A 72,089-nucleotide genomic window follows, 5' to 3' on the forward strand; every position below is an offset into this window, starting at 1 on the left:
AATAAGTGCAATCAACCATGAAGATACAAACTCAGAACAGAAATAATCCTGCAAATAAACCTTTCTAAAGTGTTGCATTTCATTAAATGGCCACGGTGCAGGTGCACGTCCACCATTTTGGAGCCAGGATAGCAAACAGCTGGGTCTAAATGGAGGGGTACCAGGGTACTCATTTATAAAACTTTGTGTAGGATTCACGTTAAAATCTTTTGTAAGGATGACACACAGGAAGTTCTTACGCACAAAAAGTATTTTAGTACTATAAATAGTCAGCGAAACGTCTCGCATTAGTATTCATTTAGACTTACTGCATGAAAACGATCAGTGACGTCGACAAAAACTGCTGAAAAATACATTTCACACCGTGTAATATAGATGTTCTTGTTGGGGAGGTGGAGACAAATTAATAAGATTGTATGGTGTCAGCGGGCCTTACAGTGGCAGCATGTGGGGCCAATGTGAACGCTGCTGCCTCAGGTCAGCACGTCACCAAAATGAAAAATAAGCGGTCCAAAAAGTGGATGACAAAATGCACTTTTTCAATTTAAATCTTTTCAATTTACACACGGCATCTATTGCATGTCTGTCCGTCCTGGGAGAGGGATCCCTCCTCTCAGTGGCGTGCACAGACATTTATAGGGGCAGGTGCTCAAGAGAAAAAAAAGGGGCACCTTCTGAGTCGTTGTGGCGGTCGCGCCGAAATTGTGCGCTCCGAAATTGTGCGCAAAAATTTGCCGGATAATGGCGGATTTTGTTACGTTTCTTTTTGGTTTCTTTATTTCGGTGTTAGGGTTATGTTATTTAATTCTTATTTTTGCCTGATTTTACTGATTTATTATCAACATTTTTATTATTTTAACATTTATTTTTATTATTCTAAATGACTTAGGGGGGTCCAATCTGAAGCTAGGGGGGGATGAAACCCCCCCCCGGGATTGACGCCCCTGGTGGAACCGCCGGCTGCCTTAGTAGTGTGAGATTTATTAAAGGTACATCTTGTATGTCGTAATTGCATATATATTTATTTCAATAACCATATGCTGTCTGATGCAGATGCCTATCTAAAACAAATCAAATAGTAGGCTTACTAGCTTCTACACGCTAAAGCAACTGTAGTCAGGGATGCAAACTCATCAGGTATGAAAAAGGTGACAAGGATCCGAGCCCCCGACCCCACGGAATATCAGCTTTAAAATTAGGAATAACAGAGGATTTTAGCAGTCAGAACAACTAAAGCAGCAGGTAATAATAACAGAAACGCCAAAGAGTTACATCTAATAGAAATATATAAAAGCATTTATTTTAATTGTGTAGCAGTCAGTTTATAATTTTGGCAGCACTGTTGAGCATTTTGAAAATGTATTTTCACGCCTCTTAGTATTTTTATATTACTTTTCTACTTTCACTTGAGGAACATTTTGAATGCAGGTATTTTACTGTAACAGAGTATTCCTACACTCTGGTACTTCTACTTTTACTCAAGTACAATATCTGAGTACTTCTACTTTTATTAAGTACAATATCTGAGTACTTCTACTAAAGTACAAGATCTGAGTACTTCTACTTTTACTCAAGTACAAGATTTGAGTACTTCTACTAACAGCTGTTCACCAGCGGTGCAGTCTGTGCCACAGTGACTCCGCACAGTTAACGAACGCACTGTAGATAATGTAGCTGACCCTCATCCCGGAGCAGCAGAGTTCAGCCGGCCCGACAGGCAAGAAGACTCGAGCACACAGCTCGCGCTTCATATATTAAAAAATAACACCATGCGCGTCATGATGGCTCGCGACCGCAGATTATTTAGGCGATTAGATAAAATGTAAATTATATTTGACGCAACTTTAGTTACATTTCCATGACTTTTCCAAAACTTTGGGAAAAATATTGTTTTCCATAACTTTTCCAGGGCCTGGAATTTGCATTTTGAATTTCCATGACTTTTCCAGGTTTTCAATGACCGTACGGTACGAACCCTGTATAGTTTAGTTTGGCATCTGATTTAGGGGATTAAACAATACACTCGTTGTATTTGTTACCTGGTGGTTACTTACTTGGTCGTCACTAGGGCACTTTTAATCGTGTTGCTGCACCACACACCCGCCGTGGCCTGTCTGACTAAGTGACTGACTGTCAGCTCTGTGCGCTGCGCGTTCACGTTGAGAGCAGGGAAGGGAGGGGCTGCAGCCAGGGCACGTACAGGAGTGCCGCGGGGCACGCGTGGGGATGTTTGACAAAATTACAACGCGCATTTGGGGCATTGTTGTATATATTAGAAGCTTTTAATCCAGAATTGATCGATGTTACCATGAGCCACATACAGTACACTGTAATTTTTTTTTTTTAAAACTGTAAAAAAAGAACTTTCAAAAGGTCACATTGCTGTCAGAGGGCAAAACGGGCAGGTGCTCAAGCACTACCTAGAGTCTATGTGTGCACGTCTCTGCCTCCTCTGTTGCTCTCCCTGAGGTTTCTCCCATGTTTCCCTTTAAACTGTGGGTTTTCTCTGGAAGTTTTTCCTTGTACGATGTGAGGGTCTAAGGACAGAGGGTGTCGTATTGTCATACTGATATTCTGTACAAACTGTGAAGTCCACTGAGACTAATGTGTGATATTGGGCTATATAGATAAACATTGATTGATACACATACATGCTTGTGAGTGTTTGCGAGGATAACTCAAGATGACATCATTTTGCCTTCTTTTTTAGAAATGATAGTAAACCAAATGCCTTCAAGTAGTGTTTGCAATTATGTATAAAAACAATTGGGACTTTCAATTTATAAGAAATGTACATAGGATATAACCATGTTCTGGATGTTAGTTAGGCCTGTCCCAGTGTCTTTAGGCGGATATGCTGATGATAGTCAGTGACAGTCTTAAAACATCCTGAGACACCACCCACCTGTCACTCAAAGCAGCCATACCCCCCCAATTGAATATATACATATATATGTCATTGCCACAAAAGAACCAATAATTGAGCACCAACAATGAATCACTCTGTACAGTACAAGTACCCTTTATTTTAACCCAAGTTGGTTGATATTATTTATCCTTGCAGCGAAACCTGCATGTGTGTGGAGAATTAAGAATCCTACAATATCAAGCTTGACTCACACATCATTTCTACATAACAGGACTTTAAATTAAACAGTTCCTGTCTCTACACCATGAACCACCAGACTCCTGCGCTAGTATGCGATGGCTATCAGTAGATATAACTTGTGACTATTTTAAGCAAGGTTATCATTTCAAGAAAGACAATGTTAAACACTGAACACAAGGTGTCAAATAAAATAGAAATCTTTATTAAACAGACCTGAACACAACATCTGTTCTTTTCTAATTAGATGGACTATAACTTAAGATAGGCAGGTGTTTCTTATTTCATGTCCTCATGACATTCACTGGCGAGCACAGCATCTTCTCAGTGTTCACCTGTAACACCATATTTAAGGGGGAATGTTATTTATCCAACGATCACATTGTCGTCGTCTGCAAACTCATAGTATGGAACCTCCAGGTTCAGGGGGGCGGGGCCTTTCCTGATGCGACCCGAGGCATCGTAGTGAGAGCCGTGGCACGGGCAGTAGTAACCTCCGTAGTCGCCAGCGTTGGCGATGGGCACACAGCCCAGATGTGTGCACACCCCGAGGACGATGATCCATTTGGGGTTGAGTACCCTGTCCTTGTCGTGCTGAGGGTCTCGCAGCTCTGCCACGTTCACCTCGGCTTCGGCGGCGATCTCCTTTTCTGTGCGGTGACGGACGAAGAGTGGCTTGCCTCTCCACTTGAAGGTCATGTTCTTGCCCTCGGGGATGTCGCTCAGCTTCACTTCAATCTGGGACAGGGCCAGGACGTCAGCAGAGGCGCTCATGGAAGAAACAAACTGACTGACCACTGTCTTGGCAGCGTAGACCCCCACTACGGTTGAGGCGCCGGTGACAAGGTACGAGAAGGTTCTCCTGGACTCACTGCTCTCCTGGGAGGACTTGCCTGGGTCCTGCACCTCTGGACGCCTATAGTCAGTGAAGTCCGGTACCCTGACATCTGTGTGGGCAAATCGGACTCCTGCACAGCCTGCAGACAAAAACAAACAGTTCATCAGTTATAGCGCATTTCCACTGCAGCACGTACACTGTTAGCCCGGAATTCATATCTAATTAAATAATGAATTACAAATTACTGACATTATTTAAGTTTCATTGCATTACTATCAAATGTAAGCTTATTCTACTTGCTGACTACCAAATGTAAGCATATAATACTTACATGTGTTAGTTAAGCAATGTGTCAATAATTTTAAGTTAAGTCACTTCACATTATTAAGTTTTAGTCATGTTCGCAATGCATTATGGGAAAGAGAAGGATCTTTTAATGTGCCGCAGCCACATTTCCAGCTCGCAATTTCTCAGTCGGACGCAACCCCACTTTGAACGACGGACTTGCACCCTTTCACCGCGCTGTCTACGCTTCCAAAGGAAGGACGCTGCACGGCTGCCTTATCTACTGAATCTGGTGAGTGATTTAGCTAACAGGGCTTGGTTGAATTCTCGTACTTTTGGGTGTAACACAGCCACAGGAAGTATCAACTGGCGGGAACACGGTGTGGGCTTCTCTCGCATTGTTTCAGTACTTGTTAGAGGAAAATAAAATGTGAACAGACTTTGACAGTTACAGGTAAATTCGAATAATGCTGCCGTTTATTTTCTGAATTAAAGTTCCATTCGTTGGTGCGCCGTGGAACGGACTTTTTTATTTTGGCGGAAGCATTACGATCATTTTTAAGTCAATTAAATCATTTTAAAATCGATATTATGAATAATTTGTCTGTTTTTTTAGTATGTAGCCGTGTAATAAGCGGTATAATGTGCTGCTAGGTGGACATTAGGGTGGGGGGGGATCCCCGCAGTGTGATCATGGAGCCCGCGGAGGGATCTAGATCTTAATAGCGACCGCATTAAGTGTTCAGTTGATTTACCTCACTTAACTGCAGCACTTCTACGCTACTGCAGTCAGGCAATGTGTGTTTCCCTCGCTTTTGTTAACTTTTACTGAGCGATAGTAGGCTACGAGGTGCAGATAGTTTTAAACAGATAGTGCTGTACTTTTTTCACTTGTTCGTGTTCACTGAAAGACGTAGATTTTTTTTCACCCAGTTGCTGTTTTTGTCACCTTTCTTTTAGTCGTGTGAGTCGGACACCACCGCACATTAACGCCGGACGCTCGAACCCTGCCACAGGCTGTCTCAGGCTTCCATCATAGGGAGAGGAGGGTGGCGCTTGGACGGCTGCTTTGTGCTACTACATCAGGTGAGACGCCATTTAGCTAACATTAGCGACCACATTACGTTATCAGATGTTGTTGATTAACGTCCCTTAAAGGTGGGGTATGTAATTTATTTCAGAAACACTTAGTTATATTCCATGGAATGCTCTTAACATCCCGATAGCAATATGAAATGCTTTGACAATAAATACATACAAAATGTTCATCTGTGGAAGCCGTAGCGCTGTAAAAAGCACGACCAATCATTTTAGCCGGCCCGGCTAAAATAGCTGGATGGCCTACCTGCCTGTCAGCCTGAGAGGGGTCTGCCTGCAGGTTCCACTCTCAGGACACCTCCACTCTCACGGAGGTGATGAGTCCGCTCACCATGCACTTTGGGTCGGCAAGCCTTTTGAACCCCCCATCCTGGTTCTCGTAATAGTTGACTTAGCCATTTTTCGCTCAAACCATGGAGGAATGTAACGGGAGTTAACAGGGGACTCTGCCCGCCTCACGAGTGCCTATTTTCGGACACTTTTTGTCACTTTCCCCCGGTTTTTATTAATTTTTCGGCTATTTCAACCGGTTCCTTCTAACGGGGACATAGCCCGGTCTCGGGTGTCCCCCCACGGCCTGTGTCCAGCCGTTCCCCCCACCCCCACCACTCATCCATATATTAACCGATTTTGATAATTCTTGTTGCATTTGTGTCCTCTCTTCTCACTGATCGAATGGCAAACGCGACCCACCATCGGAGGGCCTCCACCGGCCTAGTGCCGGTGTCCTGGCGGTCGGTTCCTCCGAACTGCGGGTTCGACTCTGATGGCCGGGAGGGTGTGCTGCGTCTCTTCCCGGGCCGGGCCGATATGAAGCGTGACCAAGACGCATCGTCTGACTCGGGGGTCCCACCACGGGTCCCGCAGCGGGGTGGAGGTTCCAGGCTGAAACCTCCCCAGGTTTGTTTGTCCTTTTGTGTTCTAAATGTAATGTTCATAAAATATAGTTATATCCTCATACCTACTTAAATATCTGATTTTATTAAGATATTACTGTGAGAAGTGCACAGAGGCATCTTGAAAAATCAGATGGTGAAGCAAGCAAAAGCTGTCTAAATAAAAAAAAATGCACTTATTTGTTTCACCAAGGATGATTTTATTTGACAGTTTTACATGGTTTGTTCTCTTTTGTGTTTCAGGTTTATTGCGAGTTCAACAGAGTGGTGGGGAAAAATCTCAAGGACAACTTCTTCGATGCACTTGACCGTTTCTCTCCGAGCCTGATGGACCTCTTTAGGAAGAAGAAGGGTGCCACTGGCCAATTTCTGTCTGAGCTAAGTCAGACAAAGGTGGGTTTCGGGGGACGGGTGGCGCAGTGGTCTGTGCATCCGATCATCAGATCAAGGGGGAGTGCTGGGGAACTCCAGTTCGAAACCCGCTCCTGCCACCACTGCGTCAGGCCGTTGTGTCCTTGGGCAAGACACTTCACCCGGATTTGCTCCTGTGGGTATTGTCCACAGTACATGTATAATACTAATGTGTACCTGTAAAAGCGCCTCGATGACCTCGAGGCGTGAAGATGGACGGTGTGGCGCAGTGCGCTGTGCAATGATCATCAGATCAAGGGGTGAAACCCGCCGCTGCTGCGTCTGTAAAGCCGGTGTGTCCTTGGGCAAGACACTTCACCTGAACTTGCTCCTGTGGGTATTGTCCACAGTATCTCATTGCATGTATCATATATGTGTAATGTGTGTATATGTAAAGCGCTTTGAGTCATTGATAAAGCGCTATAATAAATGTAAGGAATTATTATTATTATTTACTTAACATCTGTCTACCCAATCTCAGGCATGAAAACGGGTCAGGGGTGAAAAAGGTGAGAAGGATATTATCCCTCTAGGGGGGTCCGGGGGCATGCTCCCCCGGAAGAAAATGTTGAATATTCCATATTTTAAAGCATCAATCTGATGCATTTTTTTGCCAACCTGGGGAGAGCTGGAGAAACTTAACTTCAGCCATGAGTCAAAAATATTATGGCCTCCTTACTAAGTATTATCAGGGATGCAAACTCATCAGGTATGGAAAAGGTGACAAGGACCCGAGCCCCCCGACCCCACGGAATATCGGCTTTAAAATGAGGAATAACAGAGGATTTTAGCAGTCAAAACAACTAAAGCAGCAGTGTTAATTATAACAGAAACGCTAAAGAGTCACATCTAATAGAAATATATAAAAGCATTTATTTTAATTGTGTAGCAGTCAGTTTATAATTTTGGCAGCACTGTTGAGCATTTTGAAAATCTATTGTCATGCCTCTGTGCAAGGCTTAGTCTTTCTATCTTTATGGCATCTGGTGTAAAGTAACTAAATTCATAAACTCAAGTACTATAGCCTACTTGGGTACAATTTTGAGATACTTGTACTTTATTTAAGTATTTCAATGTTTTGCTACTTTGTTCTTCTTCTCCACTACAGTTCAGAGGTAAATGGTGTACTTTGACTCCACTACATGTATTTAATCCCTTTAGTTACTTCATAGATCTGGATGAATGATGTGAAATCTAATCAAGTGTTAAATCAGACTTTAGTTCCACCTGGAGTAAATCCACAAGCTACCCTGCAGTATACAAAGTCATTCAAACTAGCTGCACCTTCACCAGCTTTGAGAACACTTTCATGATCAATCATTATAAAACATATCATATATAGTATTCTGAAATCAACCAATCTGCACAGTGACTACTTTTACTGTCGCTACTTTCACTATATTTTGATGAGAATACTTTTCTACTTTTACTTGAGGAACATTTTGAATGCAGTACTTTTACTAACAGAGTATTCCTATTCTCTGGTACTTCTACTTTTACTCAAGTACAAGACCTGAGTACTTCTACTTTTACTCAAGTACAAGATCTGAGTATTTCTGCTTTTAATCAAGTACAAGATCTGAGTACTTCTACTTTTACTCAAGTACAAGATCTGATTAGGCCTACTTCTACTTTTACTCAAGTAGGCTACAAGATCTGAGTATTTCTGCTTTTAATCAAGTACAAGATCTGAGTACTTCTACTTTTACTCAAGTAGGCTACAAGATCTGAGTATTTCTGCTTTTAATCAAGTACAAGATCTGAGTACTTCTACTTTTACTCTAGTACAAGATCTGAGTGCTTCTACTTTTACTCAAGTACAAGATCTGAGTGCTTCTACTTTTACTCAAGTACAAGATCTATACTTATACTACCTCTGTTTATAGCCTATGAAAAAAAAACTATTAGAAAACGAAGGCTAAAGCTAACGTTAGCAGATAGTGACAATGTATGCTAGCTAGCTAGCTCAACGATAATATTGCGACAGAAAAACTTTTCAGTGCACATCACGCTCTGCGCTCCGACAGGGAGCTCTGCTCTGAACACCTGAACGGCCCGTTCTAACAGCTGTTCACCAGCGGTCCAGTCTGTGCCAGTGACTCCGGACCACACAGTTAATATTAACGAACGCACCCGTAGGTAATGTGGCTGCTGAAGCTAGACCATCATCGCGGAGCAGCAGAGCCGACAGGCAGGAAGACTCGAGCACACAGCTCGCGCTGCATTATAATATATAAAAAAAGAACACCATGCGTGTCATGATGGCACATAACAGCTCGCGGCCGCAGATTACTCCGGGTCCCAGACCCCCCCATACCCCAAAAATATTTTTATTGCAGATCTACATGAATCACACAAACGACCTATTTTGGATTCAAATGGCGAATTTCGCCGAAAGGTGAGTGATTTTCATGCCTGCAATCTCTTTCCTCTCTCCTTGTTCCTCTTCTGTCCCTTTGACTTCCTTCTCATCTCTTCTTTTCTCTCATTTGCTGCTCTTGTCCTGTCAATTGAATTGCATCTCTTCATGTGTCATTGTTTCCTCTTTTCCCTTGTTCATTTTGCTTTGCTCTCTTGTTTTGTTTCCTATTATATTCTTTGGTCAAGAAGAAATTATGTTCTCTCCCTTTTCTATTCTCCCATCATGTCATCTCCTTTTGTCCTCTCCTTTACTTTCAAGTATATTTGCAATAAAGTAATTGTGTAGAGTTTGTAGAATGTATTTGATGAATATATGACCATTCTTTGTTATCTCCACTATATTCCAGACCACTGAGCCAACAGACATCAGATGCCTTTGTGTTCGGGGACTGCCAATCATCTTGGGGGATGAGCCTTCTGCCTTCTTCAAGACCTGCACCGTAAGTGACTTTAACCCTTGTGTTATGTTCACATTTTGCACCCTTTGGTAATTTTTGGGTGAAATTGACCCGGGACATTATTCAGTTAAAAAAAATACGGAACTAAATTTAACTTACACTATTCCTTATATATATATATATTGTCTTTAACTAATTCACCAACAATATAAATGAAATATGATATGTTTTTTAAATATGTATGATGCTTTTCATTATAAACAGTGGAAGCTACTTTTTGGTGGACGATGTAGAATTATATGTCAATCTCTTTATTTCTCTGTTAGGATGCGGCTGATAAGGAGGTGTACAGTCAAACTCCACTGGGAATCCTGTGTTGGAGAAAATCCTCAGCTCAACCCATCCAGTGTGGCAATCGTCTTGGAGGGGAATGTGGTGATGGATGGACCGGCTAACCTGCCTCAGGCCTTCTGTGTCCTGTTCAGACTCATTTATGCCCTGCAACTGGAGTACCCAAAGTGCATGAAAAACACTTTCCACTTTGCTCAGCAGGTGATATTAAAACTTGGTAAAGTTGAGCTGGCACCCAAAATTCAGACTTTGAAAAATCAGCTTACATTGTGAAACGGGGTTCTGAAAAGTTGGCTACTGTTACATATGGCAAGTATTTAGGCTTCCATATTGCATTTTGTTGTTGTTGCACGTTTGCACTGTTTGACCTATTAAGCTTGTTGGCATTTCCATTTGTGTTTTATTCTATAAACTACTGACAACATCTCTCCCAAAAGTCATTTATTTGCAGAAAATTACAACTGGTCAGAATAACAGAGAAAATGCTGTGTTTTCAAACCTCAAATAATGCAGAGAAAACAAGTTCTTCATTATTAAACAACACAATACTAATGTTTGAACTTAGGAAGAGTTCAGAAATCAATATTTGGTGGAATAACCCAGATGTTTCAATAACAGCTTTCAATGCGTCTTGGTTGCTCGCCACCAGTCTGTCACATTGTTGCTGGGTGACTTTATGTCTCTCCTGGCAGACAAACTCAAGCAGCTCGGCTTTGTTTGATGGCTTGTGACCATCCATCTTCCTCTGGATCACATCCAGTGGGGTTCCAACTGTTCCATGACAGGGTCTTGATCTGGTCTTCCTCCATTCACACCTGAATTGAGCTGAGGGTGGGTTTATCCAGCAGGACAATGCTCCATGCCCAACAACCAGGTCAATCCAGATGTGATCCAGAGGAATGTGAATGGTCACAAGCCATCACTCAAAGCCAAGCTGCTTGATTTTTTGTGCCAGGAGTGGCTTAATAAGTGATCCAACAGCGATGTGAAAGGTGTTGCAGAGCAGCCAAGACGCATGAAAGCTGTGATTGAAAATCTGGGTTATTCCACCAATTACTGATTCCTGAGCCCTTCCTATGTTAAAACATTAGTATTGTGTTGTTGAAAAATGAATTTTAAATTGTTTTCTTTGCACTATTCGAGGTCTGAAAACACTCCATCTTTTTTGGTTACTTTGAACATTTGGTATTTTTTGTAAATAAACGCTCTAAATGAGAATATTTGGAGTTTGGGATAAATGTAGTCAGTCATCAGAGGAACTGATAATTGTACAGGGGTCTCTTAATTTTTTGAGAGCTCTACATAAATATATAGATCTATATATCTATTTTTATAGATATAACTATATATATATATATATATATATATATATATATATATATATATAGAGAGAGAGATTGCTATTGTTTCATGTGAAAAATGTTCTCAGGAAAATGTATGGTACAATATTTTTGCCACAGTTTGTATAGGAAGCTCAATTTCATTGTATCCAAATGAAACACTCAAGTTTTAATAAAAGGTAAAACTTTATTTTTGTGTCTTTTTTCTTTTTTGTAGATGACGGAATAAAAAATATAAATACGAAATGTAACCACTTTCAACTAAAAATTCTAAGTTAAATAATTGGAAAAAACCAATTGATATTACACAATATTTTAAGTAAAATCAACTTCACATGAAGTGCATTGTACTTCAAATAACAATTCCAGTCCTTGAATAATTTAAGTTAAATTCACTCAAGTTTTCCTAATGCGTTACTTAAAAAAAAATAGAAAGTGGTTAACTTAAAAATGTAAGTAAAATCAACTTGACATGAAGTGGATTGTACTTCAAATAACAATTAAAGTCCTTGATTAATTTAAGTTTAATTTACTCAAGTTTTCATAATGCTTTACTTACATTTTTAAAGGCAACCACTTTACGCTATTTTTTAAAGTAGATTCAACTTATCCGGGCTTACAGTGTAGCACGGTTTAACCTGTTAAACCCCGAGCCTGTTTTTCAGGTCTCAGGCTCGAAAATGACATTCCTAGAACAAATCACCATATCTTCCCTTCTTAACCAGTTAAGCCCGAAGGTCCCCCCAGTGGACCCCTCCCACAGTTTTTTTTTTCTCACATGTCTCAGGGCTTCTTAACATTTATGAAACTATTAATGTTTCATACCCTTTTAAAGGTAAGAAACTCCGCTAACTGACAATAAGAACAATTGTTAGCTAAAAAAAACACAAGAGTAATACCAAGCCTTTGAATTAGCATTGAGCGAAAAAATGCTAACTAATGCTAACGCTTTTTTACACACAACACACGGTAGAAATGCCCTTATTACTATCTTAACTGCACAAACAAGATATACGATTTAAAGCTGAGACTCCACAGATTCCACACATGTAATGTCATCACTGTAAGACCTCGAATTCCTGGAGCTATCAGCCAGAAAAGAGAAAGTAAACAACATCCGGTTCCAAAAATATTACAATAATTACGTCTTGCCTTTTTTGATTTGTGATCAAAAGTTGTGTTCAACGGAATAAAAACGCATCTCAAGGTTAATCCAATGTCTTTGTGTCACGTATAATTTTTTACTGATAATCAATTATCATATTTATGGCAATATACTCGGTATAAAGTATTGCCGTCCAGGCTTGCACTTTCAGATATGCTTCGTTTGCTTCTCTATTACGTCCGCTATGGTAATGTTTACATAGATTTGGGAACTGCCCATCAATTCTATTGGTTCTGATGGTTAAGAAAAAGGTGTAAATCACACGAATCGACCAATGGGTTCCAGAGATATGGTCCTGCGTAAATTATAAAGAATGGCAGCCAACTTAAGTACATTACGCAGCCGACTTCATTTATTGTTTACAGCGTAACGAAGCAGGTATTGCAGCAGGACCCAGAGTGCACGGAGCACAGAGCGGACAGCAGATAACGGAATTGCAGTTTTATTGCTTATAGATTATCAGAACATTTCAAAGGGGACACAGCCCCATTGGATATTAATCTATGGATTAACTACATCATCGTTTTTATCGTTTTAATGCCATTGAAGACCAGTTTAGACCAGACAACGAGGAAGGTAAGTCATTGTTAGCCTAGCGCATTAGCTCTAGCGCCATTTGTTTTGATGTACGTTTTTGTTGATAACGTCGCGAGTTTGTATCTTTCAGTGTTGGGCTGTTCAGGTGGGCACCGTTAGATTCTGTGTCTCCTTGCGATCATAAACAATGTGTTGGATGTGCAGCTAGGATAAGTAATAAGGGAGCGAGGAGTGATTTTCAGTGCTGTAATAGGTTAGCATTTTTCGCTCGGGGCTAATTCAGAGGCTCACTGTAAGAGTAAGCCTATGTTTTATTTTATTTTATTTATTTCTTTTCACAACAGTTGTATTTGGATGGAATGAATACCTATAGTGATAATTCAAAGTAATAAAATGATTTTTACAGTGAAAAAGTTCAAATGGAACCGATGGTTCCCAAATTACCCAGAGGTGAGTCCGCTTAGACTTTATTTTTCTAAATCTCTCTAAAAAGGTCAAATTTCACTTGTTTTGCATCAATCTTGATACAGGGTACTTATTATATGTTATAGTTTGGATTCCTAAAGCTTTTAGTCTACTAACCCATCATGCAAGGGTGGTTTTCACGATAAGTAAAGGTTTTTTTTTTAGGTGGACATTATAATTTACATGTTTTTACTATGTTCCATCTGAATTTACTTTAAAATAAAAACATCTATATTGATTCTGACACTTCTACATCCAACTCACAGATGTAACCTTGCTTTGAGAAAAATAATTATTCATTTACCCCTTTTAGAAGTGAAGATATATCATTTGTTGTGTTAGTGGCATTTTCGAGCCTGAAACCTGAAAAACAGGCTCAGGGTTAAAGGGTTACATTAATAATCTTTTTTCTCAAAGTAATGATAAACCTGTGAGTTGGATGTAGAAAAGTTAGAATCAATATAGACGTTTTTTATTTTAAAGAAAATTCAGATTGAACATGGTAAAAAACTGTAAATTATAGTGTCCGTCCAATAAATATGTTTCACTTATAGTGAAAACTAACCTTGGATGATGGGTTAGTAGACTAAAAGCTTTAGGAATCCAAAGTACAACATATAATAAGTACTCTGTATCAAGATGGATGCAAAACAAGTGATATTTGACCTTTTTAGAAAGATTTAGCAAAAAAAAAACCCCTCGTCTGGGGCCATTTGGGTGGATTTTCCATATCTCTAGCCCCCCTTGCTGGATTTTGACACGTGACATCTCTTTCTGACCGTCAGAGCCAATGGAATCGAGGGGAACTCCCACCTAGTCCTTATTTGGTAATGTGTGTAGCCTCATCCCAATACCCCTCCTCGACTCCTCCTTTCCCTCACTCGCGTCCCTTCCTTGCATCTTAGCTCCGCCTCCGTAAAATGCGAGCGAGGGACACGAGGAGGTGACGCGAGGACAGAGGAGTCCTCAGGTATTAATTGGGATGTCCTCGTTCACTCAAACGTCACTCTTAAACGACGTCTGTTAATGATGACATGTGCACAGCTGTATCCCCTCTCATCGGGCTTAACTGAATAACCCTTTAGAACCGGCCCATTTCTGGTTAAATATTTATTTAAATGAATGAATCTTTCTCTTGTTAGTCAAGGAATTCAATGTATGATGGTTGGTCCTGCTTTTGTGTTCCATTTTGGTGTAAAATGTAGCCTACATTTAAATAAAAATATAATTATAGTAACGTGAAAGCCTTTTAGAAATGAATTGCACATAATAATTCCCACGGAGCTGTGAGCACTTATACATTTATGTGACGCTTTTCCACTCATCTTCCAGTTGTGGGTTTTCCTCTGTTGAAATGGACCAGCTGTGAAGGTGGGGGCGGGGCTTTTATACGCAAGTAGTGAAAACACTTCCGCGTAGTCTGCTCTCGTGTATCCTCCCTTTCGTCTCCTCCCGCACCCCTCCTCGACTCCTCCGTGTGCATTTCAGCTATTGGGACGTCCTTCAAAATGGCGTGTCTTGATCGATTTCCGGGTCAAGTCCCGGAGGAGGGGAAGAGAGGAGTTGAGGAGGGGTATTGGGATGAGGCTTGTGTGATAGACTGCTGCATAGCCAAGACCGGAAGAAGCAGCCACTCTGGTGGCTACCATTAGCAGCTAACGTTTGCTCTGCGATTTTTACATAAAAATGGAATTATGGATTATAAATGAAATAATTTTTTATACAGAGATGTTAAAAACCTATGGATTAACCGATTCAGCCGCATTTTTTCTCGTTTTAATGCCATTGAACACGTCTTTTGATCAGATTGACAGCTACGGTGAGACGATCTCCCTAGAAGCGCCGTAAAGGTACGTGTTGTGATGTCTGTTTGCTTCCCCTGTCGGGAGTTCAGATCACTCAGTGATGATACTATATACCTAAATAATCTGTGGAACCTCATCTTTAATCGGATATCTTGTATGTGTAGCTACGATAAGTAATAAGGGTACTTTTATCTTGAGTTCTGAGCCAATGTCCATTAGCATTTTTCGCTAAGGGGTCATTTAGATGCTTCATATGAGACTTGTGTTTTGTTTTGGTAAAAATGGTTTGTATCGTCAGTTAGCTGAGATTATTTCCGTTAATCTGGTATAACCAGTGTGAGAAAAAGTTTTTAGAGAGTACTTGTCCATGGACAAGTGAGTTTGGCAATTTACTTGTCCGAATACATTTTTCACTTGTCCAGAATGGACAAAAATTGGGGCCACTGGAATCTTCTTCTTCATCATCATATTTTACATTTTCCCACGGTTTTTACGACACCGCTAACGTAAGTGAGCGGTTACATTTTACTGCATCACACAAAGGGTTGGGTATCGTTTGGATTTTAACGATTCCGGTTCTGCTTTTCGATTCCGGTTATTTTGGGTTCTCGATTCAGGTTCTTTGAGAGGGTAAATAAGTCCCATGACAAACTGGGAGAAAAATATATTTATGAAAACATTAAGTCAAATCTGTATTCCTATTTACAAATCACTTCATACTGTTTAATTTCTTACGGTTATTGAATACAATTATATATAATCTCTGCATTGTTTAGTTAGTTCTAAGTGGTGCAGTTTGAGAATGTACAATTGGCCCAGTCTCCTCTGATGTTACACTGCAACCTGCCTGTGAGACAGAGTCCAACCACACATGTCCAACACATAGGACATAACCTAATAATAATACATTATATGTATAGCCTATAGGCCTAGCGCTTTTCTACAACTCAAAGACGCTTGCACGCTTACACATGTCCTGCAATACACATGCTGCACCTGCTCACTGTTTGTAAAAGAAAATAAATAGTATTTTCATTTCAATAATGTACTTTCTATACCCTGCTTCATAAACAATACTGACATCCCTGTGCTCCTCCGAGTCTGGGGGTCCGGGGATGTGAGGACAGCGCGAGGACACAGACAGGGAGGTTGCTTTACTTCATAAAGGAAATGGCGGTCAATATTAACAACACAGGAGCTAAAACACTTAATAACCTTCATTATGTGTTAAAGAAAGAACATAAGAAAGTTTGACAAAGATGAGGCTGTTAAACGGGCAGCGGATCTGCTGTGTGTAGAAAGAGAGAGAGAGACGCTGAGCTGCACCATGCAGTGATCAGCTGATACGGAGCATAGAGAGAGAGAGCTGCGGTCCGCGGGGCTCGGCCTCGCCTCCTGTCCTCACAACTCTTATTAATCCCGGGACCGGACAATTGTTATTTGTTCCTACTCGGAACCGAGTTTTGCTTCCCAACCCTGCCACTGTGCTACACTTCCCACCCCGCCCCCGTCTAATTGTACAGAAAGCGGCGAGATGCATTTCCTTAGGAATTGACAAGCAGAACGGAAACTAACATTTCTAAACGAACAATGGCGGACACGTCAATTGAAAGATCTACTTGTCCGATATTGTAAATAACACGTCCCGGACGGTGGGACGTGTACTTTTTCGCACACTGATAACACATTAATAGGTTCTTAAATATTAAGATCCCCTGAGACACAGTGTCGTGGAAAAAAAAAACAGGGTCCCCTGGGTTTTCTGAATGGAGCTAACGCAGTATATGCTCCGACCGTCCACACTCACAACAACAGCCTACAGACATAAATAAAGCAGCGACTGTATTCGCCATGACACAGACAGTCTGTGGTTTGTACTTGTTTCACTTTTGTCTAGTTTCTGAACAGATATGAGGAGCTGTGGCTCTGGTGCTAACAGCTAATGTTGGTCTTGTGTTTTCGCATTGAAGATGACGCCACGGCTTCGCCTACACTGCGTATACTACCCCAGTTCCTAAACTGTAATGGAAACGCAGCATAAAGTGAGCCTGGCCTACCAAGGACTAACTATACCGTACGAGGCCCTGCAGTGGAAATGCGCCATTAGAATGCTTAGGTCAGAAAACATTAATGGTGCAAGATAGTGATGACAGAAAGTGAAAGGCAACACAAGATTTGACAGCCTAAAACATTTGTATGCATCTAAAATGGAAAACCTTAAATAAATCTCAACTATACAATCAATGTAGTCAGCATCTTAAATATTTCTAGTGTTCACTTAAGATGTGACTAAGCCACATGATGTGAAAACTCTGTAATACAAGTTTATTCCGATTATAAAAAAAAGTATTTAATCAAATTTACCATTCACATCAAATATTCATCCAAACTATATTTTAGAGCAAACAAATCAAGAAAATTGTCAGATTAAATAATATTGAAATGTATTAGTAGATTCAGCCTTATACACACACAAGTCCATGAAGTATAGGCTGACATGTTCAAATCATCGTGGATGGACATGTTGTTGGTTTGATGTTAGTATGAACCGCATTATCTTATCAGCACACAGACATTTGGCCCTGCAACATTAAGAAATTATTATTTATAAATACGCATTTAAATCTGGCAGCTTTACAATAGAAGCCTGGGGGTAAATGCCTTGTGGAAAGCTTGAATTGTCTAAGCAGCTGAACAGCGTGTGAGCCACATAACACAGACTAAGAATAGAGAGCATATCTTGAAGAGTCAACAGAGGAACATACAACTACACGAAGGACATAAGGAAGGACACAGACCACAGTCAAATATTCTCTGGATATAGACATGACAATAGTGAAGTAACAAAGAAATATATCAATGTTAAAATCATTATTCAGCTTTGACCATCTTACTCGGACTACAACATTATTGTTACCGATTACAAAACAAGTCACTGTGGTGTTCCGGGGACACCGGAAGTAGTTACCGGAACGACAGCTAACGTTACCGTTACTATATCAGGTTGATACGGGCAGACTGTCCAAACCACACACTTTATGTTCTGGTCCACAAATCGGCGGTCAGTCTTAAACAGGAGTAAAGTAAAAGCCACTCAAAGTTGACCTACGCTGCTCGTTAGCCACCTAGGCTAACAGGATGCTCGCCTGCGGTGAATAGTAGCTTAGCCAGTAAAGTTATGGCCGGCTAACTGGCTGGTCCTGTTAACGGTGTTAAATAGGACATAACCTCCCGTTGCAGCACATGGCTCTTGTCATAAGCTTCCCATTCACACGGTAAAACAACGGAAGGTTGACTTAGTCAGCCAACGCTAGCAGTCAATGACTTACCATTGATGCTAACAGTCACAGCAGGGCCCGTCTTAGGGCTTTGGCCGCTGAGCGATTCGCGGCACAGGAACTGTTTTTTCGGGTCTAACAAAATCTTCTCTCCCTTTACCACGACCCCGGGTACCAGAGCTTTTAGAGGACCAGCAACAGCAACAGCTGTTGCCTGCATGTAAGGGGAAAATGCCCCTGACCGGGCAGCAAGAGACATCATGTCTGCGCCGAACTGCTGCTGACCTTGTGACGGGTTGACTGTGAATCCAAAGACGTCAACTGACCAAGAGCAGTGACGTCGTACGTAATGATACGTAATCGGGACCATACTACTTGTTTTTCTAAATGCCCTTTTTCTAACTAAATACTGAAAGTGTATAGATGAAATGGAAAACATATTTTGTTATTATTATTCATAGATTTAATTGTTTTCAATAAAGTTATCTCTATTATAAAAAGTATGTGGACAAACTGGCTCCAATATTAACAACTGTAAATGAAGAATCTTTATCCCTGGGGGAAATGCCAGAAACATTAAATGAATCTCTGATTTCTATAATTATTAAAAAGGATAAAGACCCCACTGAACCAGGAAGCTATAGGCCTATTAGTTTGATTAATGTGGATTGCAAAATTCTGACGAAGGTTCTTGCTATGAGGCTGGAAAGCATTCTGCCACACTTAATACACTCAGACCAGGTAGGATTCATTAAGGGAAGATCATCCACAAACAACATCAAACGATTGTTACCAGGGCCAGCCCTGACCAATTTTCTGCCCTAGGCAAGATTTTAGCTGGTGCGCCCCCCCCCCCCCCCCCCCCCCACAAAAATGCAGACACTCACTATGACTCGCACATGCACGGTTGTGGCATGACCACCAAAACAGAAAGATATGGACACAAGATGTGTGCATATGTATTTAGTTTCCTATCCATTTGAACATGATTTATCATTTAAGTGGGGGGGGGGGAACCTAACCTCCTCTATGGGGGTCCGGGGGGCATCCTCCCCTGGAATTTTTATTTAATATTGAAGTTAAAAGCATCAATCTGGTGCACTTTGAGAGCAAAATTAGGAGATATATGGATACATCTCTCAACACCCTATGAAACAGAATTGTAAGCAGATTTTCTTTTTCTTTATGGATATTTTACAAATCACTCCCCTTTCAAACTGTATTCTTGTTTATTAATAACAACTTTTTTGTACCGTCATATAGTATTTTATAACTTTTTTTCATTTATTCTCTTTTTTTATAACTATTTACCTCACTGAGCTGAGGTTGTCAGAGCCTCCAACCCAGTCTCACAAAAAACGTGCAATAACTACGTTGGTCCACAACTTGGGACGTAGTATTTCTACAAAAACGCCTCTGAAATTGTAAGATCCCTACGTTTTTTTTCACCATTCATTCCAATGGCTGGCGTCTATGTCACGTGATCTTCAAATGTCTTCCTGCAGAAAAAAAAACCATGGCCGAACTTCGTTTTATTCTCGGTGGAAAATGCCTATTTTAAGGTTAGTTTGGCCATTAAAATGTGTTATAAATATATATAAATATTAAAAAGCAAAGGTCCTAAGATGGAGCCTTGAGGAACCCCGCATGACATATTTATCAGGGTTGATTTGTTCTGTCCTTCAAGTAGGAGCTAAACCAGTTTAGAGCTGTTGCTGAAACTCCCATGAATACAGCTGGTAAAAGAAAAAGTGTTTGAATGCATACATTAACAGACTGCCCCGTCTAAAACACGAGTGGATCTGACTTTAATTACATTTGTCTCGAGTGTTTCGTCAACTTAATGTGTTGCTTAAAATAATACTTCTGCATACAGTATGTGACACTGTGAGTGTTGCACGGCCAGATACGGCTCAGCTGACTGAGATAAGAAAATATATGATACATTATGATGTGATATGCCGCGGACTGTACTTAATGTTACTCTGATCCGGTTACTTATGTTGTGGCAGATATTTAAGTAAGCTTTCTTAACGCTAATGTTATAATAGTCAGATTGCTCTGAAGATGGGAGGTGATATTCTATTAATGTTCACGTTCACACAGTCGGTGATTTTTGCCGGCCGTCTTTCCTGCATTTCCTTTCTCCTGTAATATGACTTGATCGCTTTAAACTCCGCACACTGAGCTCTGATTGGTCAGCAGGCAGTGCTTTCACTGAGTTGAGCTCTTAGCCTGCAACCTAACCTGGGGGGTATACTACGAAGCAGGATTTTCGTTTAGCAAGATAACTTCTGCGCACCTAACTAGATAGGACAAGACTGGCTTGAGCGAACGAGTTGATAGCCAGCGTTGTAGGACAGTTTAGCGAGATCGGCTTCATTTTGGATTAAGTCCCCCTGGTCCCGACCAGGGGGGTATACTACGAATCTAGTTCAACCTATCCTGGATATGTTTTGAGTTATCCGGTTGACTTAATCCAAAACGAAGCCGCTCTCGCTAAACTGTCCTACAACGCTGGCTATCAACTCGTTCGCTCAAGCCAGCCGTGTCCTATCAAGTTAGGTGCGTGTTCACATGTCATTCACAGGTCGAATGCTCCAGATACCACCCCTTTTATAAAAGGGGTGGTATCTGGAGCAGCAGCCCCGGGAGTTTCTCCAGGATAACCAGGACGGTGGCTCCAGGGAGGCAGCGCGTGGCCGCGTTGAAAAATCGGCCGCGTTTCTGATTATGGAATCCCTGATTATTAATGTGGTTGGGGTAAACAGGGGACGAGGGGGTGCCGGTGATTGAAGATTTGGTGACCGAGCAGAAACAGCTGGGCTCGGAGAGGATTTTCTTGCCGGCTCAGGACCCGACAAACTTCCTGAGTGTCTCAGCACGGTCTCTTTGAGGAGTCTACGACGTGAAGAGGTGGTCGCCGGACGGGATGAGGGACACCGAGTTGACTCTACAGTGGCCTGAGAAGCAGCACAAATGCTGTCGGCGCAGAAGTTGCAGAAGCGGCAGGGTGCAGATCTGGACGGGTCGGTGCCGCGGGAGCATCAGCTGGATGGGCCAGATCATCTGGACGGGTCGGTGTCGCGGGAGCATCAGCTAGACGGGCCAGATCGTCTGGACGGGCCAGCGCCACGGGAGCACCAGCTGGACGGGCCGGATCATCTGGACGGGTCAGTGCCGCGGGGGCATCAACTGGATGTACCGGATTGTCGGACAGGGCCGCGAAGCGGTTCCGAAGGCCCAGGCGAGGCGGTGAAGTTAACCCATTCAAAAAGCTCTTGCGCATCACTTCAGACCACGACTGCTGGTGGCCAGGTGGAGCAGTCGGAAGGCCGCGGACAGGTGGAAGGATTCCACAGAACTGTGTCATGGATAGTTGCACTGAACGAGGCAAGCTGTTTAGACTGCACCGATGCTACCTCCATGAGACCGGACACGAGAGACTCTTTTTCTTTCAGTTTGTCAGAAAGCCGTCGGATATCCTCCTTAAGGTCTGTTATCTGTTTATTTGCTCTTTGAAGTAGCACATCATCCTCAGGGTGTTTTGATGGCATTCTTGAGTGTGAAAGGTTTAGGGCAATTACTGTCCCAGTCAAGATGTTGTATAAGCAGGGATGGCTAAATGTTTGTAAGCAGGAGAGCTAGATGCTAAGAGATGCCAGATGCTAACAGGTAGTGGGAGCCTGTAAAAATTGCGACTGCCTCTGAGCTTAGCGGAAATTCAACTAATAAAGAGACCGCCAGTGGGCCGACACAAACAGGGTAAGGTTTACAGTGGTCATAATAGTAATACTGTTCCCTGTCGCCATTTATCATGGCATTGTCATTGTAGTAGTTGTTCAAGTTATGCAACTGCAGCCATAATAACAATAAAACATTTCATTACACAGTATATCATTTACACCTCATAGAATGTCATGAATACGGTGTTGACTTTATTATTTTTGTTATTTTTCCCTTTGTAGTTAAAAGGAAGCGGGATTCGTCACCTGGCCTTGTCTTGTTTATGGAGAAGAGTGACGTCAGGGATGAAGAGCTACTGGAGCACAGCCGGGCGATGCTTCAGGAGGTGCAGGAGACCAATGCTGAGTTCCTAAGGGTTTTCAACATAACAGAGCAGAGCAGAATCGAGAAGACCAGAACCGAGCAGAACAGCCACATGCTTGGCTTGTTAGACAGGATGGTGAAGGTGACGGAGACCAACAACAAACACTGACCTTATTTTTGTATCTAAATTGTTCATGCCTTTTTGTATACATTCTTTTTTAAATACACTTAATAATAGTACAGTATGTTCCCCACACTTTTTTGTGAATACTTTGTTGTATACATCCATCTTCTCCCGCTTATCCGTGGTCGGGTCGCGGGGGTAGCAGTTCCAGCAGAGAGCCCCAAACTTTATTTTCCCTGGCCACATCAACCAGCTCTGACTGGGGATCCCAAGGCACTCCCAGGCCAGCGAAGAGATATAATCCCTCCACCTGGTCCTAGGTCTACCCCTTGGTCTCTTCCCAGCTGGACGTGCCTGGAACACCTCCCTAGGGAGGCGCCCAGGTGGCATCCTAACTAGGTGCCCGAACCACCTCAACTGGCTCCTTTCGACGCGAAGGAGGAGCGGTTCAACTCCGAGTCCCGCCCGGATGACCGAACCTCTCACCTTATCCCTAAGGGAGACACCAGCCACCCTGCGGAGAAAACCCATCTCGGCCGCTTGTATCCCCGATCTCGTTCTTTCGGTCATGACCCATCCTTCATGACCATAGGTGAGGGTAGGAACGAAAATGGCCCGGTAGACAGAGAGCTTTGCCTTCTGGCTCAGCTCCCTTTTCGTCACAACGGTGCGGTAAAGCGACTGCAGTACCGCTCCCGCTGCTCCGATTCTCCGGCCCATCTCACGCTCCATTGTTCCCTCACTCGAGAACAAGACCCCGAGATACTTCAACTCCTTCACTTGGGGTAAGGACTCATTCCCTACTTGGAGTGGACAGTCCATCGGTTTCCTGCTGAGAACCATGGCCTCAGATTTGGAGGTGCTGATCCTCATCCCAGCCGCTTCACACTCGGTTGCGAACCGATCCAGTGAGTGCTGAAGGTCGCAGACCGAAGAAGCCATTAGAACCACATCATCTGCAAAAAGCAGTGGTGCAATTCTTAGTCCACCGAACTGCAGACCCCCTCCCCCACGACTACGCCTCGAAATCCGATCCATGTATATTACAAACAGGATTGGTGACAAAGCGCAGCCCTGGCGGAGGCCAACCCTCACCGGAAATGGGTCCGACTTACTGCCGAGGACCCGGACACAGCTCTCGCTTTGGGAGTACAGAGATTGGATGGCCCTGAGTAGAGACCCCCTCACCCCATACTCCCGCAGCACCTCCCACAGTAACTCCCTGGGAACTCGGTCATACGCCTTCTCCAAGTTCACAAAACACATGTAGACCGGATAAGCGTACTCCAAGGCCCCTTCCAGAATCCTTGCGAGAGTAAAAAGATGATCCATCGTTCCACGACCAGGACGGAATCCGCATTGTTCCTTCTCAATCTGAGGTTCGACAATCGGCCTGACCCTCCTTTCGAGTACCTTAGAGTAAACTTTCCCGGGGAGGCTGAGTAGTGTGATGCCTCTGTAATTGGCACACACCCTCTGATCCCTCTTTTTGAAAAGGGGAACCACCACCCCGGTCTGCCACTCCTTCTGTACTGTTTCCGACTTCCACGCAACGTTGATGAGACGTGTCAACCATGACAGTCCCTCAACACCCAGAGCCTTCAGCATTTCCGGGCGGATCTCATCCACCCCCGGGGCTTTGCCACTGTGGAGTTGTTTGACGACCTCAGTGACCTCCCCCCGGGAGATTGGTGTTGATCCCCCGTCATACTCCAGCTCTGCCTCTAACATAGAGGGCGGAGTTGTCGGGTTCAGGAGTTCCTCAAAGTGTTCCTTCCAACGCCCTAACACTCCATCAGTTGAGGTCAACAACGTCCCATCCTTACTGTACACAGCTTGGATGGTTCCCTGCTTCCCCCTCCTGAGGTGTCGGACAGTTTTCCAGAACAACTTTGGTGCCGCCCGAAAGTCCTTTTCCATGTCTTCTCCGAACTTCTCCCACACCCGCTGCTTTGCCTCGGCCACGGCTGAGGCTAATGCCCTTCGGGCCCGTCGGTCCCTTGCAACTGCCTCGGGAGTCTCCCGGGAAAACAAATCCCTGAATCAATCAATCAATCAATCAATCAATGTTTATTTATATAGCCCAATATCACAAATGTTACATTTGTCTCAGTGGTCTTCACAGTGTGTACAGAATATCAGTATGACAATACGACACCCTCTGTCCTTAGACCCTCACATCGTACAAGGAAAAACTTCTGGAGAAAACCCACAGTTTAAAGGGAAAAATGGGAGAAACCTCAGGGAGAGCAACAGAGGAGGGATCCCTCTCCCAGGACGGACAGACGTGCAATAGATGCCGTGTGTAAATTGAAAAGATAATACATTTGCAACATAGGTAGTCCAAATGTTTGGAAATGCATGTGTGTATAATAGGAAGATGAATCCACGAGGATATCCATCCAGGACCTATGATCCAGGACCACAGCCACGACTCAAGATCCAGGGCTCGCGATCCAGGACACAGGACCGCAGGATCATCCATGTCTCCGGATCCCGGCGTATATAGACACCAAAAAGAAAGACATTTGGGGAAGCTGGGTTAATCGGAACATGAGAGTACACAGGTATAGACAGAGAGAAGGAAGAAGTAAGATGTCCCCCGACAAACTAAGCCTATATCAGCAAAACTAGGGGCTGAATCTAATCAGCCCTAACTATAAGCTTTATCAAAAAGGAAGGTCTTAAGCGCACTCTTAAAAATTGATAGGGTGTCTGCCGCCCGAACACAAACTGGAAGCTGATTCCACAAATGTGGAGCTTGATAAGAAAAGGCTCTGGCTCCCATTGTACTTTTAGAGACTCTAGGAACAACCAACAACCCTGCATTCTTGGAACGCAATGCCCTAATATGACAGTAGGGTATAATGAGTTCTTTAAGGTAAGATGGCGCCTGCCCATTAAGGGCTTTGTAGGCGAGAAGAAGAATTTTAAATTCTATCCTGTGTTCTATAGGGAGCCAGTGTAAGGCAGCCAGAACAGGAGTAATGTGGTCCCTTTTCCTAACTCTGGTTAGTACACGAGCTGCAGCATTTTGAATCAGCTGAAGCGACTTGACTGACTTCTTGGTACACCCTGATAATAAGGAGTTACAATAATCCAGCCTTGAAGTAACAAATGCATGGACTAGTTTCTCTGCATCGTTTTGAGGCAAGATATGCCTGATTTTTGCAATGTTACGTAGATGGAAGTAGGCGGTCCTTGAAATTGATTTTATGTGGGCGTTAAAGGATAAATCCTGATCAAATATAACACCAAGATTCCTTACAGTCTCACTGGAGGCCAAATTAATGCTATCCATAGTTAGTATATCTTTAGATAATTTGTTTCATAGATTCTTCAGGCCAAGTACAATAACTTCAGTTTTGGTCGTGTTTAACATCAAAACATTTAAGGTCATCCACGTTTTTAAGTCCTTAAGGCAGTCTTGAATTTTATTTAGATGATTAATTTCATCAGGCTTGATTGATAAATATAGTTGAGTATCATCCGCATAACAATGAAAGTTTACAGAATGATTCCTTATAATATTGCCTAACGGAAGCATATATAATGTGAACAAAATAGGTCCGAGCACTGAGCCCTGTGGCACTCCATGGCTAACTTTGGTTTGTGTGGAAGATTCATCGTTAACACGTACAAACTGAGAGCGTTCAGATAGATAGGACCTAAACCAGCCTAAAGCAGTTCCCTGTATGCCAACTAAGTTCTCTAGTCTTTGCAATAGGATATCATGGTCGATAGTATCAAATGCAGCACTGAGATCGAGCAAAACAAGAATAGAGACAAGTCCCTTGTCTGAGGCTATTAGAAGGTCATTTGTGACTTTAACCAGAGCTGTCTCTGTGCTATGATGTGTTCTAAAGCCAGACTGAAAATCTTCAAATAAATCATTGTTTTTTAAGTAATCACACAGCTGTTTTGCGACCGCTTTCTCAATAATTTTTGAGAGGAACGGAAGATTAGAAATAGGTCTATAGTTGGCTAAAACCTCTGGATCGAGGTTGTGCTTTTTAAGAAGAGGTTTTATCACTGCTACTTTGAATGATTGTGGAACATAGCCTGATAATAAAGACATATTCATAATATTTAATAAAGAAGTGCTAATTAATGGAAAAACTTCCTTCAACAGCTTAGTTGGAATTGGGTCTAACATGCACGTTGATGGTTTAGAAGAGAGAATCATTGAATTTAATTGTTCAAGGTTAATGGCTGAAAAGCATTCTAATTTACTATCTAGTGTAATATTAGAACTTACGTTTCCGGGAGCTGTTGATAACACTATACTGGTCAAAGGCAAGAGGTCATTAATTTTGTTTATAAGTATAACAATTTTATCGTTAAAAAAGCACATACAATCATTACTACTGAGTGCTATGGGAATAGAAGGCTCAATCGAGCTGTGGCTCTCTGTCAGCCTGGCTACAGTGCTGAAAAGAAATCTTGCATTATTCTTATTCTCATCTATTAATGAAGAGTAGTAGGCTGCTCTCGCTTTACGCAGTGCTTTCTTATATTTATTGCGAGTAATATGCAAAATTAAACGAGATTCTTCAAGTTTAGTGGAACGCCATATCCTTTCAAGTTGTCTCGACTTTTGCTTTATTTTGCGGGTTTCGGCATTATGCCATGGAGCTAATCTATGTTGTTTTATTTTCTTCTTTTTCAAAGGAGCAATAGAGTCTAATTTTATTCGCAGCGCATCTGTAGCACTATCAACAACATGATCAATTTGGGGTGGTGTACATTTTGTATAAGTTTCCTTCCTTACATGCAGACATGCTATCGAGTTAAGTATTGGTGGAATCTCTTCCTTAAATTTGGCTATAGCACTAACAGATAGGTTTCTGCTGCAAGAGCTTTTGACTAATGCTTTGTAGTCTCGTAATAGTACTTCAAAACGTACTAAGAAATGGTCGGATAAAGCAGGATTATGCGGTTCGACTAATAGTTGCTCAATTTCAATACCATAAATCAGAACAAGGTCGAGAGTGTGATTATAGCAGTGGGTTGGTTTATTTACACTCTGACAGAAACCAACAGAATCTAATATAGAGTTAAATGCAACAGTAAGGCTATTTTTATCATCGTCAACATGAATATTAAAGTCACCTACGATAATTACTTTATCTGTTTTAAGTACCAAAGTTGATAAAAACTCAGAGGATTCTGATAAGAATTCTGAATACGGACCTGGTGCACGGTACACTGTAACAAATAAGATTGGCTGCAAAGTTTTCCAGGTCGGATGCGTAAGACTAAAAACGAGGCTTTCAAAGGAGGTATAATTTAAATTTGGTTTAGTATTGATAAGTAAACTTGAGTCAAAGATTGCTGCAACTCCACCTCCTCGGCCCGTGCCTCGGGCAATATGAGTATTGATACGGCTGGGTGGAGTGGCCTCATTTATGCTGACATATTCTTCATGTATCAACCAAGTTTCAGTGAGACAGCATATATCAATATTATAATCTGATATTAAATCATTTACCAATATTGCTTTAGATGCTAGAGATCTTATGTTTAAGAGATCACATTTAATATTCCTGTTTTGTTGCACTGTAGTAGTTGTTACTTCAATCAGGAGAGACGTGATGTATGGAATATTTATTATCGGTCACATTATATAAATGAAACATAATGATGACAATTCATAACAAGTGAATTAAATGGTGTTTTGGCGATTAGGCCCAGGTTTTGTAGGATATCAATCGGGAAGGGAAGAACCGTTTCCGATGAGTCTAGACACTGGTGGTGGTGACAAGTGGTTAGGTCCGGTTGGAAGGGAGAAGGTTAAGCTTAAGGTTAAGCTTGGTCCTGAGTTGAAAGCAGGAGGCGAAGGGGTGGAGGAGGGTTGCGCGTTGACACCTGGAAGACAGCTGATAGGAAAGGGGAGAGGGATTAACAGGTGCGATGATTAGGCTTGTAAATGGAGGGGAGTGATAGGTTAGCTGAGGAGTGGCGCTCCCTCTCATTTAGATGCAGGGAGCGAGTATTGCCATGACGTGCAATACGGAGTGATAGGTCTTCCTGTCTGAACTTGCGCTAAGCTTCATTTCAATCAGGAGAGACGTGATGTATGGAATACATATTTATTATCGGTTACATTATATAAATGAAACATAATGATGACAATTCATAACAAGTGAATGAAATGGTGTTTTGGCGATTAGGCCCAGGTTTTGTAGGATATCAATCGGGAAGGGAAGAACCGTTTCCGATGAACCCCCAAAAGAATGAAGTATGAAGTACTGAACGTGAAGGATCTTACCTTGTGGGATGCAGTGGAAATCTATGGATGGAAATGAGAGTTAATACATGTGAGAATGTAAACATCTGATGCCTCCCGGGCATCCTTCCTGGACATACAGGGCTTCCCGGACGTACGGGGCATCCCGGATGGGGCATCCTGGACGTACGGGGCATCCCGGACGTACGGGGCGTCCCGGACGTACGGGGCGTCCAGGACGTACGGGGCGTCCAGGACGTACGGGGCGTCCCGGACGTACGGGGCGTCCCGGACGTACGGGAAATCCCGGACATACAGGGCGTCCCGGACATACAGGGCGTCTCGGACGTACGGGGCATCCCGGACGTACGGGACATCCCGGATGGGGCATCCTGGACGTACGGGGCATCCCGGATGGGGCATCCCGGACGTACGGGGCGTCCCGGACGTACGGGGCGTCCCGGACGTACGGGAAATCCCGGACATACAGGGCGTCCCGGACATACAGGGCGTCTCGGACGTACGGGGCATCCCGGACGCACCGAGTGACCCGACGTGCGGGGCGCCCGGAACGTGCAGGGCTTCCCGAACGTGCGGGGCAACCTGACTTTAGCAGGGACACATTATACGGACCGGAGGTTAACGACCCGGACATACGGGGCTTCCCGGACGTACGGGGCATCCTGGACGTACAGGGCGTCCCGGACATACGGGACTTCCCGGACATACGGGGCGTCCTGGACATACAGGGCATCCTGGACATACAGGGCATCCCGGACGCACCGGGCGACCCGACGTGCGTGGCGCCCGGAACGGGCAGGGCTTCCCGAACGTGCGGGGCAACCTGCCTTAGCAGGGACACATTTAACAGACCCGAAGGTTTTACAACCTGGACATACAGGGTTAGATATGCAGGAATAAACATGAGCCGCGGGGCGACATACGTGCTGACATGCTAGGAACCACCACCAGTTATATGCATACGTACCAATTTCAGGTTGGAGAGACCTTTGGATAGCCAGCACGGCATTGAGGTCAGGGTGAATGTAGGATGAGAAAGCGGAGGCGGACCACCGTCCGAGTTGTTGCAGGGATGAGGATGAGACACCTTGATTAGCAGCGGAAGTAGCTGCGCCTATTCTAAAGGAATGCCCCGTGTATAGAAGGGGTGAACCCGGATTTAATGAGGACTTGTTTTTAATAGATATTGAACTGTCGTTGAGTTAAAGGAAAATTCCCTGAGATAAGAAATAATGTTGAGAGAGGATTAGAGGTAGGTCTAAGCTGTAGGAATTTGATCATGGATTTATAAGGGCAGAACTGGGAGTCGATGCGGGCGGCGATGACGGAGCAGCGTCGCCGCATTTGGAGTGTTTAAGATATAAGCTAAAGTGGCTAGCGTGAAAGGATATGTCAGAAAAGCTGACGTCTCGATTGGAATCGAATGTAAGAGAAGCTGTGGTAAATTCACCTGGTCTGAGAAAGGCATAAAAGCTAGGAGAAATAGAGCGTCGAGTAGCGCATCGATATAAGGGGAGAATAACCCACTTCTTTCGTTTCGTTTGGAGAGCATGAGGCGTAAAGTGGAGAGTGTAATAGGGCGTCTCCGGTCTAAGATGGGGGGAGAAGTTCTAATGAGACCTTTGAGGATGAGTTTGACTGACTTGTTTGCGAACGCTGGGAAAGCCGGGATCGGAACAGCGAACGTTAAACTGCACTCCTGCTAAGAGGCCCCGGATGCTTTTTAGATTGACTTCTTCTTTCGAGGTGTTAGATCCAGCGAGTGTGATAATAAATATGTAGCAATAGTGGAAATCTGAGTGTGCCGCTATGCGGATGATCTCATGCAGATGTCCCCCCCAAAACAGAGGATGTGCGGTGCACGTCCTTAAGTCGGGGAAAACGCGGTCGTCGTGAGGCCGACGGATGCCACGTCCAGGAAACGGGAGATGATGGCGTGCCGAAGAATATCCGCATGTAAAGTACGGTTGCCCGATGAGGAAGAGCAACTGTCGTTGAAGACGTTTATGTGGATGAACGCAGTTTGGTTAGAGGAACGTTAATACCATGAGCTTGATGTGATGCCTAGGAACTCCAGGTGTGTGACTGGGCCTATAGTTCCTCATGATTAGGAACGCTGTGCTCCTGGAGGATTCTCTTCTTCTTTCTTCTTCTCTTTTCCCAGTTGAGCAGAGTTATAGGTTAGTAATGTTGTATTTGAACACTAGATGCGTAAAGCAACGCATGAGGAGATCTCCCTGAGCAGTGGGTGATTTGAACTGGGGAGAGACAGCTATTAATATTATTTACCCGAATAGCCGGTGCACACGTAGTTTCTCCTTACTTGACTGCCGCTTAGGCTGAAAGAGTTCCGCGGAACGATGATGGGAACTTTAAAGCGCGTCGTTAATATCTGCTTTGAAGAGCCAGCCTTGGCCTGCAACCTATTAAGATTACATTATCTCCGTGCGTAGAAAGGGGGGAACATTGACCTTTGTCATCGAGATTGCCCTGAGCTTTTAACAAAAACGTATTAAATAATCTGATGACAGACTGTAAACAGAATAGCTGAAATTTAACAAACTAAATACTCAGTTACCTCTAATCATTAACCCGTGTTTGAATAATGTAGTTAACTCCGTGTGTTGCTGCTAGTATACATAACACATGACGTGGAAACGTTACTCGTGGATGGGGCTACAGAGCTGCTAGAAAGACGGTCGAACCCGGTACATTCCTCCGTCTGCATGCGGTGCACTTTTGCTAAATGTTTAGACAAATTGCTCGTGCGCCCTTACATGCTAAACTCTTATTGCACTTATGGTAACTGTTGTGGAAATAATTATCATAAGACGCCAATTAGTAACATACAGGACAAACCTCGATGTCTGTTTACCTTCTTTAAGGACACAGGCGGCTTAGCCAATAATGTTATTGTTCCCATTCTGTGACCGGTCAATACTGGGATACAGATGGTCTGTGTTGTGGGTACACTGGGACACTTCCTTCTCTGTATTTGTGGACTCCAAGGTAAAATCTTCGAGGTCATAAGTGTCCGAGGCAAGTAGCTCTGTGTTCCCACACTGTTTAGGCTATCTCCTCAAATATGTTGTTTACTCTCTGCGAAACCAGTTAGATGGGCTGGCAAGAGAGAGGCTCTCCAGAATTGACGTGGCAACTCTACCGTGAAGTCAGAACCTCTGACTCTTGGACTTGTGATGTGAATCCTCCGGCCGTTAACTCCAAATAAACCATCATGTGTTTGACATCAAAGCTACAGCTCCTACCGTGTCTCCTTCCTGAGTCGGTGACTCCCACTGCATAGCTACACAGAAGTTTCCTCTACAGTAACAAGTATTCTCCACATCGAGACGGGTAAAGTTTAACCACACCTCGGAGCGCGTTCTCTCCGCCATCTCCGCAGTGTGATCCGCTGCATGTAGCAGCTGCGTGTGTGTAAACTGCCCCGCCCCCTCGCACACAGATGGGGGAGAGATCTCATCTGATCAAAACATCACAGACGCATCTGCTGTCTTGCATATTAGAAACGAGTTGGCGACACTAAGACTGCGATACAATGTGCCCCAGCAATAATACACGACACATACCCTATAAATGTCTCCGGTACCGATAAAAGACCAACACGTTGGAACTTAACGGCGCGTAAAACACACGTGATGACGTCACCAATGAATCGACGACTGAATGAGTTGGTAACTAATTTGGTAATCGATTAAGTCGTTTAGTTGTTGCACCCCTACTGCCGAGGAGATGTTGTTGTCGCAGATCCAGCCGTTGGTGCAACGAGAAATGGAATATTTCTTAGTGGAGAAGAAAGAGAGAAAAAAACGATCATTCAGTCAATATCATTAAATTAATATTGGGAGTGAATTCCTAATTTATTTAGTATCTGGTCGTGTCATAAACAGGATAATGTGCAGCGACTTGGTCATTGAGGAAAAGAAGCCCTACGAAACGCCATTTATTTCAGGTAACACTGTGTTGAAGCTTGAAACTGCGTTAGTTACTGAGCATTGTAATGGGTAGTAATTACCCGAACTGCATTAGTAATGCAAGTAATACGTTACTGAACTCCATACTGTAACACGTACACCCAACACTGCCTGCTGGGACTTACCTAACCCTGAACTAAAGGTAGCAATGCATAGTGTTGAACTTCCTGTCGGCTCCCAGACCGTAGTCGAGGAAACGGGGGGATGACTCTCTGTCGTCTCCCAGGGCAGAAGCAACACGCTTCGGGTTCAATAACCCATTTTATCTGAAATACTGGAAAGAGGCAAGCTCTTCTTGGGAGGTCGTTGCATTATTTAGCTCTTCTGTTTCGCAAGATCACAGACCTTCCTTTTTCTGCTGCCTCGTTATTTCTAGAAAACATGTATCCCGCTCGCTCTACCATACCATGCCCACGCACACAGGCACGTGCCACACCCCTCTCTTAAAGGGGTAGCGATCTCACTCTGGATGACCCAAATGTCATAACGATATACGAAACATCTCGTGAATTTGTTGCAACTGCCTCTTGCCAGCGCTACCCTGACGCCTGTTTTAGAGGTGAGGCGCAGGAGGAAGTAGCTTCAATGGGATGTAGCTTACGCCCTGCCTGCCTGCAGGAGGGGTTGTGGTTGAAGCCAATGGGTAAAGCTTCGCATGCGATGAGGACCCGTTCCGCGTGAAGCCGGAAGCGCCGCATTTGAGCGGCCCTGATGCCGGTGATGCCCTCTTGAGAGACTGAAGGCGTGCGTCAATTGTTTGCGTGAAGTAGCCCATTTCCATTAGCCGGAGGAACTTCCGTGGAGCCCGATTTCCTTGTCTTTTCCTCCCGCGTCCGGGTTTGCGGGGCGGCCGGCTGAAACCGCTAGCCGACTGGGGGACGCCGCCTGTAGCTTAATCCGCAAGACTGCGGAGCTGATGAATAATGCCTGGAGCTGGGACGAAGCCCTGCTGCTGCTTGCGCGTTGACACCTGGAAGACAGCTGATAGGAAAGGGGAGAGCATATATAGAGGGATTAACAGGTGCGATGATTAGGCTTGTAAATGGAGGGGAGTGATAGGTTAGCTGAGGAGTGGCGCTCCCTCTCATTTAGATGCAGGGAGCGAGTATTGCCATGACGTGCAATACGGAGTGATAGGTCTTCCTGTCTGAACTTGCGCTAAGCTTCATATTTACTTTTATTAGGTTATTATGTATGACACCTATTAGGTTTTACCTTAAATTGTCCTTGGGCAGACACACACACCGTTAATATTGGGTATTTTATTGGGTTCGGGATTCCTATGGATGACTGCCTAGGAGAGAGCGCAGAGAAGCGTGTAAGACTGCGACTGAAGGCCTCCTTCTTCAGTCGGACGGCTTCCCTGACCACCGTTGTATATATTCTTTTTTAAATACACTTTATTATATTATATACAGTACGAATATTGTCCATACTTGTCTGTATAGACATTCTTTGATTTGTATGTAAAATAAACCAAAGTCATATGTCTTATCCATTGATTTTATTGAAAAAAAGGATAGGCATGATACAGTGAAAGTGAAAACATTTTATTTTTCTCTTGGACATTTATGTGAATTTTCAGAAATTGTCGTTTTCTTGGACCTTGATGTGAAGTTAAGATTCTTGATAAGCTTTGAGTATTGCAATTTCACACGTTTACAAAAGTAGCTTAATTCAACCGATGAGTGCTATGTGAATAAATGTAGCTCTCAGATGAAGAAAGGTTGGAGACCCCTGGTCTAAACCTTTTGGGTATGCACTATTTTTATAAGAATATTGTTCATACCTGTGTATCTACATTCTGTGATTTGTATACAAAATAAAACAAAACACAATTCAAGTCTGATCCAGTGATTTTATTGTAAGAGGCATGATACAAAATAGATCAGGTTTAACTGCAGTAATATTAGTGGTCCCCCATGTTGAAATAGTCCATCAATGCAGATCTAACGTCAGCTCCTTCTTGTGTACCATTCTCTTGAAAGGGGTCTAAAGGGGGTTGGTTGTACACAAGTTCATGGCAATATTCAGTGAAGTTGTCGCTATGTTCCTCACATATGTTGTGTAATACACAGCAAGTCACTGTCATTATTTTGGTGAGCTCCAGCTCAGAGTCGTTCCTTTTTAGGAGGCACCTCCATCTTCCTTTTAGCCTTCCAAAAGCCATCTCAACAACCGACGTGCACTGCTCAGCCTGTAATTGTAGGTGTGCTGTTCAGGGGTCAGTCTCCCGGTGTACGAAAATGGTTTCATTAGCCATCTTTGCATTGGATAGGCTGGGTCACCAATCAGTTAATGTCCCACATCACACCCAGAGATGGCCATTTTGTTTTGGCCTAGCAACACTCCGGCCCAATCCCAAACCACTCCCTTGACCCTATCCCTCGGTGCCGGAGTGAACTCCGTCTGTAGCCACACTTGCAGCTCAACGAGGCTCCCTCCTGTCAGGTGGAGGGAGTAAATACAGCGGCAAGCTTTGGGACGGCCTCCCCTCTCTCCGGCAGAAACAGGAAATGCCGTAACTGTATGTAAACGGTTTCAAATCAGCATCTCTTTGACAAAAAATGTAAATTAATAGCTCAAATAAAACTCCAAACATCTTTAATTGTGTTTCAAAGCTCTTTATAAGATTTTTATAAGCTTCTTAGTTTTTTAAACAGTCTGTAAATATACACAACTTTATAATAAAATGCACACGTTTACCTTTTTCTAGACTAACCACAGGTATAGTGGTAAGTATATAGGTAGGTAAGTTAAACATATATGAGGTTATCATGAGGTTGTTAACATCGCAGTTTATCAATGGATGTTTGCTGGAACTACTTGTAAACAGCGTGTTTCCTGACAGACACACACAGCGTTGACTCCGGTCAGGTAGAGACCGGTCTCAAGTCAGCACTGCTGCAGACTCGCTGTTTGAGGGCTTGATAGCCCACTCCCCCTCCACACCGCTCCCCACTCGTTGGTTTGGAACAGCCCTTAATATGGCGGACCCTCCGCGCGAACGCACAAACCGAGGGGTAGGGTATAGGGGCAGTTTGGGAATGGGCCTCCATCACTGATAGCCACCCAAAGATTGGATTGTTTTAGCACTCTAGCATCATGTACACTACCTGGGTCGCCAACACACACATCCCAGAACATCCCCCTGCCATCAACAACAGCCTGGAGAACAACATAATGCCATCCTTTTCTGTTCTAATATTCCTTGGGATAATTTTCTGGTGCTAAAATAGGGATGTGGCTTCCATCTATTGCACCAACACACTGTGGTGCTCTCCAACGGTTGTTGAAAAAAGTGGCCATTTCCACCAACTTCTCCACATCAGGAAATTTGATATGTCACTACATATCAAATTTCCTGATGTGGAGAAGTTGGTGGAAATGGCCACCAACTTCATGGCAGAACTTCCATGGTTGACCTGCAGAAATCCTGAACACAGACGCAAACGGTGCTTAGGCCTACCCCGAAAAGATGGCTGATGGCCAGCTTCCAGAGGGCAATTGCAACCCGTTTTTTATTGGGTATACACAGACGGTCATTTGTGTTTCTTCTCCCCAAAAACGCCGCTGAGCTGGTTGCAGATGTACTCAAAGGACTCCCTGGACATGCGGAAATTCTGCATGAATTGCTGAGGGGAGTGTAAGGGAAACTTCTGCAGCAATGGAGAGTCAGGACTCAGAGAGACACAAGGAGAGTTGGAGCTTTGATGTCAAACACTGATATTTATTTACAAGTATCGGCCGGAGAAATTCACATCACAAGTCACAGCAGTCAGAGATTCTGACTGCTCTGGTGGGTTGCGATGTCAAATCTGCCCAGCCCCTCTCTCGATAGACCATTTAACTAGTTTACAGAGAGTTAATCCACATATTGGGGGATGGTGCGTAAACACTGGGAACACTGGAGATATCCCCCAACATCTGGAAATACTCAATCACTTGCCTGACTTTTAGGCTCTGTGACCGAGAGTTGACCGGTCATTAAACTGAGAATGAGTGCAGCAACACATTCTTTAAAGGAGATAACGAGTCAGGGTTGGTCGTAAACGTCAACAGGCAGAAGGGTTAAATATCTAGAAGTAAAGACAGAAATATTCTTTGACAGGGAGAAGTCTGAAGCAATGGTGTCCCACCAATCGGAAGATCTGGGATGTGTCCAAATAACACGCGACCTCCGCCATTTCAACATGATCTGTGGAAATAACATTGAGAATCCGTTTTAATGTTATACCATAGTAATTAATGCTGCAAAGCTGGGTATTTTGAGCTTGGCGCATTCAGAGGCTAACAACAGCTAGCTTTAACGCCATCGAATAGGACGTATATTTACCTTATTTTTCCGACGGAATCGTCGTTGAAGTAGATGCTGAAGACCGCAAAGAAGTCTTGAATTTCGCATGTGATGTTTGTAAAGTTCCAAGTAAAGTCGTCCCTTGTAAAGTCGTCCCTTGTAAAGTCGTCCCATGCCTTCCATTTCGTTTCGTAAGAGCATAACCAAAGCGAACAGCAGTTCAATACAATCGGCCATTGTTGTTGTTGTCGATGTGAGGGATTTCCGCTGTTATGAAGCAGGCACGTAAACCAGACCCGGCGCCAGAACAAATCTAAAGGGAGGGCATATGATTTTCATGGGAGGGCACACAAAACCGTCATGTGCTGCGGCACAATATATATCAAACAGCAAGGCCAACAGCATTGCGCAAAGACGCACACTTATCGCAAGTACATACACAAATAAAGGGCAACATAGAAACCACTTTTGAAACATTGTGTGCGTGGCAGCACAGACACTGGTAAATCACGAGCAAGGCACACTGGTTAAGGATGGCAGCTTCCTCATCGTTGCACTCGGAGAGAAATAGTAGAGACGGAGACGATGAACTGCTGTTAGCTCTATTATGGCATTGTGCATGTCGTGAGAGGTGTATGTTGCTGTGTGGGGAATGCTTTCCATTATTTTGGCCAACTCTGCATCTTTGTGCAGCATATACTCAAACAGCGATAGGAAGAGCCCACTGCCAGACTCGGACATGCTGTGGAGTGAATCGTGGTCACCTCTGAGAGGGAGTTGGTTGACAGCTAAAAAAGCTATAATATCAACGACAGCTGACACGTAATAACGGTTCCGTGTAGCTGATCTGCACCAAAGTACTCATTTCCTTATTTGTTTCATCGCGTATCTGTCTCTCTCTCCACAAACTCTCACACGAAATGTGTTATTTTGATGCGGCATGCCTTAGCAGTCCTTTATCAGTCTGTAATGCGTGTTTCTAGTCGCAAAAACCCTTGACAGTAAAAGCTGCATCAGATGAAGATGTATTTACTTTAAACTGTCTACAGGGGAAACAAAAGGCTGCGTCTGCTTTTAACGGATATTCAAGCCGTGGTCTGTTATTGTACCATGCAGCGGCAAAAGTGCGCTTCTTTCCTGAAAACAATCTCCCTGGATAATGTTAGAGATTTGGAGGGATAACTGGTCCGCTTTTCAAATCTCCGCGCGTTCCTATGAAGCTGGTTATAATACAGGAAGGAATCCATATCTACAAAGTAACCGTTAACAATAATCTACTTTAATGGCAATATGACAATGCAATACAATCATTACAATACAACATGATATATTACAGTTATATTGTAATGCTTAAGGAGTAATACCGGCTTACTCCTGCACTCGTTCGCATACTGCAGAGCTACTTTCACCCGAGGGCAGCATGTGAAGAAGAGGCCGAACGCCAGGGATCCACCGGATATATACCAGAGTAAGAAGGAGGGGTTTGGTGTTAGGTCAGCTGGTCATCTTTTCAGGTCATCTCATTGGGAGACGCAACGCAGCAGGAAACGCAGCAGGAAACCAAACAGGCTCACTTTCCAACAAAAGGTCTCAAGGCCTGCATACCTACACCTCCCCCACAGAGCAATAAAACCCTGTTTACTCCAACCAGCCCAGAATGTTTATAGCCATTTGTAGTCCTTACATTTATGAAAGGATAAAACAGAGAAATCAATATAAAACACAAACACAGATATTGTTTGAACAGTATTCACTTAACTGCTACTGTTGATAACCACCAGAGAAACCCAAGGGACCTCTCTTAATATCACAAACACGGTAGCTAGATCTAAGTTGAATGCAAATCAGGACATGCTCTCACCTTCCCCCATCTTCCTTTGTCCTCAAAAACACATGTCAACAGGCCCCAAATGCAGCTCACAGTTTTACCCAAATTATTCCCATTTTAAGCTTATCCATAGTTTGCTAACATGAATAAATACAAATATAACTCTACAATAACGATCCAGTTTCACCTGGTTGGGTTTATTAACCCCAAGATCATCTGGGGCTGTTGGTCTTTGAGCGGTTTCTGGCCCAATAGTACCTGTTGATGTGCTGCAAGGTAGCGTCTGTAGTGGAGGCACCGGCACGAAGGAGGAGGAGGATGCTGGCGGGTGTGGTACAGGGTGTGGCAACGCAGGTGGTGATGGTAGGGGCACAAGGAGCTGTGCCTCGGAGGACAGCGTTGGTGGCGGCCGCCTTGATGAGTCAAGGCTTGGGCTCGCTAACTCAGCCCCGGGGTTTGCCGAGGTCAAGCTTGTGACATTAAGGCGGGCTGCTGCAACGGCAGGTGCAGGGTCGCCAGCAGCACCATCGGCTGCAGTTCTTTCATCGCTATTTCGTTTTAATAAATCCTTAGACCTTTTGAGCCAATTTCTGATGTCCATTTTGTAATTCAAACAGAAATGGGAGTCTACAGAATGCACAATAAACAAATCCAGAATAGGCGGCAGAGTGTGACGCTGTGATTGGTCTAAATGTGGACGAATCACAACAGACACATGAATTTATTTGACGTAGCCTGCGATTTTTTGTTTTAGTTACTATCTGACATCACATACATCGTACCATAAAAGTTCACAGTTTATTTATAATTAAAAAAATAAAAAAACATATTTTTTAATTTTTATAAATAATACAAATCGTGTTTATTGGGGGAGAGCAGGAATGTCAAATGGGAGGGCCTGGCGGGAGCAGAAAAGGGAAACTGGAGCTGAACCAGAAAAGCTCTAGCACGGAGCTAGAACGGGAAAAGCGCTAGTGTGAAAGCCGCATGAGTCCTCTGCTGTTTACTTTATTTCTGGAACCCCTGGTCAGGGCAGACATTTATATAAGAGGAGTTTTACAGGGGGAAAGGGAACACAAAATGTTCCTATATGCGGACGATATTTTATCTCTATTTCGTCAATCCCTAGTGTTCTATCTACAATTGAATCCTTTTCGAAAATATCAGGCTATAAGATAAATTGGCAGAAATCTGAATGTATGCCCATATCAACTGGATGCAACCAATCTGCGGTGTCAACATTCAATTTTAAGTGGATCCCAGTTGGAGTGAAATATCTTGGCATCAGGTTGTGTTCAGGGCTAGAAGATATCATCTCTATTAATATGACTCCTCTAATTAAAAAAATTAAGGCACATTTGGAAAAATGGAAATTGATAAATCTCACTTTATTGGGGAAAATTAATATTATTAAGATGGTGGTTGCCCCACAATTTATTATATTTCTATGATGATACCGGTAACCATCTCTGACAGAATTTTCAAACAATATAATCAGCTGATTAGGGAATTTTTATGGAATGGAAAAAAGCCCAGAATTGGTCTGAAAAAACTCTTTGCCCCAAGAGATAGTGGTGGACTGGGCCTCCCTAATATGGTATTATACAACATAGCATTTGAAATGATAAAATAGCAAGACACTGGACCAATTATGGGTTTAACCCTGGATGGGTGATGATGGAGGGGGCACTTGCAGCACCGGCTAAGGTCGTTGAACTGTTATCCCAGAAAAACGCTGCAAAACAGGCAGAGGGAGGAAATCTGATTTTACAACATTCCCATTGGGCATGGGCAAAAGCACACGAGATTTTGGGCATCTCACAATACAAACAAATATACTCCTCCATATGGAACAACCCCTCAATCTGTATAGGGAAAAAGGTATTTTTATGGCATACATGGTTGGCGAAAGGGATACATGTTGTCAATGATCTCTACAGAGACCGCTTGTTTATGTCATTTGAGGACCTTAAGAAACAATTTAAAGGGGACCTATCATGCAAAATGCACTTTTGTACATCTTTTTTTTTTCCACAAGTATTTTTATTGGGCCATCAATCTTAAAACATACAAACTGTTGACATAAGATCACCCGATTTTACTTTTTTTTTAACAACAAACATGGCATAGTAACCATCCCCCCACCCCCCTACAAAACAAAACCGAAAAGCGTCACAATACGATATAAAAGAGGAGCAAAAATTAGTAAATAAAAAATAAATAAATACAAGAGGATATCAAAAAAGCACAGAAATACAAAGAAACACTGTGTTGCACAATGCACATTGGGCTGCATGACCATTCACACGCCAAAGGAGACAATCACTTATCATTGCATTATAACCGTCCAGTCTCAATAGTAGCTACGGCGTACATTAATGAGTAATAGAATTATCTAATCCCCTAAAGAAGGAATAGAATTAACAAAAGAGAGAATAGGATCCCAGGTTCTGCTAAATTTATCAGAGCATCCCCTTATACTATACTTAATCTTCTCTAAGTATAAGAAAGACATTAAGTCCTTCAACCACGACTGAGAAGATGGAGGTTTCTGGTCCTTCCACTGCAGTAAAATACGTCTGCGAGCTACAAGTGAAGCAAAAGCAATAACATTGCTCTCCTTGTTAGTGAAACTAGAGAATTCCTCAGGGACACCAAAAATAGAAATTGAAGGGCTAGGAACCACCGGCTTATTGAAGGCCTTCGAGAGTGTATCATAAAAAGAGGACCAGAATGAACCCAGCTTTGGACAGGAGAAAAACATGTGTGTGTGGTTGGCCGGAGAGAGAGAGCATCTATCACACATCTCACTTGTGTCAAACAGTTTGCTAAGTCTAACTTTGGTCAGGTGGGATCTGTGTAGGACCTTAAACTGTATCAGTGTCAGTCTGGCGCAAGATGAAGTAGAGTTGACTCTGTCTAGGGCCCCCTGCCACCATTCATCTGAAAAGGTAACCCCAAGCTCCTTCTCCCAGATGTTCCTAGTCGCTAAAGGAGATGATAATGCTGATAAGATTAACTTCCCCACGGCTGAAATGACTCCACGTACTACAGGGGTCAATAGAATTGTATCAACGAGAGAATTAGGCGGTTGATGAGGAAAATTGGGGAAGTTACAACGAGCAAAGTCTCGGATTTGAAAATATCTAAATAACTGAGAGTTTGGAAGGTCAAATTTAGTCTTGAGAATATCAAAGGAGACAAAAATGTTATCAACAAAAAGTTGTTTGAAATGAACCAACCCTTTCTCCTTCCACAAAGAGAAAACTGGGTCCAGAGATGAAGGAAGAAAAATATGATTACAAATGGGCATTAGCAGGGAAAGGGAAACAATTTTAACGTGGCGTCTAAATTGCTTCCAAATCTTTACAGTAGATTGTACAATTGGGTTGGATACGCATTTAGCAGGATATGATTTTAGGGGGGCACAAATTAACGACGATAAAGAGATAGAGCCACAAGACCGCGCTTCCATCTGGCACCAGTCTGTAATGGGGGAGTTGTGCCAAGTGTGAATGTTTTGAATATTGGCCGCCCAATAGTATGCCAAAAGGTTAGGTAGAGCAAGGCCACCATCTTCTTTAGCCCTTTGTAGGACAGAATATTTTACCCTTGGGGTCTTTCCTGCCCAAATAAAAGATGAAATAGTCTTGTCTAAGTCCTTAAAAAAAGATTTGGGGAAGAATAATGGTAAACATTGAAAAAGGAATGAGAAAGCACATTCATTTTGATTGAATTGATTCTACCTACAATCGACAGAGGGAGAGAGTTCCAGCGCTGTAGGTCAGATTTAACCTCCTTCACCAACTTCAAAACGTTATGCTTATGAAGTGAGGGGAGACTATGCGAAATATTAATGCCCAGGTACCGGAAACCAGAGGAGGCCAAATGAAAAGGCAGACTCTGGGCCGGAATCTGTTTTGCCGCAAGATTAAGAGGGAAGCATTCGCTCTTACTGATGTTCAACTTGTATCCCGAAAAGGAACCAAACGTTTGTAAAACGTCAAGAATCCTATTAATACTGGCCGTAGGGTTCGAGACATAGAGCAGCAAATCATCCGCATACACAACCCTGTCTCCTAAAAATTACGTTCCCACAGAACTAAACTGCATTCTCAATTACGTTTAGCTAGAAACGTATTTTCTCCCACGTTACGTTTGTTATGAACGTATCTCAAATACGTTTATTTTCTACATATCTTCTAGAAACATATCTTCTCCCACGTTACATTCGTTATGAACGTATCGTAAATACGTTTATTTTCTACATATCTTCTAGAAACGTATTTTCTCCCACGTTACGTTCGTTATGAACGTATCTTAAATACGTTTATTTTCTACATATCTTCTCCCACGTTACGTTCGTTATGAACGTATCTTAAATACGTTTATTTTCTACATATCTTCTAGAAACGTATTTTCTCCCACGTTACGTTCGTTATGTCTACATATCTTTGCCATTTATTGCCTTGCTTATAATAATGATAATAGTCATTTATAAATATCATTTTAGAGCACACATTTGAAATCGAGAATCGGGCTCGATATATGGTTAAATTAAAATCAGTAGGCGAGGCTGTAATTTCGGCAGCTGTTACTCTCATGAGCGAGGCAGAAAATAATAGTTTTAACATGACAAAAAGCTGCTGTGTCGTTTATTGCACCTCAAAGATTAAAACAAATCCAGAGTTACTTGTTTCTGTACTTCCTCTAAGAAGAAAGGACAGTAAAAGAAGAGCTCTGTGGCTTCAGGCTTGATCGCCGTTCAAATGACAGCGTTGGTTTCCCCAAAAGTGGGCGGGGCTGTAAAGTGACGTTTTACTATCATCTATTATTCAAAACCATTCTATTTATTCTAACGTAAATTACATGCCAGTGTTTTATCTTTTTATTTATTTGTTTTTATTTTAAATCGTATAATGTCGGACTTTTTTCCCGTCTGTGAGGAAAATAAATGGGGTTTAGAGCCTCAAAATACTGAAATCTGTATTTTTTAAAATCTTTTCCTTCTAATTTGTTATTATTTTCTAAATAACACACTGTTATTTACTCAACCATAACACACAATTATCCTTGTTTTTATTTATTCGTTTAATTCTATAATCTTGGGCTTTTTAGCCGTAAATAAAGTCACCGGAAACAGACGGGACATTTCGAGCGATACACACCACAAACCCACCGAACTGATTACCCAAGATCCTCAGCTTGAAGCTCGTTGATTGGATGTTTTAGCCGCAATAAACGCTGGGATATGGTGTTAATAAGTTGTGATATCCGAAAACGAAAAATAAAATAATACCTAATTCAGAGTGTTCTTGCTTTTCTCTTTGGAAGTCATCACATAACGGCATTGTAATACACGGTTCGGCTGCATTAAATATTATACATCTGCCGTAGTTCTTTATTTATAGAGCCCTGATGAGAAGACTTCTAGACAAACATGAGGAACTGCCGCCAAAACTGAATACTTGATGTGGATCATAAATATATCAACAATTAAACAACATCTTCAATTTCTTTTCACAAAATACGTCTCCTTGCAGTATCAATAGTAATTTGGCTGACTTTTACATTTGATCCAATTGGTAGATAATAGGTTATATTTACACCATAACGGTGCACAGCTGATAGAAAAGGACTTGTAGTTTTTAAAGATATTACTGATTTTCTTTGAATATAAGAATGTAAATACTGAGTTGAGAGAATAGTCAGGGGATTTGGGTGATGGGAGACACATCTATGGATTCAGAATTTCAATAGCGTACCATTAAATGACGGATATACCTCTCTGTCTGTGATGTTTTACAAATCAGATATTAATGTGTAGAAGTAAAACATGTGAAATAATATAGCAATATCCTGTAAAATTATGTAAAAACATGAATAAAACTACACATCTTCAGATGTTATACATACATAAGTGTTCTACACTAATAATACAAAGTTATTATTAGTATGCTGTGTGTACCTTGTGTGCACCGCCTAGTGGTTAAAGCACGTTATTGAATTATTTTTGTTGAATAATGTTATTTGATGAAAACAATATTAAGAGTACATACTTTCATAGGGGGAAAGTAGAAGGTCAATGATAGAAATATAGAATATAAAAAGTCAAGAAGATACTATAAGTGATCTCTACAATAAAACAGTTTAGTGCCGGATGTACAAAGATATTAATAGGAGGATGTGCAAAATAGAAAAACGAATTAACCTTTATTAACACATTAAAGAATACTTTAGGTTAAGGTCTTATTTTAAACAAGAAAAAAGCTTTGGGGGTATCTACAGATACATATTAAGCCTGACAAAGTACTTAACGTCTAATATATTGCTTTCCTGCAATGTTAACTATGTTGAAGCACTTCTTTTAACTGATATTATACACATTAATTATACTCTTATGTATGTAGATAGAATAAGAAATGTGCAGAATATGACAGTTTAATGGTGGAGGTACACACATATTGATAGATGTCTTGTAATGCGCTGTTGAGGAACCTGCGACCCAAGTTGTGTATATGATCAATAAACCTTAGAAAATCTTGAAATCTTGAAAGGGATGTGCAAAATAGCCATTATACAGTTTTTAATTAACTATTAGTAGAGAATAACGAGTAATGAATATACTTTATAGAGATCTGCAGATAAATGTTTCGTCTTCTCAAGCACCACCTATCAAATATCTCTCCTGATTGTTGGCACTTGACAATCACCTTCCCTGAATTTTACTCAGGTGTAACTAAAGTCTGCTTTAAGGGTTGTTTATATTTCACATCATTAATCAGAATCTGCAAAGTAACTAAACTAAATGTAGTGGAGTAAAAATACCAGGTTAACCTCTGAATTGTAGTGGAGTAGAATTACAAAGTAAGCTGTCGTGTGGGTATATATTAATGCTGCCCATTATGGATATAAGCGATTTTTACCCATTTAGTAATTACATGTTTTAAATGTGTACACACCAATGTGTTTCCTATCGCCTAAACCTCCAGGGCTGTACACAGTTTAATACTGGCAACTTCTAATTTTGGGAAAAACGTCTTTTAAAACTACAATTCCCAGTAGATACGTGCCATAGAGAACATGTTGCGAAACACAATAGCCAGCATGTGTATTTCTCGGGGGGCGTTCGAGTCCAGTTTTGAATAGTCTGCCGTGGTTTCGTTCCATTTCAAAGAGCTTGACGCTCGGCGTAACCTTGGCGCACTACCACTCCAACATCATGGGGTTTGTCAACGGGACTGTAGTCCCAAACGATAGCTGGGGATTATGGGTAATGTAGTATCTTCGGCCATCCTAAATCTCGAAATGTCCCGTCTGTTTCTGGTGACTTTATTTACGGCTAAAAAGTCCAAGATTATAGAATTAAACAAATAAATAAAAACAAGGATAATTGTGTGTTATTGTTGAGTAAATAACAGTGTGTTATTTAGAAAAGAATAACAAATTAGAAGGAAAAGATTTTTAAAAAATACAGATTTCAGTATTTTGTGGCTCTAAACCCCATTTATTTTCCTCACAGACGTTTATACGATTTAAAATAAAAACAAATAAATAAAAAGATAAAACACTGGCATGTAATTTACGTTAGAATACATAGAATGGTTTTGAATAATAGATGATAGTAACATCTACGTCACTTTACAGCCCCGCCCACTTTTGGGGAAACCAACGCTGTCATTTGAACGGCGATCAAGCCTGAAGCCACAGAGCTCTTCTTTTACTGTCTTTTCTTCTTAGAGGAAGTACAGAAACACGTAACTCTGGATTTGTTTTAATGTTTGAGGTAAACGACACAGCAGCTTTTTGTCATGTTAAAACTATTATTTTCTGCCTCGCTCATGAGAGTAACAGCTGGCGAAATTACAGCCTCGCCTACTGATTTTAATTTAACCATATATCGAGCCTGATTCTCGATTTCAAAGGTGTGCTCTAAAATGATATTTATAAATGACTATTATCATTATTATAAGCAAGACAATAAATGGCAAAGATATGTAGAAAATAAACGTATTTAAGATACGTTCATAAGGAACGTAACGTGGGAGAAAATATGTTTCTAGAAGATATGTAGAAAATAAACGTATTTTAGATACGTTCATAACGAACGTAACGTGGGAGTAAATACGTTTCAAGCTAAACGTAATTCAGAATGCAGTTTAGTTCTGTGGGAACGTAATTTTTAGGAGACAGGGTTGGCATACAGCGAAACCCTGTGTTCAACCCCATTCCTATAGATACCTGTAAAAGCTGGTGAGTTTCTAAGAACGATGGAAAGTGGCTCGATTGCAATTGCAAACAGTAAAGGCGACAGGGGACAGCCTTGGCGGCAACCGCGTTGTAAGGGGAAAAATTTGGATTGAGAGGAGTTGGTAGTCACACTAGCTGTAGCACTATACAACAATTGAATCCATGAAATATATCTTTGACCAAAACCAAACTTGTCAAGAGCTGAAAATAAATAACCCCACTCCACTCGGTCAAAAGCCTTCTCTGCATCCATAGAGATTACCATTTCAGCCTCTTGTGTGCTAGACTTAGACATTATAATATTAAGGAGGCGACGAATATTTGAGGACAACTGTCTACCCCTTATGAAGCCAGTTTGATTACGCGAAATAATGTTTGGTAGACAGGGGTCCAGACGGCTAGCCAGGGTCTTAGCTAATAGCTTTATGTCAGAGTTGAGCAAACTAACAGGTCTCCAGCTGCTACATTCTGCTGGATCTTTGTTTTTCTTTGGAATGAGTGAAATTGATGCTTGAGTTACGGATGGAGGAAGGGAACCACGCTCTAAGGAGTCGTTGAACATATCCAATAGCAAGGGAGCCAGTTGATCAGAGAATTTCTTTAAAAAGTCAGCTGGGAAGCCGTCCGGGCCCGGTGCCTTGCCATTCTGTATTAATCTGAGACTGTCTGTAACCTCCTTTAAACTGAGTGGAGCATCTAGATTCCTTTTACTTGTTTCGTTGATCATAGGGAAGTCCAAATTATCCAAAAATTGTTTCATTAAGATGTTGTCAGGTGGAGCCTCTGATTGGTAAAGATTAGAATAGTACGAAGCGAAAACATTATTTATCTCCTTTGGGTCTGTAACTATTGTATGGGGGGATTTGCGAATTTGTGTAATAAAACGTGAGGCAGATTGATGCTTTAGTTGTAACGCTAGCAGTCGGCTGGCCTTGTCCCCATATTCATAATAGGTACTCTTTGTGCGCCTTAAAACAAACTCTGCTTTGTTTGTGGAAATAAGATCAAATTCAGTTTGGAGCTTGAGTCTCTCCGTCTGAAGAGCGGGACCAGGAGAAGAGGGGTTCTGTCTGTCAATTTGTAGAATTGCTTCCATCAGCTCAAGTTGTCTCTGTATTCGCTGCTTATGTTCCCTGGCACTGTAAGAGATAATATCACCGCGAATTACCGCTTTACAGGTTTCCCACAGGAGGGAAGGAGAAGTCGAGTCAGATTTGTTATTTAGGATAAAGAGCCTAATTTTCTCAGAAATAAATTCGCAGAATTTATTAGAAGATAATAACCCAGTATTCAATCTCCAATTTGAGCGCTGTCCACTTTTAGGAATCAATTCCAAGTCTAATAAAAGGGGGGCATGGTCTGATATGACTATTGCTGAATATTCACATAATTTCACTGAAGGAAGGAGTATTTTGTCTAAAAAAAAATAATCAATGCGAGAATATGTTTGATGAACATGGGAATAGAATGAAAACTCTTTTGCTGAATCGCCACGTATCCACACAACCGATTTCGTCCACAAGTGTCATAAGAGCTCTAGCCGTACTAGATGGGGTTAGGTTTTTTGGCTTGGATAAATCAAGGGCAGGATTAACAACCAAGTTAAGATCTCCCCCCAAAATAAGGTGGTGTGAGTCCAGGCATGGGATTAATGAGAATAAGGACGTCATAAAATTAGGACAACTCCAATTAGGGGCATAGACGCAAACCATAATAACAGGAGTTTGGAGCAATACACCCACGACTATAATGTAACGCCCATTTGTATCAGAAATACACTTTTCTAAAGAGAACTGCAGTCGTTTGTGTAGTAAAATTGCTGTACCTCTGGAACGGCTATTGAAGCTGGAGTGGAACACTTGTCCAACCCAGGGTTTCCGCAGTCTGGTGTGGTCACAGACACGCAGGTGGGTCTCCTGCAGAAAAGCAATGTCCGTCGTCACATCCTTAAGATGTGAGAATACTCTGGCTCTTTTAGTAGGCCCGCCAAGTCCTCTGACATTCCAGCTTGTAAACCTGATTGATCCTTGCGTAGCTCTCTGTCTCATATCAGCCATAGAGTATGAGCCACAATATCAGCCTTTGGAATAATATGATGAAATTATGAATTAGCCAGTAGGCTACAACACAGAGCAAGGTAACAACTTCAAATGTGTTATAAAAATGGGCACCAAAGAAAAAAGTTCCTCCCGTATTGAAAAAAAAGAGAAAGAAAGAGAAAGAAAAAAACACACACAAAAAACACAACCCAACGAGATCAGATGTCTGAATCTCTAACAAATCCCTACAACCTTGTCCTAAACTCATCCTGTAACATAGATGAGCACGCAGGAAATTGTCTGCACACATCCGGTTAACTACGGTGTAGTTGGCTTCCCTTCAAAATGTATAATTATCACATATACAACCCCAGCTGAATTGCCGTCATTCCCCAGTCCACACCCCCATAAACGAGACAGCAGTGACCTCTATTGGCCTAGCAGGGAGCTGCAAGCAATGTCTAATTTAACGGTCATGTCCGTGTAGCTTCAGCTCGGTTATAGAAATAAAAATAACTTAAGTGAAAAACAAGATTCAGAGGGGGTATGTGGACAGAGTCCTGATCATTCACTTACTGCCATGAACCTGATAGAAACGCTCTGCCTCTTCCGCGGAGTCAAAAATGCGAGTCTGTCCGTTAATAGTAACACGCAGGCGGGCTGGGTAGAGTAAGCCGAAGCGTATTCCCTCCTTGTAGAGCTGCGACTTCACTTTGTTAAAGGCGGCCCGCTTCTTGGCGAGTGTGGCGCTGAAATCTTCAAAGATCCTGATGGGATGACCTTGGTACGAGACATCCCGGGATTTCCTAGCCCACAGCAGCACACGTTCCTTCTGGGCATATTTATGGAAGCGGACAATGAGGGGCCGGGAACCTTGCGGCGGTTTCGGAGCCAGACTGCGATGTGCCCGGTCTAGCTCCAAGGTATCCAGCTGAGGGTCTCCGACCATCTTCTTGAACAGTGTAGTCATGAAGAGACGAGCATCATCCCCCTCCATTCCTTCTGGAATGCCAATCACACGGAGATTCTGTCGTTTGGAACGTGAAACCAGGTCTTCCACCGTCAGCTGCAATCTATCATTCACCTGATTAGTGGTCTCCAACTTGGATTTCAATATGGCCACCTCTCGCTCCAGAGTAGTGATTCCATCTGAATGGGCGCTGAGAGCCGTTTCCATTCCGGTGATGGTGGCAGTATGTGTAGCCACGGTGTCGGTGATCTTTTGAAGAGAGGCTTGGATTGGGGCCAGAGCGGTGTTCATGGAAGCGGTAAGTTCACCTGTTACGTCTTTACTCAGTTTCTCAAGCTCTCCGACTAGCATAACGAGTGTTAGCGGCTGCACGCTAGCCTCCGAATCACTGGTAGCCATCTTGTTAGCCTCTTTATCTTGCGAGCTGAAGAGTTTAGTTTGTTGCTGACTTTTGCCACGACTGCCTTGAGTTTTACTCATTTCAACAATGAAAAAGTTACTGAGGCACTCCTAATGACTAATCAAGTGAGAGAAGTAACAGACGTCTGGGTGTATATGTGTAAAAGCGAAAAAGGATTAGGGAGCCAACGCCAATGCGACCGATCACTCCAACGCCATAACCGGACCTCCCTTTTGTACATCTTTTATACATGAATATGTGTCCCTGGTGTGTCAGGGAACTCACCAAGTGTCAGAAAACACAACCCTCTCTCTTTTCCTCCATTCCCAAATCTCTAAAAACGGGGCTGCAACGGAGCTGATACAGACTGATACAGACTGATACAGATTTGACCCGTGGTGGGACCCCTGAGTCAGACGGTGCGTCTTGGAAACAGCTGGACACAGGTCGAAGGAACTGGGTGAAATAGCCAAAAAAAGACAAATTAATAAAACCGGGGGAAAAGTGAAAAAAAGTGTCCAAAAATAGGCATTCGTGAGGCCGGGAAGAGTCCCCTGTCAACTCCTGTTACATTTGTCCATGGTGTAATTTGAGCGAAAAATGGCTAAGTCAACTTTTACGAGAACCATCATGGGGGGGTCAAAAGGGCTTGACCAAGGCCGACTCAAAGTGCATGGTGAGCGGACTCATCACCTCCGTGATGAGTCTCCATTGTGATTTGACGAGTCCTTCGGGGGGCGGGGGAAAAAACTTGTTCGTCAGAATCGTCACTTCCTGTACTGACAGTGGAGGTGTCCTGAGAGTGCAGCCTACATCGGAACTGTCCTGAGAGTAGAGGCCTGCAGGCAGACCCCTCTCGATTAGGGAGGATATGCTGCCTGTATATGTTTGTTGCATCTATGTATAAAATGTGAAAAATGTGATACAAATCTTAAAGACAAAAAAAATAAAGTTATCTCGAAATGTTTAATGTATTTTATTTTTCATACACAACAAATTGTTATATCAACAAACAAACAAAGAAAATATGAAAATAATAAACTACAATAAATAAATATTATTTAGCAAAATAATGAATCAGATTTTTCAGGTAGACTTTGTAACACAAACACACAATCTTACTATCAGGATTAACGGATGTGAATAATGGACCAGCTATTTAGCTGAGTGACATTCAAATTACTAAAAGCTTCAGAAACTGGCTTAGCCAGATGGGGAAACCGAAAATCGTGGTGTGGCACACCGAAACCCAGAGCCAAAACTGAATTTCACGTAACCCGGAGCCCAAAGAAAACCACACAATATAATGTTAACCTTCAAACAGCCTTCTGATGTTAAGCCACGTTTATTGCATTCAGTGATGCAAATTAGTCGCTTTTCGGCGCCTCCCGCTTTTTTAACGCTGATTTGGGTGACTTGTATAATTCGTGGAGAACCGAAGAGTTTTCGTTTTGGGGGGGGGGTCCGTCCGTCCGTCCATCCGTCCGACTGACAACTTCTCACTTCAAAAAAGAAGAAGAAATGTAGATCGCAAAATAATTAAACAAGCGAGTGCCTGTTTTTCCTGGCCTGGCCTGACAGGTTCCTTGGACACAACACGAGCGTAACGTGGTAATGTTTCGTCTGAAAGGAGTGTAGACTAGAGCAGTGGTTCCCAAATGGTGTGCCGCGGCACACTGGTGAGGCAAGTCCGGGTGTGCTGTGGGATTTTGTGACAACCATACATTATTATTGCAATATACAACTACACAAAAATAATTATTTTTTAATTTACTATATCAGTACTTTGTAGGTTTATATGTACGTAATCTGCGCGACTTGCGCATCCATATCTCCATGTGCAGTGCTGCATAAACATGGCTGAGTCAGCGATAACTCTCGTGGGGTGGAGGTATGCCCATTATTTTGAGTTCGTCCGAAGAATAGACAGGAATATGACGGTGAGGTGCAAACTGTGTCCAGGCCAGAAGCTGTTATCCACTGCTGGAAACACCACGTCAAACCTCAACAAGCACCTGCAAAGAACACATGCTAAGGTGAAGCTACCGCACACGCTATTTGTTGTTTGTTTATATCACGTAGTCTGTTCTTCTTCTCTGTCTTCCGGTTGTTGCCTGTTTTGAATGACAAATACACACTACCGCCGCCTGCTGGTAAGGAAAGTTATTGCCACTCACGCATGCGCAGTACGTACGTACTCGGCGAGTAAAGTAACGAGTTACTTTATGTAGATAGTAACAAAGTAGTGTAATATATTACTTTTTTTAAAGTAATATGTAATATATTACATTTTTTTAGTAACGACCCCATCTCTGGAGTTGGCGTTCTCTACTCTGATTTACATGAAGAACAACAGGAGGTCACGGCTCTCTGTTGAACAGGACTTGCGAGTGGCCCTCTCCTCAGTGCCACCAAGGATTTAAAAATTCTGCGCGCCCCGACAGGTACATGTATCTCACTAATTTGTAAGTCGGCAAAATATTTACAATAGCACATGTTTCAATGTTGATTGCTGAAATGTTACATTTATAATTTGTAGTTCAGGACCATGGACAATGCAGCTTCCTTGCATTGACAGTTCTCTGTGCTGAATTTCTGCTGAGTTTCCTTTGCCTCATTTTTTATTTTGTGACCTGTCTGGTTTAATAGAGTGTGTTGCTGCTTTGATGAAGCCTAATTTGATAAAGTTTCAAATTAATTTCTGAAATATTTCGTTAATAAATATTTCATGAGTAATATAGTTGTCTTTTTCACATTTTATTTGGCATTAGTAAATAATTATGCACATTTACAGATATTTTACATGATATGAGTGATAACACGTGTTATAAGGGCTATTTTGCACAATAGGTGTGCCTTGAGATTTTTACTTGTCCTTTGGTGTGCCTTGGGCACAAAAAGTTTGGGAACCACTGGAGGGCTGACGGAGAGCAACGGAACGCCGCTCCAGCTCTTCAAATATTGCAGTACCCATAAGGAGCCGTACACACCGCAGTGTTTGCGTGGCTGTGTCTTTAGTTGTAAGCACAGTGGCGATCCCTTGTTATTAGCATCTGGTTAGCTAGCTATAACGAATTTAAAGAGCTTTTCTACAACCAGGTGGAAGAGAGCTCTCTCCTGAGAGGCTCAAATAACCTCAGCTCAGTGAGGTTAAGGCACACCTTGATATGATCATTATAGTTATTAATGAGACATTAAAGACTAAATTAAAAACAGGTATATAATACTATATGACAGGAACAAAAAAGTTGTTAAAAACAACAAGAATAGAGTTTGAAAGGGGAGTGATTTGTAAAATATCCAAAAAGAAAAATCTGCTTACAGTTCTGTTTCAAATGGGTGTTGAGAGATGTATCCATAGATCTCCTCATGTTGCTCTCAAAGTGCACCAGATTGATGCTTTTAATTTCAATATGTAATCTTCCCGGGGGATCATGCCCCCTGACCCCCCTAGAGGAGGTTAGGTCTCCCCCCCACTTAAATCATGTTCACATGGATACTAAATACATTTGCACACATCTTGTGTCCATATCTTTCTGTTTTGGTGGTCATGCCACAACCGTGCACATGCATGCATGCGTGAGTCATGGTAAGATATCTGGATTAAAAGGTTGCTTTTTCTTTGCACAGCATGAAAGAAAGGCGAAATGAATGGGCTGTGATTTTAGTTTTTTTAAGCAGAGGTTGAGTTCAATAATTTGTACGACCCTCGGAGGATGTTGTAAAAATTGAAAGGAAAAAGGTTCCCCACCCCTGCTGTAAACAATAATAAAAACCCTTGATTTATAACATCTCTGTCTCCTATTGATCTGAGTATATTATAAAGAATAGCAGTTAATTGAAGCATTATAGCACAGGCCTTTGTCAGATGGTATTACGCTGTTTTTTTTCTGCTTCGAATAGTTCTCTCTTTTTTCACCATACCTGTGTTTGCATCACTGTGCATTCTTCAACAGTGCAAATGACAAAAACTCTTCTTGCTCTGAATACTTGTCATTAATCATGTGATCACTTAAAAGCTGTTCTTAAAGGTTTGCTTTACAGTCTCAAAAAAGGTGCAGATGCTGATGCAAGTGGGAATTTGGGCGAGATGCAGCTGTTAACTATATTTACGTTATGATCTATATAGTTGCAGAATCTGGCAGTGATTTCTGGCACTGAATCTTCAAAAGGAGATGACCTACATGTAAGGTTGAATGAATGATTTCGAAGCTCTTGCCTCCCACCTGATATAATGCTGTTAACAGTTAAGTCTAACTTCGCACTACATTTGGTACTGTACATGTGCAATAGACCATTTCCAGTTGTGGAGGAAGTTTCATATGATTTAAGTGAAGTAAAAGTACAAATACCACCCTGTGAAAATACTATAAGTAAAAGGCCTGCACTTAAAACCTATCTTAGAGTCCTTAAAGTGGACCTATCATGCTATATTTGAAACATATATTGTAGGACCATACCTATATAAAACATGTCTGTGAAGTTTTTCTTTCAAAATACCAAACAGATCATGCATTTTAGCCATGCCTCATTTCGCTGTATTTGCTCTTTTTCAGCCCTGTTTTTGTGGCAGACTACAGCGCCACTTACAGGCCTGGCATATGTACTACAGCGTCTCCAGCGCTTTCCAGCGGTCTCTCATTCCCCTGATAGGTGGAGAGTTGCCCATATAGGCGGAGCACCCCTTTTCTGACGTCAGAAAAATTCAAATAATAATCAGCTCCGTTGCAGCCCCGTTTTTAGAGATTTGGGTATGGAGGAAAAGAGAGAGGGTTGTGTTTTCTGACACTTGGTGAGTTCCCTGACACACTGGGGACTCATATTCATGTATAAAAGACGTACAAAAGTGCATTTTGCATGATAGGTCCCCTTTAAGTAAAAGTATGCAAGTATAATCAGCTAAATGTTCTTTAAGTATAAGTAAAAGCACTCATTGTGCAGTGAATTGTCCCTGTCAGTGTTTTACTATTTTTGGGATGTTTTTAGGTTTTGTATTACTGCTGCATTAATGTGTATGTTGCATTTGACTTCTGTTCATGGTAATGGCCGAGCTGATCTGATTTGCCATCAAAGGTTTTTGTCAGTGTCTGACCCATCCATCAAAATATGATGTGCATTGCAGTTATATTTTTGTTTATTGTTATCTTACAGTCATCTCCAGCCTTCAGGAGTACTCTGGTCCAGTGGAGGCAACCCTACATCCTAGCAGTTGGGACCACAAGAAACTGCTCCATGAGTACTATATTGCGTTGGATGGTGAGCTCCTTCCCTGCAAGGCCAAGTCTTCCCTGTCAGTTTTGATGAACTTTTTAAAGCACATTATGTGTTTGGGATCTCCTATGACCAGGCCTTAAACGGCATGTACACATTTTTGCAGTCCACCATCTACAACATTGATGTGAACTGGTTGCCATGTACACTTTTAGTTGTTGATCATCCTGTGTGGTGATTGTTAGTCTTTCAAAACACATTTTTTGTCAGTTTACTTTGCACATTAGCTCTAGTGTATGGTATTCCACGTTGTCCATTTGTTGTAACAGGATTTTGGAATGATGACCTCTAAAGTGTTTCCCCAGGCTAAAGAGCCCTAATGAGCAAATGCACAAATGCTCACTTACATGTATGACCAATGTATTTTGTGGGTTGTTTGATGTCGCTACTGATTAGAAGTTATATTTAAAACACATCAAAATCAAATTTTTCAAAATAAACGCATGTTTTCATTAATCTGATGTGTACCTTATTTCCTGAAGTGTTAATGATTCACCCCGAAATTGTTTGTTTGCTGTACACCAGCTAAACAGCACTGAAACAGTGCTAAAAATGACCATGGAGTACATTTTCTCTTTCAAAGTGTTGAATAATCAGCTCTGCACAGTGACACTAACACACTGCACGTGTTGGAAACAATTAAACCAGGGGTGCCCAACCTTTTTTTAACCGAGAGCTACTTTTAAAGTTGCCAGTCTGCCGAGATCTACCAGTCCAAATAGAGAGGCGTAGCCATTACTGACAGCCTACTACCAGGTAAATACACACTTCTACTTGTATAAAACTGACCTTTGTACGATTAATACTTCATAAAATACTGCAGATCCTTTATCTCACCTCTTTCTAATCTACACACATACAGTACAAGTATTTAAGTGAAGTTACACAACAGTGTTGTTGATTCAGAGTTGGAGTTTATTCACACGTCACATACTACAGTGGGTAATGTTTTCAAGAAACATTGAACAGTGCTGCCACATAGAAAATACTCTGAATCCTTTCTTTGCCATTATATAAAAATAGTGTTGCTACAAAAGTATAAATGAGGCTTACTAATAAGACAACTCAGATCTGAAGCTACACAGGAATCTGCTGCCAAAGTGCAATAAAAAAGACTGATATGCTACAGTACAAGTACTTCTGGGTGTTTCATTCGAGCTCGGCTCTGTGTGTGTGGCATGAGCGCATTTTGTGAGAGAGAGAGAGAGAGAGAGAGAGAGAGAGAGAGAGAGAGAGAGAGAGAGAGAGAGAGAGAGAGAGAGAGAGAGAAGAGAGAGATTATCGCTCTCTCTCTCTCTCATCTCTCTCTAGGCTCTCTTCTCTCTCTCTCTCTAGCTCTCTCTCATTCTCTCTCTCTCTCTCATCTCGTCTCTCTCTCTCTCTCTCTCTCTCTCGTTGCTCTTCTCTCTCTCTCTCTCTCTCGCTCACTCTCTCTATTCTCTCTCTTACTCTTCTCTCTCTCGTCTCTCTCTTCTCTCTGGTTGTTAGCATCTGGTGCTAGCTAGCTGCCCTAACAGATATTAGAAGCTGTTTCTACAACGTGAAGGGTAAGTCCTCTCCCAAAGTCAGCTCAGTGAGGTAAAGGACTCTCTCAATGTTTAGATAGTTAACTTTAGTCTAAGTTATCTCAGTGGGTCTCAAATTGTTTGATCACCATGTATGTAAACAAGTATTTCCAAGGCATACCTTTATATGATCATTATAGTTATAAAAAGAGAATAAATGAAAAACTGGTATGAAATACTATATGACAGTAAAACAAGAGTACAGTTTAAAAGGGGAGTGATTAGTAAAATATCCATAAAGAAAAAGTAGCCTACCTATCTGCTTACAGTTCTGTTTCAAATGGGTGTTGAGAGATGTATCCATAGATCTCTTCATTTTGCTCTCAAAGTGCACCAGATGGATGCATTTAACTTCAATATTGTAACGTTCGACAAAGGGAATCGGAAACAGGCTTCAAGTTATTGGGTTTATTCACTCCTTTGTTCGCACACAGACACAGGTTACATGTTAGGTTGCAGGTTTATCCTCACACACACTCTACACCCCAACTCACACACATATATAGGGTCAACGTCACAACTTCCCCAGCCCTCCCCCTCTGCTCCCCAAACCACAGGCCCGCACACCAACCAGCATTACTGTGCAGCTCTGTGATTGGCAGAGAGACGGGGGACGCTTGAGTGACACACCCAGCCCCCTATGCAGGGTCGCTACACTACCCCCCTACTACAAAGTTCCTCGCCCACGAGGAACAAATAAAACCTAGAACAAAAAACTGTAACTAAACACTGTTAGTTGAACTAGGAAGGTCTGGGTGGACTCCCATCTCTTCTAGTGAGACCAGGGCACATTCTTGCCCTCGACAGGAACCGAGGGGTCTCACTACTAACCAAAACTAAAGTCTCTGAACCGACTCGGGGGTCGTGTATGCCTTCTCGGCAGAGGGGCTGGGGTCAGGGGGACAGGGGGTGCCGGTTCTGGTCCAGGCGGGGAAAAGGGAAAGAAAGTGGGGGGGAACTCAGTCACTGACGGGGGGCCGCTGCTCCGCTCGCCGGGGGACCTGGGTGGGGGTGTCGAGGGGGAGGCTGTGGACCCCGGTGTCTCTTGGGCATGTGGAGAAGCGACTCCTCTGTACGGGGCCAACCTGTCTCTGTGGAGTAGGGCTGCACGGTATTGAAAAAAACTGACATCGCGATTTCCCCCCCCCCCCCCTGCGGTATATATTGCGTTTTTTTTAACCTGGGTTAAACCCCAAAGTCCCGGCGGGTACTTTACTTTTTTTTTCACGACAGTGGTGTCTCAGGGGATCGTAATATTTAAGAACCTATTAATGTGTTATACCAGATTAACGGAAATAATCTCAGCTAACTGACGATACAAACCATTTTTACCAAAACAAAACACAAGTCTCATAAGAATCATCTAAATGACCCCTGAGCGAAAAATGCTAACGGACATTGGCACATAACTCAAGATAAAAGTACCCTTATTACTTATCGTAGCTACACATACAAGATATCCGATAATATCAAGATATTAAAGCTGAGGTTCCACAGATTATTTAGGTATATACTGTAGTATCATCACTGAGTGATCTGAACTCGGACAGGGGAAGCAAACACAGACATCACAACACGTACCTTTACGTAGCTTCTAGGGGAGATGTCTCACCGTAGCTGTCAATCTGATCAAAAGACGTGTTCAATGGCATTAAAACGAGAAAGAAAAAACGCGGCTGAATCGGTTAATCCATAGGTTTTTAACGTCTCTGTATAAAAAAATGATTTAATTTATAATCCATAATTCAATTTTTATGTAAATATCGCAGAGCAAAAGTTAGCTGCTAATGGTAGCCACCAGAGTGGCTGCTGCTTCCGGTCTTGGCTATGCGGAAGTCTCACACACACACATTACCAAATAAGGACTGTGTGATTTCCCCTCGATTCCATTGGCGCTGACGGTCAGAAAGAGATGTCACATGTCAAAATCCAGCAAGGTGGGCCAGAGATATGGAAAATCCACCCAAATGGCCCCAAAAGAGGGGTTTTTTTGGTGCTAAATCTGTCTAAAAAGGTCAAATATCTCTTGTTTTGCATCAATCTTGATACAGAATGATTGTGATTGGTGGTTTGCTGTGCATGCAGGGGAAGTTCTACACACACCAACACATGAACAAATAAGGAGTGAGAATGACGCATTGCCAAAACCGGAAGCTGCATACACTCTGGTGGCTACCATTAGCAGCTAACTTTTGTGCTCCGATTTTTACATAAAAATGGAATTATGGATTATAAACAATTGCTTCAAAGCCACAGATACATTATCAACCTATGGATCAACCGATTCAGCCGCGTTTTTTCTTTCTCGGTTTAATGCCATTGAACACGTCTTTTAATCAGATTGACAGCTACGGTGAGACGATCTCCCGTAAAAGCTCCGTAAAAGGTACGTGTTGTGATGTCTGTTTGCTTCCCCTGTTGCGAGATTGGATCGCTTAGATACTATACTTAAATAATCTGTGGAGTCTCAGCTTTAATCGGATATATTGTATGTGCAGTTTCGATAAGTAATAAGGGTATCTTTATTTTGAATTCTGTGCTAAAGTGCGTTAGCATTTTTTTTTTTTTAAATGAATAAAACCGCACGTCCCTGCGGTGTGAATACCGCGCATGCGCATACCGCGGTTATCGCCATGACACGGTATATCGTTCAGCCCTACTGTGGAGCACAACTTTTCTCCCCTTGGGAGGCAGCTGCACCCTGTAGATAACAGGAAACTGTTGCAGCGGAGCATGGGAACGACCAGGGGGGCCCTTATAAGCCATCCAAGGGTCACAGCGGCGACAGAAGTCTACGACATCCCTCCAGCACTGCCCCCAGTAGCAGCCCTGGCGAAGGCGCCGGAGAGTCTTAGTGACGCCAAAGTGCCCAGAGCCTGCCATTCCACGCATGGCCTTGAGTACAGCCTCTTGCAGACCCTTCGGGACCACCACCTGCCATCTCTTCTCCTCCGTTGCTGGCTCCTTCCACGCACGCTGTAGTACGCCCTGACACAGACGCAGAGCCCTAAACTGAGACCACAGCCCCTTGCTGTTGCTTCCACTCTGCCACGTCCACTGTCTGGAGCTCCCGGCAAATAACCTCTTCAACTTGTCGAGCTGCAGCACAGACGGTGTCCTCCTCCAGCAGCTCCTTTTCACGGGTCTCTCTCCTCTCACAGTAGTGGCCTCCGCCGGCGGCACACGGGCGGCGGTTTCTATGTTCAATTTCTATGGTACTCACGGGGTGTGTAGCCCCAGCAGGTTCAGCAGGGGTGTGGATACGGGTCATAGTGATCACAGGCCCCCCGTGGAAACTCACTGTGCCTGCCTGAAGATCCAGGTGGCAACCAGACGCCCTCAAAAAGTACAAGCCCAGAATACACGGGTCCTGTACATCTGCTATCCACACCGGATGATGCACTTCAACTTCCCCCACCGACACAGTCAGCATGCCTTTTCCTTTCATAGGTGCCAGCTCTCCCGTGACTGTGCGTAGACGCACCGCTGTTGGTTCTAAAATAGAACCGACATAGTCTGCTCTCACCAGGGTTACTGTACACTGAAAAAAGTGCAACGACTGTGTCATTTAATCAAAGTACATTTTTAAATTGGTCTAATTAAGAATCATGGTTTCCGTTTTTGACATGATTTTTTCCGTTTGCCCAAAAGCAAAACACACCCCCCCCCTGAAATAACTTAAAAACAATATTCAACCTAAATCGTTATTTTCACTTCAAAGCATGTCACATGACCACGTGACGTACAAAGCAAGGTGACTTCAAGATTTGCTGCAGCCGCCATTACACCGCTACCCACTGTCTGTGAGAGTGTCTGACCCAAAAACACTTTTAAATAAGGTAAGGATTTGAAATGGTTGCTTTTTTTGTTTTAAACTATATTTAAATGTTTATCCATTTAGTGTTGTGTCAAGATAAACAACTAATTTACCATCTGTCTTTGTATTTGGCTATGTGTTAGCTAGCAACGTTTAACCACGTGTAACCATTTTTTAAGGATGGCTTAACCAGATAATTTTCATACATTTATCATGCAAGTGGCGATTTTCTGTTGTGTCGGTTTGACTAGTGAAAAGTTTAAATAGTTGCAAATGTTATATTGGTTTCACTTAAGCTATTTTATATGGGGCTATGCAAGTTTAGCTACGTGCTAGCTAGTTTTTAAGCTGTTAAACCAGGTCATTTTCAATGCGTGCTCCGCTCATAAAAAACACTGCAGCATATTAAATACACTAACAGCCAGACCCCAGCCAGCGTTACGGCCCGTCCACACACAGGCATGAAAAAAATCTTTCAAAGCTTCGCCCATTCACTTGAATGGGGTGACGTAGAAGATTTTGAATCTTCGCCGAACTGCATTGTGGGGAGCGGAGCATGGCTTTGCAAGCATCGTGAGCATCAAAAGTTGAGCAATGTTCAACTTTTGATGCTCCCGATGCTTTCGAAGCTGGCATCAGCCAATCAAATCCCGTTTATGCAAATCCCGCCAGTACAAGCGCTAGCCAATCAAACCACGTGCAAGCTGGGAGAGCCAGACCGCAGTTCATTTCCTCATATTCCAAACGAGAAATTACGGTAGCAAATCACCCGGTTTTTTATGACCAGAACTATTTACCGGGATACAAACCGGAGGAACCAGGCATGGAGGGAGGTGGCAGAGACAGTGGGTGAAACTGGTAGGTTTTCGCCTGTTTGGGGAGTTTATATCCAGTTTACTTCGTTTTAACATTGCTATTGCTTTGTATGTCGGGGGCGGGAGATTCATGTGATTGGTTGTTGGTCGCGTTGCTCGCAAAAAATCGCCAAGCTTCAGACACGCCCAGCATTAAGATTTTTCAAGATTTTTTTCATGCCTGTGTGTGGACGGGCCGGTTAGAGATGTTTATACTTTTGGCGAGCCGTTATTAAAGCTCCGGGACCGCTATAGTTATGTGGCTGATGGTGTATCTCTGCTCTGCAGCAACCCGCACTCGGACCACGCCGCTCCGGAGGGGACTGTAACAGTGGGGGAGGGGGAAACAACCCGAATCTCCTTGTAACACGCTGCCCGTCGTCGTTGACCATGCTTTGAGGGTGAGGGTGTGTGATTTATGCTGGGTTAAGATTGTTTAAATACACCTTGTTTATTTATTTATTTCCTTTGTGTTTACAGGTTTGCTGTTTCCACTGAAGGTCACAATGTATGCTCATTTGGTAAGTTCCAAAATGAACTGCAAGTAGTTTTAATGTACGTTTAAAAAGGATTGAAAAACCCAAAATGGAGACTTACGGCCCATCACGGCAGCGTGCGTTGAAGCCAGGGTTCGAGTTATGTGGGAGCCAACGGACGCAGTGAAATCATACATCTGTGTGGGTCGCTAATACATTACCAACAACCATTATTTTTATCAAAAATAATGCATGTGTCAATGTAATGAGTATTATTTATGCTAACGAGGTGAATAGGCTAAACTCAAAACATGTTTTCCAAAAGAACTACGCATCTCTTGAATGACAATATGCCTGCACTGCACTTCCAAGGTTGCGCAATCTATGCCTGTGAGCGTGTTGCGCGAGCCAAGATGATGTGTGTGCGTAGTTGAACCTTTTCATATTTAAGTTTGTGTGTGTGTTGTTGTTGTTGTTGTTTAAAGACCCCATAGAGCTCAGTTTATAACTTGAACCCTGGTTGAAGCTTCAACGCAGCTTCCCATTCACTTTGACGTCACGCTTTGCCGAACTGCATTGTGCTTCCGTCGCTTCACTTTGCCTCCGTTGCTCGCTTCAAAAGTTGAGAAAAGTTCAACTTTTCAAGCTTCGACGGAAGCGTCAGCCAATCAAATTATATGCCAGTACAAGCTCTAGCCAATCAAACCACGTGCTTGTGTGTCCGGGGCGGGAGATCGATGTGATTGAATTTAGCCTCAACGCACGCTGCCGTGTGGACACTGCGTTACTCTACTCTAATCTCAAGTGATAATATATCTAGTTAGGTACCCAAATGTTAAGTAAGGTAATTTAAAATATTAAAGTTAAATGAGAAAAAGTATGTATTGTACAAGTAAATTTAAAAATACAAGACTGCACTTCATTAATATTGTTGCATGTAAAGTCAATCCTCACATCTATGTTTATTGAGAGCTACTGGTGGCAATAATTTGCTCTGTCATTCCAGGCATGTCACTATTATGAGACATACACTGACATTCAGTCGTCAGTGTATCATTGCACTATTACTAATACCATTGTTTATGTTCTTGTTTTTTCGAGTTCCTTTTGGGTTGCCTGACATGACCGTGAAAACGCCAGCCAAGTTACAAATTATTCCGAATCCCGATGACACCAGGAAGCTAGTTCTGCCTGATGGAATTCCAGAGACAATGGACTTACTGATGAAGTCAGGAAAGTGTGTGAAATAGAGTGCCACAGTCCTAAAACCCGGAAGTAAACTCCTTCCGGTTCCCTCGACAAAAAAGCAATGCGATTTCTCCATAGAATTTTGGAAAATAGCTGGAAATAAGGTCTGTGGTTGAGACACATTTAAGAGACGGATCACGTTTTGTTCAGCCGGATCATAAATCTAATTGATGGATTTATGATCAATAGATTTATGATTCGAAAATTATAAAAGTAGGCTAGACATGTGGATATTATCCGGCTGAACAAAACGTAATCCGTCTCTTAAATGTGACGGATCGTTTTAATTAATTGTTTTGGCCTCTGTATGTTTCATTTGAAGTTAAAAAAGAATGTGACTTCACAGATTCTGGTAATGCACTTAAACCATAGACTGTATATATAAATGGACGTAATGTCCGTGACGTCACCCATAGGATTCTGCAGAGTTGCCGTGAAGCCCTTAGTAGGCGGAGTCGGCCACTAACGGCTCGACTGTGACGTCAGAGTCTAATCCCGCCTGCTCCAAATAAGGGCAAAGAGGCGGAGCCGAGGCGTGACCTGCAGCCTCCGAACTGGAAGTAAACAAAGCTAGCTCAGGCTAAGAAGCTAAGCTAACATGAAATACATGCATACCAAGTTACTGCAAACAGTGTAGTTCCCCTATATAAACGTTACATTCATAATCAAATCAGACAATCTGCGAGAGAATTAGCTATATGTTGTTATTCTTAATGCTTGTCATTCACACGTTGAGAAAAGACGGACTCCACCGCCCGGACCTAACGGAGCCGCAGTGGGCTAGCTCCGGGACGCCGGCTGGAGCTAGCCCCCTGCGGCTCCGTTAGCTCCGGCGTTCACCACTGGGATAATTGGGTCACCTATTAACATTTGCTCCCGTTTAGCATTATGGGCGTCATAGCCATAGACTATAAAAGTCTTACCCAAGGCTGAATCATAAACTAAAATGTATATGTATGCATAAAGGGTTACGTCCTTAGCTGGCTAATAAGTAACAAGCTAAGCTACCAAGCACACAAACACCTGCGAACGGGGTTAACATGTATAATATTATCATTTTAGACTTCTTGGAAGTTCTGTTAGTACATTCAAGCGCACAGCACGACATTTTAATTGTCTGGTATTTGTAACAATATTCCCTAAAAGGCACAATCACCACGAACACGGCTAAAGCTAAAGGGTCAAGTACAGTACTATGACTAACATTGTAGCCTCTATGGTTGTAGCCTAGCAGAGTGGACAAGTTGCTGTTAGCTGACAGTGAGGCATGTACGTGTCCATCAACGTGACCACGCCCTAATTTATGCAAAAACGTTAAGACCTAATATAAATAAAAGGGTCGTGTTAGAAAACAATTCACTCACAGATTCATAATCATGAAGGTGGAATCTAACTATATCGATAATAATATGTATTGCATCCATGGGTAGAAACATGTTTTTTTCTGCTGTAAAGTTGGGCATTTTAACATGGGGGTCTATGGAAATTGCTCCTTTCTGCAGCCAGTCCCTAGTCGGCCCATGTATGAACTGCAGTGTGTGGCACTTCCGTATTGGCTTCCCGGCTGTTCCCCAGAGTTTGCCGCTTGACTTAAACCCTTCTTAATGGCTAATACATGTTTATCTGAAGTTGTAATTAAGAGCTGCAGAAAATATTGTTGAAGTGTTTAAAAATGTAAAGAAAAACAAGATGTCATGCATACGTTCTAGTCTTTAATTAAAAGGAAGCCAGGTTTAAACCTTTATATATACAGTCTATGGTTTAAACGCATTACATATTTACATTTTAAAGGAGCGATATGCAAGCTAGTTTAACATCTTCAGATGCACATTTGTGATGTATTTGGTTAAGGCTACAGGAGAGTTTTGTAAAAAAAAAAAGCCAAAGTGATCTTGATTTACTTTTATATATTTTTTACATAAGTGCAAATTGGTTGCATAATTTACTCAATTAATTGTATTAATTTATTGATGTATTTATTTTTAATTAAAAAAATATTGTATTTTATAAAACAGAATAGGTGAAGCATATTTTAAAGACATCCCAATAAATGTTAAGGTCTTTTGAAGAGAATATTCCTGTCTTTATGTGAACTGAGCTAAACAAAGTGTTATAAGTAGGGCCGGGACTTTAACGCGTTAATTAAGATTAATTAATTACAAAAATTAACGCATTTTAATCACACTTATTTTTGCACCGCGGAACGTTTCTCACTGGATGAGTTTCAGGCGTACCGATTATACTGGAGCACCAACTAACGTTCATGACTTCAGACAACAACAAACCACAGTGAACAACAGTGGGAAATGTTGTTTTAAAAAACGGACGGATGGAAGCGTCGATAAGAGCACGGTTGTGTGCAAATTATGCAAAAAGGAATTCGCATATCACCGCAGCACATCAAGCCTCAAGTATCACCTCGATGCAAAACATATAGCAGCTAGCGTGGACGTTAGCGTCTTTTATCGCGTTCACACCAAAAAGAGACGGTACTAAAATTAGTTCATGAGAACCTTTTTACCCCCACGAAAGTCCCTGCTAGAGAGCAGAGAGCTGCTAGAGAGCAGGGACTTTCGTACGGCTCTCTTGTGAGAAAAGAGCTATATTTCTGATTGGCTGGGAGGATTGCAAACCACGCCCCGTAAAACTCCCAAAAAGTTTTGTGAAGCCGCCATTTTATTATCCTCGCATTAGCATTATTAGCATTAGCCCAGCGCAGAAACGCAGAGAGACTAACTTATGGCAACACAAAATAAAACATGGGAGCGGTGGAGATGAGGAGGTGTCGGCGTTCTGGCGATTTACTCGGATCGGGACAGCAGCTTCTACTGAAGCCAGTCCCCAACTCCGGGGACTTCCGACCGGGGACTTTGGGCGGCAGTATACGCCGTGAAGTGGTTTGCGGCCTGCCAGTAAACCCAAAGCAGAAGAAGAAGAAGTGACGTCAGCGGCTTCATTTGCCTAATCCACCCCCAGGTTCAAAGAGTTCTCATGAACTAAGTTCTCATGAACCTTTGTGGGAAAAGTACTGCGGTGTGAATGCGCCTAATGGTATACTAAAATCCATGTGAAAAAAATTGCTTCTCACTGTTCTTAGGTCAAATATTTATATGTGATTAAAAATGCGATTAATTTCGATTAATTAATTACAAAGCCTCTAATTAATTAGATTAATCGAGTCCCGGCCCTAGTTATAAGTCAAATGTAATTTGTTTACAGTAAACAAAACACAGTATTGTATTGATGTACATTAAAGTGTTTGCTTTGTAATAAAAGAACATATTGGAAGCTATAATAACAAATATTGCCTGCAACAAAATGAAGTATTTTTTTTAATTTGTTTTCACAAACTTAAAAACTGTACTTAGATCTAATATAAATATGAGGTTAGTCCAAAAGGAACAATTAAGTTATAACAAAGTAATAAATCATCTTATTACTTTGTGTGAATGTACATATATATCTTAGACAGAAGCAATATTTTTCACTTAACTCAACTTAATTGTTTTAGGTTGAAAAATCAAGTTGGAATAAACAAAAAAAATTAGCTGTAACAAATTAGCAAAACATTTTTAAGTTAGTCCAAAGTATCAATTTTTTCAGTGTAGAGCCTGTGTCTACCAGTGCAGTGCAGGGCACCCCTTCCACAGCGACAGGGACATAACAGGAATTCCCACCACCAGCACGGCCCATCGCGACAACAGGCTCCAAGCATGTGCTGTCATCTTCTTCAGGAAGGCATAGAGCCTGGCTCCCCCGGCTGTGCTGTCAGGCTCCTTCCTCGGATGTCTGTGTTGGTGGCAATAAAGCTGTGGTTTGGTTGGGGGGTTTTTGGGCTTGGCTCCGCATCTTCCCCTTTATACGAGCCCCACGTCGTTTCCCTGGGTCCGGTGTGCCTTGGGGCAGTCTCTGGCCAAATGTCCTGGCTGACCACACCCCCAGCAGACCCTGGTACTTGGCCTGCGTGTTGGCTGCAGAGACACAGCCCTTATCAGTTCAGTCATTTCAGCAACCCATGCAGGCTTCTCCTCCTCTCTGCAGCTCCTCACAGCCGGTGGTACCGGCCCTCCGTTGCTCCTAGCAGCTACTGTTAACTGTGATCGTTATTCTCGCGTCCAGGAAAGAGAAGCTTAAAAAGGAGACTAAATGGAGTCTCTGGAGGTTCAAATTTGGTACTTTAATTAATAAAAAGGCGCGGTAAAGTCACAAACAGGATATTGTTCAGACAGGAGAAAAAGTCTGCAGCTTCCTCTCCCAGGTGCTGGCCGTGCAGAAGAGAGCTTACAACAGGGGTACTCAAATACAAATCTTAAAGGTCCAAAATAAATGTTTCAATAAGACAAAGGTCCGTTTATTACGGTCATTCAAACTTTTAAACAATTGCAACAAGATTCTTAACACGAGGTTGCAAAAACAAAAATAATCTGTATGCAGCAGTTTTCATTGTTATTGTGTCTGTGCTTGACCCCTCAGAGTTGCAGTGTAAGAGCTGCACAGTTATGAATAAAGGCAGCTGCACCCTTTCATTCAGCATTCCCATTATTGCTTTATAAATGTCTTGCCCCCTTGTGTGTCACTGAGGTTCGTCAGGCCCAACACATCTTCAACAAACTCCCCCTTTGCCTCATCATAAAAACTCACAAACACCAGCAACTGAGCATTGTCAGTGGTGTCAGTGGACTCACCCACAGCTAAGGAAATGCACTGTGCATTTTTTATTCCATCACAAAGCTGATGAATCAAATCACCAGCCAGTATTTATGTTCTTCTGGTTGCTGTGCAATCTGAGAGGGGGAATTGCTTGATTTGACCGGTTATTTCCTCCTTTTGTTTGCCTTCAACATGGTCTCCATCACTTCAGTCATGCATTCTTTTATACTTCAGTTATTATCCAGTGGAAAGTCCTTACCTACTGGCCTAGTTCAATCAAAGTGGTTACTTTTTTTTGGCGGGGCAGTGTAGTTTACACACCGTCTTATTTGACTTTCTCAGGACTTAAAACAGTTTTTTGGGGGCAGACCCCCTCAAAGAAAAAAATATATTTACACACGTAAGGTCATCATCTTAATAGTTTTGTATGCTCATCCGTGAGCAGAGCATCAAGTTGACATGTCTATTACAGCTGAATGCGGCGATTACCATCTTGTTCAGCAAAACGCCTCACAAACGTATTAAGATCAACAGCTTTAGTGCGTTTTGATTCAATGCTGAGTACAGTCAAACTGACAGTCTCTTCTCTGTCAGTGTAAACCGCAAATACCTCATTCCTTCAGCGCTTGGGTCCGAATGCTTCTCGTTTTGCGCCGTCCAGTTCAAAATGAAATCGCCGCCAAATCGTATGTCCACGCTCACGCCAGGACCGGGGGAGGGGTTACATGACGTGCATCTTGTGCTGCATTCACTTGCACTCGGACATTAGAGACTTTCTCTCATAAATGTCCGATGAGCCACAACTTTTCTTTCAAAACAAAGCTGCCAACTGGGGTGGCAGCTGGAGTGGCAAGGCCTATTTTTAGGGTGTCAGTTGCCACCCCGGTAGGTGAAACTAGGCTACTAGCTACAGTACAGATGGAACTAGATGAGCTGTTAACTCTCGCTCTGAATTTTTTTGTTTTTGTTTTAATTCTCGCTCTGACTTAGACAGGTTGAAAGAGACACACACATTTTTCCCACCCGCATTCCGCGAAGACCCGCCCTACTGTGCCTCTGATTCGCAGATTGTTTGGGGGGAAAAAACGCTGACTGGATGCTGAATGTGATTGGACCAAAGCGTTGACACACACAGGTGGAACACAGTGGAACAGTCAGACATGCAGAGCGCTGTTTGCAGTGGACATAGCGGAGAATTTTGACTCGTTGCGAATGCGTTGTGGCGATGTCTCACATATAATACAGAGAGATCATACATATGAAAAGTATAATTTGCTCAGAGTCCGGAGACAGTGGTGGTTCGGTCCGGATCCGGACCGGAGTCCGTAGTTTGAGGATGCCTGGCTTACAAGCATTCGTCCTTCCCGCTTGCTGGCTGTTCGCTCCTCCTTTCTGTGAGCTGTAGTGACGTAGGAGACTTTCTAATAATACTGAAATCAATGAGTTCTTCATCTGAACTTTGCATAGTACATAACTCATATCAAAAACATACAATCAAAATGGAATGGTTCAATAGCCTCAACTTTACAAAAATACATTGACTGTGCTTAAACATAAAAGTTTTCCCTTGTGCATAACTTCTAATTTTAACATTCAATATGGTTCTTCAAAATAGCAGCAATGGCTTGGTATTAGAACATTTCTTTCTCCCTCCTTTCACAGAAACCATTCTCATACCACCCTCAGTGTTAAGGCACTTGTTTTTACAAAGTGAAAAGAAACAAACCATTTTAGAATAGCAATGATTTATAAAACATGAGATCTACCATATTAGAATAGTATAAAATAATAAAGAATAAAATAAACTATCTTGGAATAAATGGATTCACTCCATTTGAGCATTTTAGTTTCATTCATTGAACAATCTCATCATTTTCATCAACATCTGTATATGGGGGTGGGTTGTCTTGTTCTGCTAGCATTTGTAACTGTCTCCTCATGAGAAATGTACCCTCCCTCCTTTCATACCATTTAAGGTATGAAAGTAATATGTTTTCTAGAAGAGGCCGTTGTGATCAATCGGTACGTTAGGACATGGAAATGCAACATCTAGGCCTCTCCTGGGCCCCCCTATGTTATCCTTGTACCCTGGAGCCTAAACTCCCCCTGGGACTGGTCTCTTAGGACTGGCTTTGGGGTGTTTCGCCATGTTGATTAACTGCATAAAAAACATCACTGGCTGTGCTAGTGCACAGGTCCCAGTCCAATCTTGTGGCAAGACTGGGTACAAGGTTTTAGTTCCACGATATCACCAAACATCTACTCTGGGGTACGGCATTTGAGACTGTCATTTCTGGGAGAAGATTTTGGTCAGTTACAACAGTTGTAGAATTTCATCACTTAAAAGTTCCTACTTCAGTAGCTTTGGGTGGTCTGTTCTAATGCAGTGATAAAGTCCCTGAAATGGTGTGAAAACTGGTGGAATATCACTAACGCATTACACAAATGTATTTTCAATTCTGGTCTACTTAAATAACTATGCTGACCCCTTCAACAGTGTGTGGAACCTTGGGTGCCCTAGCATGTGATAATTACTCCCTCCTTTAACAAGGACTTTAAAAACAGAAGTAATTTCATTAATGGTTTGTAGTTCAATTCAGGAATTTTCACTCATGGCAGATATGTTTCTCCTTTTAAATAACATCTCTAAATGTCAGGTCATCACTGATTAAATGGATGAGCATTAGGAGGTGGTGGCAATTGTGTTTTAAAACTCGTACTCTGGTGCCGTGCGCTCCCTCTGAAGCTGCAAGTAAGATTTAAAACATCTGCAGGGTGGGTTGAGCGACCCCTTCTCCCTGAACGATATTTGTTGTCAAAAATATGCACCATTAAAATGAGTGATCCAAGGCCAATGTAATCCAATGTATTACTCCCAATTATACTAGTTTTTCAAAATTAAAATGTTCAATCGCTCTTTGCCTAGTGTCTTTTTTAAAACTCTACATCTTGGACGACAAACAAATGTTGTTTCCACCTTAACAGTTCTCCTATGGTAATATCCATGCTACAATGGTGAAATCAATACTCTAGATTGGAATACTTTCTTTGGCTTGGTTCTAGCTCTCCCTTTAACATTTTCCATTCAAATAAAGATTTGTCTGCTATCTATATTGTAACAAATTAAATCTTCCCCAAATTCTCACATGAATAAGAATCTCTAAAAGAACAATTTGTTTATATGATGAAAAGATTGAATAATATGTTCTACCCTCAGTGTGTTTTTAGGATTATTTTCTAATAAGTGTGTTTATCTGTAAACTCACTCACTCCCGTGTTCCTTCTCTCCCCCTCTGGTTGTCAAGCCACGACCCCCTCACGTTCTGCTGGCCCATGCCAACTCCTCTGGTTCTGTCCTCTCCTCCGTCCACCTTCTCCTCAGTCCATCCGTTCTTGAATCCTTCCGCTGTCACACTTTTCAGTGGCCCAACTGCTTTGCATTTTATCTCCTGGCGTATTCCGCTCTCATGTCCCACACTCTGCTCTTGTGCCAAATCTCGTGGCTCAGTTTGGAACTTCGTGTCCTGTCTGAGGGACCGATGAGAGTTTGCCTCTTTGTCAGCATACTGGTTTGGTTCTGGATGCCTCAGGTCGTTGTTGGTTCAGCTCGGGTT

At 42.4% G+C, this 72,089-nt stretch overlaps 1 protein-coding gene and 1 long non-coding RNA gene across 2 annotated transcripts; both read right to left on the reverse strand.

The window, feature by feature from the left end:
- Nucleotides 1-2,998: 2,998 nt before the first annotated feature.
- LOC117554656 (cytochrome b-c1 complex subunit Rieske, mitochondrial) lies at nucleotides 2,999-18,718 on the reverse strand. The gene is made up of 2 exons (XM_034229127.1): nucleotides 18,446-18,718; nucleotides 2,999-4,083 (listed from the first exon to the last, which is right to left on the reverse strand). The coding sequence occupies exons 1-2, from the start codon at nucleotides 18,654-18,656 to the stop codon at nucleotides 3,473-3,475; spliced, it is 822 nt and encodes a 273-aa protein (XP_034085018.1). The 5' UTR covers nucleotides 18,657-18,718; the 3' UTR covers nucleotides 2,999-3,472.
- Nucleotides 18,719-28,329: 9,611 nt separating this feature from the next.
- Nucleotides 28,330-30,009, reverse strand: LOC117554641. Its single transcript, XR_004570298.1, has 3 exons — nucleotides 29,786-30,009; nucleotides 28,840-28,860; nucleotides 28,330-28,447 (listed from the first exon to the last, which is right to left on the reverse strand). It is a non-coding gene; the product is annotated as an uncharacterized LOC117554641 (long non-coding RNA).
- Nucleotides 30,010-72,089: the final 42,080 nt, after the last annotated feature.

Source organism: Gymnodraco acuticeps, unplaced genomic scaffold, assembly GCF_902827175.1.
Source record: "Gymnodraco acuticeps unplaced genomic scaffold, fGymAcu1.1, whole genome shotgun sequence".
Lineage (NCBI taxonomy): Eukaryota > Metazoa > Chordata > Actinopteri > Perciformes > Bathydraconidae > Gymnodraco > Gymnodraco acuticeps.

Bases quoted from the DNA above. Each gene is read 5' to 3' on its own strand.
- LOC117554656 (XM_034229127.1), bottom strand. From the start codon at position 18,656: ATGATGTCTCTTGCTGCCCGGTCAGGGGCATTTTCCCCTTACATGCAG. The intron at 4,084-18,445 runs GTAAGTCATTGA...TTTTGTCTGCAG, and splicing joins TGTGACTGTTAGCATCAATG to GCTGTGCAGGAGTCCGATTT.